The sequence below is a fragment of the Hibiscus syriacus genome, unplaced genomic scaffold (genome assembly GCF_006381635.1).
Source record: "Hibiscus syriacus cultivar Baekdansim isolate YM2019G1 unplaced genomic scaffold, ASM638163v2 tig00111509_pilon, whole genome shotgun sequence".
In the NCBI taxonomy this organism is placed as follows: domain Eukaryota; kingdom Viridiplantae; phylum Streptophyta; class Magnoliopsida; order Malvales; family Malvaceae; genus Hibiscus; species Hibiscus syriacus.
In genome coordinates this window covers 1,113-73,201 of record NW_024063110.1, presented here as the reverse complement: position 1 = coordinate 73,201, position 72,089 = coordinate 1,113, and the positions used below count along the sequence as shown (strand labels likewise).

Sequence of the window (72,089 nt, the reverse complement as noted above, 5' to 3'; positions counted from 1 at the left end):
GCAGACTATAGCCATACAACAGAAATGAATTAACACAAGGATAATGGGGGATTATTCACTTCTGCACGCATCATGTATGTCCCTGTATGACAACTTCAGTTAATTATAAGATACATTACTTTGTAGATAACAAATTGCAGCGACAATTACCTCTAAGCACATTTACACAGCAACCAACACATTCTTCAAATAATGTAATAAACTGCAGGGTAAAGACACACTACAAGGGGGAATTAATCCAAAGAAAGTAATAAACTGCAGGGTAAAGACACACTACAAGGGGGAATTCTAATAATGCATGTCTATAGATGAGAAGTTCAGTTGAACCCTAAGATACATTATAGTTGTTGGTTTGTTTGTTTTCTGAAAATGATCAGAACATACAGCAACAAGAGTAAGACTACAACTTAACGAAGAGAGCGAGAGGTAGCAAACAATTAAACTCCTCTTCCTAGCACTGACAGACTTGGCTAACAATTACAGTCGTCTTCTTGACATGCTAAACAAATCACACAAATAACAAATTGAATTATAAGCATCAATTTCTGAGGTAGATGAACGGGGGCACGAAACAATTGGTAATAGGCAACCATGGTAAGCTAAAAACTCAAACTCCTAAAATTGAAAAAATAAAAGAACTAACAGAATTTATTTGAGAAAAAGTAAATTATTAGTAACAGAAGAGTAAGATCATAAACTTGATGATCACTAACCAGTCAGCATTGGCCACCAATTATTGTAGAGAGCACATGCCTAACACATCACAAATAAAGAATTAGATCAAAAGAGTAGTAAGAAAACATTTTAGATGAAAAAATTGCAGAGGTAGATAATAAACAGAGAAAAGCATTACTGACCAAGATTTGCAATACAATTCCTCCTGAAACTAAAATTGCCAACAGTGCAAGTTTTCCAGTGTGCAAGCAGGTGCGTAGATAACCTGGTAATTCTGCCATCATCCAACTTGTCTCTCACCTCATAGAAAACACCTGAAATGAATGTTTTCTCAAGTTAGACAATTTTCATATAACACTAGTAAGTCATAACCTACCTGCAAATATATAATGGAAATCATATTTTACAGTTTAAATCAATTAGTTTAATAACAATTTTCTTGCAACACCCACGAAATTAATTGCAAATATCAGTTTCAGGCTTTTCTTCCCTAAATACTTCAGAACTTAAAGAAGATAATTTTCTCCTCTATTTTTTTTCTTCTTCTTTAAAGTGGATCTCACGTTAATTAGTTGCAAAGTCCCAGCCTTTATAATCTAATTCCCTTCGTTAAATTTCATTCAAACCCCAGAAAGGAAATTATGAATACATAAAATCTGAAATACCCGCAATAATAATTCTACCGCAGACACAACAAAAATCGAAGTTTACTAAATTTGATTTGTTTCTGTAACAGAGCAATGAAATTGAATTCACAGTACCCAAATGATGCAGATATAACGCTTTTTTTAAAAAAAATAATGGAATGAAATATTACCTGGAGAGATAAATCTACGGTTCGCAAAGTTGACAAAATCCTGGAAAATTAGGGTTTTAATAGAATTGGGTTTTTACAGAGTAACCATTAGGAACCTGCCAGAGAATTAGGTGTTCGTAAAGATGCAGCTGTAGAACAGAACAGAATAAGCAATTGTGTTGATAATTACAGTTTAATAAAGAAAATTAAAAAAATCAATAACAAATCATACTCATACGATAGTTGCTTTATTTTCCTTCTTTTTTTCCTTTAAAATACATTTTTTTCTTTTTATCACCATAAAAATAACTAAAACTATAATACAAGTTATTTACTGGAAACACAGCGGAAACTAATTCCAATAAAAAAACGTGATAAACTTTTAATAATATTAACAAGGGTAAACTAAATGTTTAGTATCTAAATTATTTTTTTTGTTTAGATCTAAACTTTATTTTTTTAGAGAGCTTAATATAAAAATAAGTGGTTAAGGTATATTCAAAGCTTATTTTAGGTACCTAAAGTATTTTTCATTAAAAATAAGTGTTTAAACCCTAAATCATCAACTCCTTTGCTGACAAACTTCGTTGTTGTTGCTGTCACTGACGCTTTATTTATCGTTTTCGTCGAAGCTTCTTTATCCGATTTAAACGCATGTCGTTGAAATCTGCTCCCATAAAAAAACCCGCAACAACCATGGTTCTATTATCCAAGATGATGTGATTGCTTCGATGGCATGATACTGGGCATTTGTGAGGTGGCTTCGCACTGTCGATGACAACTCGCGATGGTCGATAGTGGGTTAATCGATAGTGGGTGAGGTTTACCATATAGTGGGTTAGGGATTAGGGGTGTTTGGGGGTTTTATGATTTTTGGGGTGTTTTGTGAAAAATAAGAAAATATATTAACCTTTTTTAAAAATTTATAAATTTTATTTTTTTTAAAATTAAGTCACATATAAACAATGATTGATTGACTACTTTTTAATGAATTTTTTAGAGGTTGTTACAGTCCAGACACCTAAAAATATAACGTCGGATTAGGTACCTAAAAGTATAACAGAGAAAATATTAGACACATACTTTTAACGAAAAATACTTTATGCACCTAAAGTTAACTTTGGATATATTTTGGACACTTGTTTTTGCATTAAGCCTTTTTAAGAACATACTTAATGTTTAGTTTATATTTCAATTTGGCACATCACCGTTAAAAACTTAATGGTGATATAGATATGTCATCATAAGATAATGTAATTTCATCATTGAAAAAAATAAAAAAAAATATCACATCATCTATTTTGTTAAGTTTTTAACGATTGTATATCAAATTAAAACCTAAATTAAACGTTAGACATAATTTTGGATACCAAAACATAACAAAAGTAATAGTTTAGATACTAAATATATAAATTACCTTATTAATAATTACCATGATTTGAAATGTCGAAGAGGGGATGTCTAAGGTACGACAATCTTAATATACGACTAAGGAAATACACTACCGGAAATGTTAATATATTTTTAATATTTCCGGTAAAGCGTTACCTAAAACATTATTTTTTTTATATACCAGAAATGTTAATATTGGACGCTACATAAAATGTTTAACATTTCCGGTAAAACGCTACCTAAAACATTATTTTTTTCTACTGAAAATGTTAATATTGGACGCTAACTAAAATGTTATCTTTTATATCTGAAATTAGGTAGTTAAATTAATATTTACGGTAAAAAAAATATTTTAGGTAGTATTTTACCGAAAATATTAAAAAATATTAACATTCCTAGTATAACCTCTCCTTAACCGTATATTAAGACTGTTATACAATATATCTATCTAGGAAAAGAAGGGTAGTTAGACATGTGATAATAACAGCCTAAAGCACCTGAAATCCAATGCTTAAGATTGAACTTTAGTATTTTGTTTGGAAGTTTGAATTTCAGAAGAAACAAACACATGCGGGTCGGTCAATCAATCTCAATAGTAAATTCACCTGAAAATAAATATTTCAGAGTTGTTTCAGAAGAAACAAGCACATGCGGGGTTTTTTTTTCAAATTACAAATTCCTATTTCCTTTCTTTAATCACTAATAAACCTAATGATAAAAAAATAAATATATCCATCTCTGGTATTTCTATTGCATCAATATGGGAACTTTCAGGAAAAGCAAAAATTAAGGGAGAAAACCTAAAATTGACCTGAATAGAGAAAAATCAAAAGAAATGAAATCGTTTAAATAAAAAAAATCCAATATTTGGTAATCTTCTTCTCTGTAACGTTGAGTATTTTGGATAGTCAAGTTGGTTTAAAGAAATGGATATTTTTCAAATACTGAAGTAAAACCATAAAGAAAAGAGAAAATCGCCTCAGTGACCAAAAAAAAGTTATAATATACGATTTTAACCAACTTTTTTTGGATTTGCCAAAATGACCAACAAAATCGCAACGCGAAATAAAAATCGCAACGCGATCCCCAGAATCGCAAATCAGTTTCCAGAATCGCAACGCGATTCTTGAAAATCGCGATGCGATAGTACAAATTCGCATTGCGATTTTCCATAATCGCAACGCGAATATGAAAATCGCAACGCGAACACATAAATCGCAACGCGTATCCGTAAATCGCAACGTGTATCCGTAAATCGCAACGCGTATGGGTAAATCGCAATGCGTATCCGTATATCGCAACGCGTATCCGTAAATCGCAACGCGTATCCGTAAACCGCAACGTGTATCCGTAAATCGCAACGCGTATCCGTAAATCGCAATGCGTATCCGTAAATCGCAACGCGTATCCGTAAATCGCAACGATAATCCGTAAATCGCAACGCGTATCCGTAAATCGCAACGATAATCCGTAAATCGCAACGAGAATCTGTAAATCGCAACGATAATCCGTAAATCGCAACGAGAATCTGTAAATCACAACACTGAAATTTTGGGTATATAACACTGAAATCATAAACTAAATCCCTAAATCGCAACTCATTCCATCTCCATCTATCACTCTCTCCGGCGACATCCGTTCCTATATCCAACGACATCCTTCCCCATCCGGCAACAGGTCTTAGTTTCGCATCTCGTTTGTTTAGTTACAACCATGAAATCATCTAATGTTGATCATGTTTGGATAGATTTGTGTTTTGGAGGGTCATGGGATAATGTTAATGGTGTTTTACAATATATGCCTTTACCCATAAATCTTCAACTAAAATTGTCTTTACAAAAGTTAACTTATGAAACTCTAATGCTACGTGTTTCAAATAAATTGAATTTAGAGCCCCTAAGTGGATTTAGGCTATCTTATCAGAGAAATGGTAAAGTTTATTTGTTAACCGACAATGAAGATGTTGAACGATTCATTGCTTACATTAGTGTTTCACAAGATGATGTTACATTGTATGTTGTTGAACCTAGAAGTAGTATTGTTGGGTCAGTAGCGGGTAGTAATCAACTAAGTTTTTCTCAAAACCCACAACCTTTCTCTAATCCAAATCCCAATCAACTTTCAGCACCAAATTCCGGTTTTCGTATTGACCAGTTAGACGATGATGAGCCAACAGAAAAAATTGTGAGTACTAGTCAGTATTCGAAATTTGGTCTTGGTCAATATCCGGACTTTGATATTGGTCAATACACGGATTTTGATGATGTTTCAGAAGAAGAAACAGACCATGCGTGTAATGATATTGATATTGGTCAATACCCGAATTTTGATGATGAAACAGCCGTTGCCGAAGAATGTAATGTTGATGATAATGAGGAGGAAGTTACGACTGTGAATGAACATGTTGAACATCCATTCTGTAATTCATATAATCCTGAAGAAGAAAAAGAAGAAGAAAAAGTCCCCGAAGAAAAGAAAATGCCACGGGCGTATAACTGGAATATGCCAGAATTACTTCAGATACCGGAAGAAGAGTTGATAAAGAAAGCAGTTGATTGTTACACAAAAGTTATTCGTATCAAGAAAGATGATTGTTTTGATACAAAGGAAGACTTGAAGATAGCTTTATATACGAAATGTGTGGAAGATGGCTATCAACTAAAAGTTAACAAATCAAGCAAAGATCGTTTCGAAACAAGGTGTATGATTGACAAAAACTGTACGTGGCGTATGATTGCAAAGAGAATAAAGATTGCAAAATGTTTCAAGTTAGGACTTTTATTGATAAACATACATGTTCAAGAACCCAAGTTTTTCCTCACCATAGACAGGCAAACAAAAGGTGTTGGGTGGTTTTCTGGCTGAGTTAATGTTTTTGAATGGCAGGGTATATCGGGGACATGAAATTATGACTGACATGAATGCTCGGTTCAAGATTAGTATATCATATTCTCAAGCTTGGAGAGCCAAATGTTATGCCTTGGAATTGTTGAGGGGTCGCCAGAAGCATCGTTTGCCCAACTGCCGGCTTATTGTCACAATTTAAAGCTGAAAAATCCTGGGTCGGTAACTCATATCAAAACAGATAGAGATGGACGCTTTGAGTTGCTGTTTATCGCCATTGGTGCTACGGTTAGTAAATCAATATAATTTTGTTGACTCATTTTTGTTAGTTACATGCATTTCACATTTAAATGATTATATTTCTTGTGTATATTATTTTGTAGATTCGTTCGTTTATTACTTGCATGCGCCCAGTTATTATAGTTGACGGAGCACATTTGAAAGGTCGATACCTTGGAGTAAACTTATTAGCAGTAGCCATGGATGCTAACAATGGGATATTGCCAATAGCTTACGGGGTTGGCAAATCTGAAACCTCTGATTCATGGACATGGTTTATGGGGCATCTTAGGGATTGCATAGGTCCTATTAGCAATCTGACAATCATATCCGATAGGGCAAACTCAATTGACAACGCTGTTAGAAGGTGTTTCCCAGATGCTTTTCATGGACTTTGTGGTGTTCATTTGTATAGAAATCTAAAATCAAGGTCTGCTGGTATAAAAAGCACAAATGGACATACTGGAAGGCTGTAAAAGCTTATCGGGAAGTGGATTTCAATAAGCATATAAATTGTTTAAGACGTGTTTTGCCTCAGTGTGCTCAAACACTAGAAGATGTCGGGTTTGAAAGATGGTCAAGAGTACATCAACTTGGAGCAAGATATGGTTTCATGACGTCTAATAGTGCAGAATCAATCAACGCTCTAAGTCGTCATTCCCGGAAATTACCCATTACTATGTTAATGGAGTTTTTTCGAGCCTCTATTCAACAGTGGTACTACAAGAAAAGAAACCATGCAGGTATTATTTCTTTGAATTCGTAACTTATCATATTTATATATTTACTAAGTATTGTTTATTTAAATTTACAGGAACATTGGAACATCGTGTTACACCATGGACTGAAAAAAAGATAACGAAACGTGTTGTGAAGTCAACGTCATGGAGAGTTGAACCATGTTCAAACACTTTGTTTCAAGTACTGGATAATAACTTAAATGGGCTAGTCGATCTAAATGCAAAGACGTGTAGTTGTATGAAATGGCAAACATCTGGTTATCCGTGTGGCCATGTTATAAAAGTTGCTCTTCATTTAAACCAAGATGATTCAAGCGCATACGCTATGGATTGCTACACTACAGAAGTTTATCGACAGACTTATGCCGAGATTGTCTACCCTATTCCACATCCTTCTGAGTGGGACATACCAGATGACTTACAAACAGTTTTGCCACCAGCCATGGACAGAAGGCTACCTGGCCGACCAAAAAGTCACGATCGTATACCGTCTAAGGGTGAAGAGAAGAAGAGATCGACATGTAGTCGTGCAAGGAAAGTGGTCATACAAGGTTGACATGTGGATCACCAGTGCCATCAAAATCATCTTTTCCTCTACCAAAATATGGATCCTCATCAAAATCCAAAGCTCATATGGTGTGAACTTTGTATTATGTAAACGTTGTTATTCAGTTGTATTATGTAAACGTTTTAACATTTAACATTTTATGTGTATTATGTAAACGTTGCCATCAAAAGCTCATATGCAAACGTTGTATTATGTGGATTTTATGTGTGAACTTTTAACATTTTCAGTTGAATTAATGACTCAGGCCAACCATTTTGACTTAACCAACTCTTGTTATTCAGTTGTTATCACTATTAGGCATGCATTTGACTATCGCAACACGGAAAATACAATCGCAACGCGAAATGAAAATCCCAACATGAAAATCGCAACGCGAAATGAAAATCGCAACGAGAGAATCGCAATGCGAAATGAAAATCGCAATGCGAAATGAAAATCGCAACGAGAGAATCGCAATGCGAAATGAAAATCGCAATGCGAAATGAAAATCGAACCGACATAATCGCAATGCGAAATTAAAATCGCAATACGAAATGAAAATCGCAATGCGAAATGAAAATCGCAACGAAAGAATCGCAATGCGAAATGAAAATCGCAATGCGAAATGAAAATCGCAACGAAAGAATCGCAATGCGAAATGAAAATCGCAATGCGAAATGAAAATCGCAACGAGATAATCGCAATGCGAAATTATAAACGCATTGCGATTTTCATTTCCGCATTGCGATTTTCATTTCGCATTGCGATTCTCTCGTTGCGATTTTCATTTCGCATTGCGATTTTCATTTCGCATTGCGATAGTCATTTTTGCCTTCAACATAATGCAGATTGAAATCAACAAATCAACCATTACATTTCAATCAATTAAACAAGCACAAATAAGAATTATGTTCGCATCAATTACACAAATCAACTTTTACAAATCATCTTTTACAAATCAATTAAACAATCAAAAAATAAGCAATAATTCTTATTTCCGATCATCTACTATTGAATCAACTTTTACAAATCAATTAAACAATCAAAAACAATCAATTAAACTATTGAATCAACTTTTGCAGCTCGACATCATTTTCACGCAGTTCACTTCTGAGATTAACCTGCAGAAACCAAACATTTGTTCAAACAACACTTTCTACGCAAATTATTGAATTCTAGTTACTTAACCAAACATTTTCATTTATAAGTATATAAACTTACCAATTGTTTATGGACATTTTATAACGCGGATGCAGGTAGGCAGCGTCTCGTATATATCGATTTAGCCATATAATGTCGAAACCACAAGCCTACTGCAGCTTTATCTCTATCGGTGGGAGGTAGATACTTGATGCTTCCCGTCGTCAAACGCTCCAACGCCAAGCATACGAGAGGACCACAATCTCCTCTGGCTCCGCTCGTTTGTTGTGGCGCGGTCTCGTCTCTAATAACTGTAATATTGAGCTTCTTTGGCTTCTTGTTTCCAGAACGAGTCCAATAATTGATCACATCCAAGAATTTAGCCAAATGAGAGCTCCATCCCTTAATAACATCTCTTAAATCAGCCAATGATATGTAATTTATCATGCTGTCATACACTATTGTCTTAAGGGATGGGAGCTGAAGCTCGACGAGAATCCAATGTTTACGTTCCAAAACAGGGATAAACACCTGCAATCATAAGTAATAATTCATTCATTTGCGCACTTATTTCATAAAACCTTTAAACTCAATCTAAAATAAATACTAACCTTATCGACCTCCCACCATGCAGGATAAAGTTTAGCTTGTCCATTGCCCAAATCAAATGATTCATCTCGTGCATTCTTCAAGTGAACGGCGTGAAAAGACGTCGGCATTATTGTATATCGTATATTTTTATTTTTCTTAAGTTTTCTTATTATTAGAAGACGTGTCACCCACGCATCGATATGCTGTTTTACAAAAAAAGACATATATTAGTGACTTACATAAATTTAAAAAAAAAATTAATCAAATTGAAATATAGAAAAATATAAGACTTACCCCCCCATCGAAATAGCCATTGTCTTCGACCCCTAATAATACGCCCCACCAAGGCCGTTCAAGCAACAAAAAGATATCATCGGTGAGCTTGCATATGTCAGTGAAACACCCCTTGCTCCGCTCATGTAGATAAAAATCAACTGCGGTCTTAGCCCAAAGGGTGTTATCCAAAATTGTGTCCGGTAGTTGTTCCCTCTCCTCTTCAGATACCGGTATGGTACTGGCCGGTAACTCATACGAGAGCCAACTCTCATCCATCATGTCCGGAACCGGTGGGGGTTTCTCAATACTTCGATATTACCCCATGTGAATCAGACTCTGGAATGGTGGGAGGGACCTCTTCAACGATGACAGTTGCCTCTTGAACGGTGGGAGGGGACTCTCGAGGAATGATATGGGGGGCCTCTTCAACGATAGGAGTGGACTCTTGAGGGATGACAGGCGAGTCGGGCTTCTTCTTGCGGTGTCTTCGCACTATTGGGGTGTACGGAGACTTAATAGCACGTGCACGCTGTCTGATGCGTGAACTCCGTCGTGCAAGCATAACCCGACGTAAAGCATCCACTCTATCGGGCCGCTAAATAATTAAATACAAAATCAGTAATAAACAGACATGATCTTTAAACAGTGAAAACAAAGACAAATATGTTTCAAACTTGCATTGTATTCACCCAAGTCATTATTCTATCATAGTTCACAAAATGCATCAGATAACAAAGAAAAATATGTTTCAAACTAATACCCTGAAGTTAGTATTTGTCTTTGTTTTGTCTATTGGTTGAAGTAATGCAATCCATTCAAGTTTCAATTTGCAGAAGAAGAAATAGTTTACTTTCGCAACACGAAACTTAAAATCGCAACGCGAAACCAAAATCGCAACGCGAAATGAAAATCGCAACGACAGAATCGCAATGCGAAATGAAAATCGCAACGAAAGAATCGCAACGCGAAATGAAAATCGCAATGCGATTTTGGTTTCGCGTTGCGATCTTGTCGTTGCGATTTTGGTTTCGCGTTGCGATTCTGTCGTTGCGATTTTCATTTCGCGTTGCGATTTTGGTTTCGCGTTGCGATTTTAAGTTTCGTGTTGCGAAAGTAAACTATTTCTTCTTCTGCAAATTGAAACTTGAATGGATAAATTTACTTTCAACCAAAAGACAAAACAAAGACAAATACTATTTCACAGTGTTAAAGAATACACAGTTTAGCAGAATTGGCAGCAACCGAACAAATTTACTTTCAACCAAAAGACAAAACAAAGACAAATACTATTTCACAGTGTTAAAGAATACACAGTTTAGCAGAATTGGCAGCAACCGAACAAATTTACTTTCAACCAAAAGACAAAACAAAGACAAATACTATTTCACAGTGTTAAAGAATACACAGTTTAGCAGAATTGGCAGCAACCGAACAAATTTACTTTCAACCAAAAGACAAAACAACGACAAATATTTCACAGTGTTAAAGAATACACAGTTTAGCAGAATTGGCAGCAACCGAGCAAATTTACTTTCAACCAAAAGACAAAACAAAGACAAATACTATTTCACAGTGTTAAAGAATACACAGTTTAGCAGAATTGGCAGCAACCGAACAAATTTACTAAGCAATCTAAGTGAAATGGCTAATCTAAGTGAAATTACGAGTAAATTTATCATTAAGTTAAATATGGAAAATCTTAAACTTACCTCGTTGCGTAGAGTATGAACCTCATTCTGCAACGATACTATCATCTCACGTAGAGCGGCAACCTCACCACGTAAAGTTGACACCTCCACACGCCATGCACCATCGTTATCGCGTAGAGTACCGATCTCCTCACGCAAGGCATTGACCTCATCACGTAACTCCCTTGACTCATCCCGTTGAGGTGGAGGTGGAGAACAGGGAGATAGGAGTCGTGGCATCTTTGCCGGTCGCCTATCATGAGGTGATGGTGGAGAAGAGGCTCGATGATGTGACGGGATAGGTGATGGCTCTCGTTCTAGAGATGTATAGTCGGTCGATCGGGTGATGGCTCTAGGTGAGGTGATGGCTCTCGAATTGGAGGAAGTGGATGCTGCTCATCATCCGTGCCATCAAAAAATTCTGACTAGCTTGCCACCAATCAGTGGCAAGCTCTTCCTCCGTGGGTGTCAGTCTTTGTAATGGAATGTTGGCCTCCTAAAATATAAAAACTCAAACAAAGTTAAACGTCTACTATTAATAACTTGTTTATATATTATATGAAAGTATTTGTGTTAACTTACATTATTTATTGTGGCATATGGTATTAAGTCTTCCCAATCCAACAGAGTTTTCCTCTTCCAGGAAATAGCCCTGGGAATATCATTTGACGTTTTTATTGCATATGTACGCATGCTGGGGAAAGCCTCGAATATCCAAATCTACAAACAATATAATAACAAAATTAGTAATTGTTAAATAATTAATTTAATTTTAGAAACATTATATAGAAATTCTTACCTTAAAGGCCCAAACAAGCCTGACAAAGTGTATTTGGACCCATCGCCCCGCAAACTTTTGCGGTCATCAAAGGCAGACGACAACTTAGTCCAGGTAGCTTTCCATATATACGAACCCCACGGAAACAGATTCCATGCATTCAGGTCCTCTACCAATATTATTAGCTCCCGATGAATAGGTTGTCTGGCCTCTCTGCCTAAAAAGCCGGCATACACAAGTAGTAGAAGGCATACTCGGACAACATCGACGTCTTCCATCCGAGTGAAACCAGCTTTCTTATTAAATAATTTCTTCAGGTCGTCGACATGTAGGTTCGGCTTCTCCATTGACTCATCCGGAAAAACCCGGGATAACCATGATGGGCGGGCGATATGACGAGTGTACCGGCCTACATCATCGTGTCCGAATCGTAGACCAGTGATTAAGCAGAACTCCTTCCGCCCAAAGCAAGTATACGCTGGTGGAAAATGAAACCATATCTCTTCCTCACCACGTTGTATACTGTCGGGTAGATTTGATGTCATGGTCTGAAGCCACAAATGGGTCAAATTAGCATCTCCACCCGGATGCTGTACTCTCAGCCATGGCCCGAAGCAGGTTTCCTCAAACAATTGTCTTTGAGCAGGTGAAAGCTTCTTTGCAATTGTAGTGGCCAGGCTGACTTTATTTCTCAAGGTCAATTGAGCCGAAAAAAATTTCTACAAAAACAATAAACATACCAAGTTAGATATACCAAAAACTACACTGTGAAGATATACCAAAAACAATAAACATAAAAAGTAGTAGTTTATTCTTTAAACTAAAATTTGCAACACTGTTTTGTCTTTTGGTTGAAATGAAAATCGCAACGAGAGAATCGCAACGCGAGATGACAATCGCAACGAGAGAATCGCAACGCGAAATGAAAATCGCAACGAGAGAATCGCAACGCGAAATGAAAATCGCAATGCGATTTTGGTTTCGCGTTGCGATTCTCTCGTTGCGATTTCCATTTCGCGTTGCGATTCTCTCGTTGCGACAGTCATTCTCTCGTTGCGATTTTCATTTATCTCGTTGCGACTCTTCTGCAAATTGAAACTTGAATGGATTGCATTACTTCAACCAAAAGACAGAACAAAGACAAAGACAAATACTAACTTGAAAATCGCAACGAGAATAGCAACGCGAAATGAAAATCGCAACGACAGAATCGTAACGCGAAATGAAATCTAAGTGAAATGGTTAATCTATTATTGAAATGACCAGTAAACTTATCATCAGTTTCAATATGAAAAACCTACAATAATGCAAACATTTCAAAAAAAATAATTAAAAAACTAACCCTCGGAGGTTGATTTTCCATTTCTGAATATTGTGAGGGATTTCTGACCGTGAATGGTTGTGAGGGATTTCGCCGGAGATGGGGACGGAAATCTTCGGAGATGGGGACGGATTTCTTCGCCGTAGAGAGTGAGAGATGGAGATGGGACTGAGTTGTGATTTTAGGTTTTAGGTTATGAGTTGCGATTACGGGATTTTGTCTTAATATTCTTTTTGTAATTTGAAAATAAAATACGCGTAGCGATTATAATGGCGCTTTAAATATCGCGTTGCGATTTACGGATACGCGTTGCGATTTTATGTATTATCGTTGCGATTTACGGATACGCGTTGCGATATACGGATACGCATTGCGATTTACCCATACGCGTTGCGATTTACGGATACACGTTGCGATTTACGGATACGCGTTGCGATTTATGTGTTCGCGTTGCGATTTTCATATTCGCGTTGCGATTTTGGAAAATCGCAATGCGAATTTGTACTATCGCATCGCGATTTTCAAGAATCGCGTTGCGATTTTGGAAACTGATTTGCGATTCTGGAAACTGATTTGCGATTCTGGGGATCGCGTTGCGATTTTTATTTCGCGTTGCGATTTTGTTGGTCATTTTGGCAAATCCAAAAAAAGTTGGTTAAAATCGTATATTATAACTTTTTTTTGGTCACTGAGGCGATTTTCTCTAAAGAAAAAGGAGCTGCTGGATGGGTTAAAGGGATTCAGTAGTAGTTGACGGCAAAAATGATCATACTAGATGGGTTAATGGGTACTTTTCAAACAATAGTTGAGTTGAAACAGCCAAAAAGGATGAGTTGACGGCAAAAAGATAACAACAACAATAACAAAACCCTATTCTCATATGAAATGGGATAAGGGAGAGGTGGGGTAGTAGGCTGCCCCCAACGCCAGGTTGAGAGCAACTTTCGTGGAAGACCTCCGACAGTATGAAAATTAAAAATAAAGATAAAATATCATGTATGTATAAATAAATCAATAAATACATAGTTGAACAGTCTTCATATTGTGTATGTAATGAGAAGTAATCCCGAAGGATCAAATTGACATTCGGAAGACGTGATTAAAAATTCGAATTCATTTTGATCCCCTGCTTTATAAAATGAAGCAAAGTGGAATGGCTGGGATTATTTTATTTTATTTTATTTTATTTTAGGGTAAACTACATTAAAGAATAAGAGGAAGAAGGGTTACGTAGTTAACATGACACGCCAGATAAAATTAACGGAAGGTAACGTAAGAGACTTTACTGAAAACAAACTAAAAGCTCAGTGATTGTATTGAAATTTTTAAAAGTTGGGTGATCAAAATGTAAGTGCTCTAAAAATTCGGAGATCATTTATATATTTTATCCTAAAATTTATATTCATCAATTTTAACTATTATACAATATTTAATATAATTTATAACTGTTATCGGATCTTTTATTGTTTTATTACTACTCTGAACTCACAAATATAGAGTTCATTTCAGCTTTTGAGAATCACCAAAAAAAAAATGAATTCTCACTCAAAAAGTTATTTAGTTCCTTTTAAGTTTTGATTTTTTAGAGAAAAAAAAATATCACATAACTATGCTCTAATTTTTTGGTGTACAAATCTTTGGAGATATTGTACTAATTTCAAAGGGTCGTTAGTCTATCGTAACTATTACTCACATCGAGATGAATTCACTTATAAGACAGTGATTTATCATGATACGATCATTTGTTCTTTTCTTTTACTATTTATTTAAATTGTTATATCAATGTTAATGTCTTGTTTTACAACCTTTTATTTTCCAATAATCTATAAGCGGATTTTTTAGTGCAGCTATATACGACAGTAGTACAATCCAATGGAACATCTTTTTGGCATAGATTATAAAAAATATGGAAACCAAGAAAATTGGGCCTATCAAAAAATATTCTTTGGCATTATCACTCCTGAAAATATAGATAGGCCTACGAATTTGAGTTCAAATTTCAACATATGATCCTCAATTTTAGTGCTTACAAGCTTGATTTCAACCGGATCATAAAGTTTGTACCCAAACTAATCTTGATTATAGCTAACAAAGATGTATTCTCGAGTCTTTGCATTTAATTTGGATCTCTCATCACTCAAAACATAAATAAATAACTTACAACTAAACGCATGCATGTGATCGTATGGAGATGCTCGATAGAATTTATTTCTATCTCAATAGATATGTTTAGTGAAACATGTGTTGTTTTGTTGAGCATTGTTGATGATGGAGCTAATTCAACATAACATGATGAAAAATATGTACTTCTTTTGAGTTTGTTTGAATCTTACATGTTATAAGGAAAGTTCTTGAAATTTATGATATGTCAAATTTTGAAACGATAATCTCAAAATATTTTAAATACAATGCATATTGTTTCGTATACTAACTACTTTAGAACTTAAGGTATAAATGGTGGAATGGCCTAATTATTATGTTGAGATCTATTTATGACTCAACTAACATATCTATTTCGGAACTGAATGCTTATTATGTGCAAAAGAAAAATAAAAGATATGCTTATTTATAATTCAATTATAAATTATCTTTGTGAAAAAAGTAATATGTTGTGTTTTTTTTAGACTGTATATGCATATGTTTTGAAATTATTTTAACAATGAATGTTATTTTATTTTGTTAGATTATATTACTATGTATATTTTGTCTCCGAACTAGTATTGTAACTCTGTCACTGTTTGAAAATCTCAAAAACACTGAAAGTCACCGCAAGTACTTTTTTCTTATCTTGACTATGAAGTTGAAACTATCACCTCTCAGCTCACTCAGTGCGATTGATGATTGGAGCTTTGTTTGTACTATTTCATTTGGGTTTGTCATATCCAAAATGGAGCTCAATGCCATGGTATAGGATCTCGAAAACGGATGAGGCATCCCACTGCCTTTGTGGATGCTTGTCAGTTGTCATTTAAATTCTATCCAAATAATATTCGATGGAAGAACTTCGTTGCTGTCTAAAAGAGTTCAATATCACAAAAATAATGTGTGCTTTGTGTGCGCAAATATCTTATATTGTACATGATATAATGTCATTTTAGTTGGACAGAATTTAACAATGGCAGCCAAGTATCCACTGATTGTCCATCATTCTTCAAATATTTCTGAACTTGTTGGGGGTGCCGTAGATAAATGTAAGAGTACTCGATGAAAAATAATAAAAACTTATAATTTATTTCATTCAGTTCTTAAATTGATTCTATTTTATTAGTGGTTTCAGATAATACATTTTGATATCGACCTCCAACTTTTCATCCCAAGAGTAGTATAAGATTTTATGTTAAGAGAATAAACTTGTAAGGAGAGGCGATCGGCCCTGACCACTCTCTCGGTCCATCACTGGCTTATAGGTAATAGGTAATGTCACCCCTATAATCATGATATCCAAGCACAATCTTCAGGCAACAGAACTCGAAGTCCGCTGTATGTATTTGCTGTGACGGGCTTGAGCTGTTTCTATTACATTCTAGGAGCATGACAGAGAAGCGTTTTGGGCCAAAAGATAGAGCATAGTGTTGGAGGTAACCAACAACCATACGGACTGCAATAGGCAAAACTGGCCCAGTGGGTTTTTTTATTTAGCCTAATAGGGCAAGTAAACATTTATTTTGAGATCTATGATATTTTTTACAGTGACATAGAACTCATCACGTTGAGGTGACGAGTTTCAATGAAAAATATTTTTTAATTTTAACTTTTTACTTCGATATGATAGATTTTAATAAAAAATTATATTTAAAAAATATTTTTTATTCAAACTCATTGCCTCGACGTGACGAGTTCCAATAACACTGTAAAAAATGTCGTAGATCCCAAAATATAAATCGAGATGCCCTAATAGGATAAATAAAAAACCCGTTATTGGGCCAAAAAATCCACTGCAATATTTTTCACCAATCTATGCTTTGAAACCCATCACAATGATGTGGAGATAATGGCATTTATGAAGTTTACTTCGGTTACATCGGGTGAGACTAAGCCATCAACGTTGCATTTCACGTAGGACCTAAAGGCCTAATTGGTGTTGAAACATTAGGCCCAACCGGTCTCCAATACGGTGGCAGACACAGTGACCTACCAGCATAAATGTACTAGGCAGGTAGGTATTCAGATCACATCACATATGTTTGATCTAAGGTGGCGTTTGGTTCGCTAGAATATTTCTGAAGGAATTGAAATCTGTGAAGGAATTAGAATCTGTCAGGAATTGGAATCTGAATCTGAAACCTGTTTGGTTGGCAGAAATCCAATTCTATATTCTGTTTGGTTCGCAGACATGTCAGATGAATTTGATTTCAGTAATGTAAAATGACAGAATTGCCCTTCTTGTTTTTTTTTTTAGTTTGTTTTATAACTTACATGTAGTAATATATTATAAAAATGTAAAAAATATTAAAATTTCATTTTATTGATTGATTATTCATTTCAATAAATTATAAAAATCATGTAAATAAACATTATAAGTTAAAATCATCGCAAGTAGGGATGGCCATAGGTCGGGTTTTTGGTCCACCCGACCTGACCCGAGAACAAGGGAACTTCCACCCAAGACCTGACCCGACCAAAATAAAGTTTCACCCGACCCGACCTAATCCGAATATATGAATTAAAAACCGACCCGACCCGACATGAAATAATAAAAAAAATATTTTTATTCAATAAAAACAGTGACTTAATTGAAAAATATATATATAGAGGGATATTATTGTAATTGTTTCTAAACCCTAAACCCAACCCAAATATCACACTTAAAAAAACCCGACCCGACCCGAATATCAAACTTAAAAAACCCGACCCGATCTCGAATTTTATATAAAAAAATCTGACCCGATCCTGAAATTTTTTGGAAAAAACCGACCCGATCGAACTCGAAATTTTTCAAAAAAAAATCTAACCCAAATACTAAAAGATTAATGAAGGTAGTATAGTCAAATTTCACATTCCCTCCTCCAAATGATTTCAATTCCATCATGTTATAGATAGAATTTACTTTTCCTCATTTAATATAATTAGATTCCAATTATCCTTTAAAAATTTCAATTAAACGTGAAATAGTGATGAAATTAGATTTCAATTTCCACTAATTTCAAGCATTCCAACTAACAAAACCCTACCTAAATGATTTGGAAAATGGATGTTGCTCAATGCAATGGTAGTGGTAAGGTATTTCGTACATGCAGAGCTGTCAATGAGCCCAACTCATTCAAATCACAGGTCTACGCTAAAATCAATGCAAACACGTTACATGATTTTGACCCTCTCTGCTAAACACATACGTTGTTATCCTATCCAATGCCAAAGGAATTTCCTTATAAAAGCCGAGTATTAAATTCATAGATTTACTCCTTTATGCATGCATTTAATTTTTGGGTAAAATATCTAAATGGCACTAAACTTTTCATATGCTTACATTTAGGTAATACAGTCACCAAATATTTAGTTCATTTGCAATATGGTCCCCGTCGTAACGGTCGTTTCAATGCTATTAAGGTAAATTATATAAATGGTTACTGAACTTTTCAAACGCTTGTATTTAGGTCCTTCAACTTTTAAAACTTGCAACACAAACATCAATTATATTCTAAACCCTAAAATCCAAAATACTTCAATTACATTCTAAATCTCAAAATCCAAAATACTTCAATTACATGCCTAACCCCAAATTCATAATTCATTATCAAAATCTGCCATAACAAATTGAACTTGAAACAACAATCCTGAACCCTCAAAACATAATCATTTTAAAAAAATTTAACAAACTATAAGTGAACAACAAGTGATTATGTTGGGTTTAGGGTTATGTTTGACCTAAATACTCAATTCAATTTATAAAATAGTTGACTTGAAATTTTTTCGATTTGAGTTTATAAAATTTAAATCAAGTCGAATTGAATATTTTCGAGTTTATGTTTAATTTAATTATAAATATTTATCATATTATCATATTATTTAATTATAATTCAATTCAGTTTATAAAATAGTTGACTCTAAATTTTTTCGATTTAAGTTTATAAAATTTAAATCAAGTCGAATTGTATTGAATTTTCGAGATTTTGTTTAAATTTAATTATAAATATTTATAATACTATAATATTATTTGATTATACTTTAAATAGTTTTTTAACCATATACAATACATATATTTCTTAATATTTTTTCCATATGTGATATACATTTATCATATAGAGTTAAGGGACTTGACTCAAACTTAAAATTTAGTCCACTAATTACTAAAAAAAATTATATATTCGAGTTGTATTTTACAACTCAATTTTAACTTGAAATTTTTTTAAGTTTAGTTTATGAAATTACAACTCAATGTCAATTTGTATAAATGTTTTTTTGAATCAATTCAAGTCGAAATATTCTTTTTTTGAATCGAATTGAGTATTGTTCACTTATAGTTGGTTAAATCTAACTTTTAAATCCTAAATCCAACATAATCACTTATTGTTATGGACCCAAAATGAACTAAATGTTGTTGATTATGCTGGGTTAATCGGTGGGGGAAATTTAACATTTAGGGTTATGTTTTGAGGGTTTAAGGTTATTGCTTCAAGTTTAGTTTGTTATGGCAGATTTTGAGAATGAATTGTGAATTTGGGGTTGGATATGTAATTGAAGTATTTTGGAATTTGAGGTTTAGAATGTAATTGAAGTATTTTGGAGTTTGGGGTTTAGAATATAATTGATGAATGTGTTACAAGTTTTAAAAGTTGGGGGACCTAAATGCAAGCACCTAAAAATTTTAGTGACCATTTATATAATTTACCCTAACGACAGTTACGACGGGGATCATATTGCAAACGAACTAAATGTTTGGTGACTGTATTGTAAGTTTTAAAAGTTGGACCTAAATGAAAGCATTTGAAAAGTTCAGTGACTATTTGTATACTTTACCCTTTATTTTTAATACAAATATGGAGATTTAAATAATTTAGTTTTCTACCAAAATCTTTGGTTAAACGATAGATCTTATCCTATGTATATATTAAGTTTGTCCAATTTGTACATTATAATTATTCAAATATTGCATACAACGTGTACTCAAAACCTAATTACAACAAGACTCAAGTGAAGGGAAGAAAGATAGAGACAAGCTTAACAAAAGTATCGTAAACAACAACCGCTAATAGTGACGAACAAAGTCTGTCCACTTTCTTGAAAATCTCCGATTAGGGATGGAATAAAAATATAGATTCCAAGGATTTTTTTTTGAAAGTTTTAATGTCCAGAAAGTTAAATAAATTGAATCAAAACATTACCGCTTAATAAAGTAATGTATATCCCGGTTTAATTATAAGATAATTATAAATGATGGTGAATTGACCCTACAACCAGCGGTGTTGTTCTGTCACTGTCTCCGATGGATTCCATATCACTGTAGCGATAAAACTCCACTTTTGACATTTGGCTGAAAAACAAATGACGTGGTGTTTGATTTGCCTCTTAAATCTATGGGCGTTGGAAAGGGGATTTCGTGTTTTACAGAACTCTTTTGTTTACCAGCAACAGGAAAGGAGGGAATCTTGTGGTATATAAGTAGGCAAAGTACATGGATGATTGGGACTCCACGTTCACCAAATCTCCAACGTTTGTGTCAATATATATACCAACACAATTCTGATATTTTATATGTTAATGAACGTGAGGAGTTTAATACACCAATAATCCTGATTTGATGTCACTAAAAGCTCATCAAAATCCAACTCCAGTCGGCGCCAGCAGCAATGATTATAAAGCATATCAGCTTTGCACATTCAAACATTATAAAATGAAACGAATCCTTTCATTCATGTTATATTGCATCTACTACCAAATAACAAACTCCAAACACAAAAGACAAAAAGAAACATACCACGTAAAACACAATTTGTGGCTTGGGATGGACGTACGTCTTAAATTATCAACACTACTCCTCAAGCCCCATTTTGGGCCGAAATCACTACAATAATTTCTCATATAATGGTTATTTCAATTTATTTTTTCAAATAAAATAATTTTTATGTTACACAACAGAAACCGTATTTGCTTAGGGGTTGATTTTATGTTTAGAGTTTAGAGGTCTATATTACTCAATTTTTATGTTTCGGGCAGTCAACTTGGACAGATTAGGGGTTCTCTAAGACCGATTATGCTTAATGTTGCTTAGGAGTTTCTTGATGTGTGTAGCCTTCTGTTTTCCTGGGTTGTATTCTCTCAGGCTCTGTCCATTTGGATTGGGTTGATTATGTTGTTGTGGATTCGTGTTGAAATGATATAACATTTTCGGGCAGTTTTTTTTATCTTTCGATGGCTTAATTGATTCTGTTCAATTAAATTATGAGGGGTCTTTAACGAGTTTTGTTTTTTTTTCCTTCAAAAAAAGATAAAAAAGAAAATATATAGAACATTTAGTATCTTCACGAGGATGTATGGAAGATACAATGTTTTCTGCGAAATACGGAAAATAAAAAATATAAACAAGAGAACTAAAACGAGCATGTATTGTCAAACAATTCGTATAACTTCCGATTCACACAATAACACCTACCTTATTTGAAAAAGTAATTTCTTCAACTACCAATATCAATAAATTTGTTATTTGTTCCAATTTTGGTGTTTTGAAAACAATAATGAAAAGTTGGACTGAAAAAGAACAGGAGACAAAGATCTATCCATTTGATATTGTGGGGTTTCCACTATCTATGGATAAGGGTTTGACTGTTTCAGCTATTTTATTTTCCTCATCTATTAAGTATATCTGTATCCGTAGTATACTATTATACTATGTCTTTTCAAAAATTAATTAATGATTGAAAGAAAAGAGAGATTGAGGCCAAGTTTTGTCGATTTAATCAAAATTTTCTCCGCAAGAAAATTGATTGGAATTTGGATTTGATTTCATCCAACATTTTCAACATGTTTGGTAATATTTTTGACTATATTTTTTCCATGTCTGTATTGGAGTGTAATGCTACGTAATTTTGATTTTTCTCTTTATTTTATGAGATTAAAAACTTTAATTACTTAATTATAATGTGATATCCTTACACTTTATAAAAGTTGTGAAACTAGTTCATCAGATATTAAACTTTCTTCTGTCAAATCATCAGCATGAAATTAGTAGTTTAACCATTTATATAATAAATTAATAAAATTAAATAATTCAACTATTTATATGTAATCAATTAGCAACAACTAACTATTCAAGTTCATTTGTTTATCATAACTGAACTACCCCTTTAATTTTCATGAAATACGAAGATTGAATTCTGACAATTAAAATAAATAGTTTTTTTCATAAAATTTTAAAATTAAATTTTAATTACATTAACGTAAATGTATTTATTTCTCAATTTTTATAGGGTAGAGTGACATAATTCATAATTAAACCAAAGAAATCATTCTTATTTTTCAAAAGAGTTAATATAATTTTTTGCCATCAACTTGGTTAGGGACGGCAAACGATCACAATTTTGTGGATTTCATATCGCACCCGCTCTAATTAGGGTGGGAATAAATATAAATTTAGTGGATAGTGGGTGAGTGTGGAGCGCCATAGGTAGAGGGTATGTGATGGGTTTGACACCTTACTCGCCACACATCCTCCCACCCCACATCCACTCGCCCACTAACTACCTATCATATAAAATTTGGACCATTATGAATTTAGATATAATTATAGAGATTATTCCATAAATCTTAAGATTTTATATGACATGACTTGTAATTTAGCCACATGTTAAGGTATAAACATTTATTTAATCAAATGTTAAGGTATAAACATTTATTTAATCAAATGTTAAGGTTTAAACATTTTATTATAGGACATGTTTGTTTTATATTTTGTTATTCTTATAATCTGTGAGGTTGCAGTCAGGTGAGTATGGACGGATACGAGATGAATGGTGAGTATCCAGTTGGGTAGTGGGTGTGAGGGTAGATTTGAGAATGTATCCGCGTAGACGGGTGTGAGCATAAAGATGGAGGAAGGGATATCCACACCCACCCGCCCGTTTGTCATCCCTAAACTTGGCAATTAGGACCACATTGATATCTAATCTTTTTAGTCTACATTGGTACCTGAACTTCGAATTTGTTAAACGTACATCCTCGTAATATTAAGGTATAATGATAAAAAATGTTTCTAACATTTGATTAAATAGTTACTTTTTTATATTCATTTTCTTTAAAATATTTTGAGTTACTATGTTTTATTTTGGTTAAAAATATATTTTTATGGATGGAAACTGTTAGTAAAAAAGCGATCAACATTCTAAAATAAGAATCATTTTGCCATTAAATGAAACATAGAAGGCCAAAATGCTCTAAAAAATAATAATGACTATAGTGACTATTGAGTTAAATATTATGATTATTTTTACTCTAAAATAAAATATTAAGATCAAAATACTCTAAAGAATATGAGCCAAAATAATTATTTAATCAAATGTTAAGAGTATTTTTTTGAGATTATGCCACATGAGGGAGTATCTAGGCCTAAGTCTACTTAAGCCATGGCCCACCCATGCCCAAAAAGGGGTAAATTACTTATTTAGTCATTTACTTATTATTAGTTTCTGTTTTGATCACCTAATTATTATTTATTTTAAATCATATTTAATGTTATGTTTCGGTTCTATTTTGATCATTCGTCTTTAAAAATTAACTATGATGTTGATTTATTATCATAAAATAATATCACGTCAGGATAAAAAAATAATTATAAAATATCATGTTAACATAATTGTTAATTTTGTAATGGTAGATAATCAAACAGAAATAAAATGTAAACTAAATATGATTTTAAAAAATAATTAAATGATCCAAACATAAATTAAGTGATAAGTAGATGACTAAATATGTAATGTACATCAAGACACATAAATAAATTAGAGAGAGAGAGAGAGAGAGAGAGAGAGAGAGAGAGAGAGAGAGAAACAAAGAAGGTTGTACTATTCTGTCTTGAAACATTTTTTTACAATGAGCGGCCAAGGAATCTGTAAGTAGAAATATCAAAGACTTTCAAAGGTATCTATGTTTCTAATCCTTTTTATCCCCTAAACTCATATATAGTCTGTCCTCAATAGCTGCTTCTGGGTTCTTTTTCTCTCTCCTTTTTTCCTCTGGTAATAGCTAATCATCTTTGATTGCATGCAACTTCGTTTAGAAAAAAAAAGGTGGGTCTTTCTCATTTTTGCATAAAACAGTGGCTTTGATGTTTTGCATGCATGAAATGTGCTTTTAGCATTGTTTTATTTTCTTTTAGTCTATCCTTTTGTTACTTCACTATGAAACTTTTCACATACTTCTCCATTCAAAATGCTTTTTTTTAATCCCCAGAATTTTGGCTATTTTCTAATGCATTTTAGGAGATCTTACATGGGTTGTTCTGATATAAAACGAAGATCTTTCTCCATTTCTCTTTAATTTCTGCTATTACTCCATTAAGTATTCATCACTGGTACATAAATTACCTTTTTTTCCCTCTTTATTTGGTAAATGATTAAGTACTTGATGCTGCATGCATATTTGCATTGTAAAGCCCTCATGCCTTAGAACTTTAACCAAGGTTATCAGAATCTTCAGGGATGGGTAATAGTTGAGTCTATGGAGTATATAACTATATGCTATATTTGGTTAATGGAGTCTCTCCAATACGTTTTTATTCACTAAAACTGTATATATATATTTCTTTGGTGAAAACCAGTTTTGATTATTCGACAAGTTTGAAGTTTTCTTTTTAATGGTTAATTTCTTGTGGTCATGCAGAGGTAATCGGATGTTGATAAGCAGTAATTTGCAACACTTGTCGGCTGCTTGAGAAAGAATGCCAAACCAGCTATGGTTTGCACTAGAAATGATTTATCAGCATGGAAGGATTTCCCAAAGGGTCTCAGGGTCCTCCTCCTTAATGAGGACAACGATTCTGCTGCAGAGATCAAATCAAAGCTTGAAGCTATGGATTATATAGGTCAGAATCTACCACTTTTAATTCTTAGTTTCTTTTTTAAAATCAGATTTAAGTAGTCATTAGTTTCATTATTATTCACTTCACATGATTCTTCTCTTCTCTGAGTTGAATTTGAACCTTTCTTAAAGTAAGTAAGTATATGTTTTCTTTTTCAGACTTCAGTTGTATTGAGTTCCCATTGGAGTAATGTTTTTGTTTTCTGTAAAAGTTTACAAATGCTGCTTCTCAGACTATTATTTCAGTCGCACTGTTTAAGTTTTCTGCAGCTCCCTTGAGTAAATGTTACTTAAATCTTGTATTCGTACTGTGTTTTCACAGTGATATCCTGTATCATTAATATGTCATTTATTTTTATCACCTGCTTTTGTCTCTCTCTTTTTCTCTATATATCTCTCTCTCCGAATGTATGATAAATTATTGTGCCTTATTGCAGTATATACCTTCTGCAATGAAAATGAAGCTCTTTCCGCTGTTTCAAGTAGACCCGAAAGCTTCCATGTAGCCATTGTAGAGGTAACTAGCGAATTTTGAGTTTGACAACGAATATCAACCAAGGATAAAAGAACTAGTTATAAAGAAATGTGCGAAACGTTGATGATTTTTCATAAGCGCTGAATTTAACCTTCAGCATGATTACAGTCTTTCTCATTGTTATGCTGGCACTAGATATAAATTCAATAATGCAACGGCACCACTTTCATCATCACAATACTGTTTCATAGTTGCTTTCATGTGAACATAGAATGTTGCTACTAGTCAATAATGAGATACATAGAGTATACCCGTGTTGTGTTTGTTGTAGAAATACAATTTACACTACCAGAGTGTGTGATCACAGGTCAGTACAAGCAGTAACAATTGGGGTCTGAAGTTTCTTGGAACTGCTAAGGACTTGCCTACGATTAGTAAGTTCAAAAAGGAAAGCTATCCTGGTTTTACCTGATATATTTACTTTAGATGAAACTCTGTTTACTAGTCCTGGACCTTTCGCTTTTGCATCTATAACTGTAACCAATGTTGTTGGAAGTATTGTCGATTCCTAATGCTGCTGTAAATCCTTTTTGTTTCAGTGACTTCGAACATTCAGTGTATTAGCACCATGATGAAGTGCATAGCTGTAAGATATTTTCCCTTCCTACCATTTATTTTCAGGTGCATATGTGTGTGTTCAAAAGTTTTAGATTCTTAATTATTGTAATATTTTCATCTTCTTCCATAATAGATGAAACATAGGATTTTCAGTTGAAGTTCAGTGCTTAAGTTCATTCTGACATGCCATAATTGCAGACCGCTAATGCATGTTTTACAACTTATTTACAGCTTGGTGCAGTTGAGTTTCTTAGGAAACCACTATCCGAGGATAAACTAAGGAATATATGGCAGCACGTGGTTCATAAGGTCAGTCTATATACTATTATAATACGGTTCAAATTTACATAAAAATGGCAATCATGGTACTATGATATAGAAATTCTCATTTGATTAGTTCTTTTCAGGCATTTAGTGTAGGGGACAATGACCTTTCTGAATCACTAAAGCCTGTTAAAGATTCTGTGGCTTCTATGCTGCATCTGCAATCGGAAGGAGAGCCTAAGCATGAGCACTCGGATAAAATTGAAAATGCATCTGCGATTCATGAAAATGACTGTGAACTATCAGCAGTAAATAATAAGTACCCAGCTCCTCCTACACCACAATTAGAACAGGGTGGAAGGTTGTTAGTCAATGAAGATGGCCAAGAACATACTAACGGCTCAACTGAAAAAGAGAGTGGGGAGCCGGATGGAGAATCGAAATCTGTCGAAACTACCAGTGGCAATACAGTTGCTGAAGTAAATGCACCAACTGAGCAACCGGAGGGACCAAGTGAGACCATGGTAAAAGAGGAGGCTGACTTAGTCGATGGTACCAAAGGCGAGGGGACTGTGGACTCTCATCCTCAAGATAGAGTAAACAGCAAAGATTCACATGCTGGTGCCAAAAGGCCAGATACTGGTCTTCATAGTTCATGTCCGAATAAAGCTAATAAAAAAAAATTGAAGGTGATGCCACTTATAGTAAAACTATCCTATGTAAGGATTGTGATATACTGATATATTCATTCATATTCATCCTCCTTTGGCAACATTTCCCAAGTTTAAAGTGTATAGAACTGTACTGAGAGTATTCACTAATTGCTAAGCTACCATCACTTGATTACACAGTTTCTCAAGAACTGTGTTCAAAATCAAAGTCGTAAGTGATAAGTTTTTAGATTTTAAAATTTTACGACATTTACAGAAAATCATTTACCAGCCACCTTTGGACAATCAATACTTCCGGCCTCTTTACATCATTGTGTGTTTCTATTATCGCTCACTTTATGTTTTCTGTACTGAGTTCTCAGGTAGACTGGACAACTGAACTGCACAAGAAATTTGTCCAGGCAGTGGACCAACTAGGTATAGATCAAGCCATACCTTCCCGAATACTAGAGCTGATGAAAGTAGAAGGATTGACAAGGCACAATGTAGCAAGTCATCTCCAGGTTGGCGACATTTTAGCCTTTTAAATACGTAATTATAGTGCTTTCATTCAGTGTGTGTTTTCACTACTTGTCCTAGTTTGAAATTCGATCCCTATTAAGTTTTTGTTTTAGAATAATGGTTATTTTGTTGTTAAATGTGGCAAGGTCTTCTCTCTTGCTCTGAGAAATAAGTCAACATTTGTTTGTGAAGCAGAAATATCGAATGCATAAGAGAGACATTTTGCCGAAGGAAGTTGATCAAAGATGGACAAGAAGAGATCAAACACAAGGGAGTTGTCATCCACATAAACCGATCATGGCCTTCCCTCCATGTCAATCTAATCATGTTGTCCCGGTTGGTCCTTTCTATCCCATGTGGGGAACACCTCATCCAGCCAGCATCCAGTCGTGGGGCTCGCAAGGTTACTACTGGCAACCAACTGAAACCTGGCATTGGAAGCCCTATCCAGGGGTAAGTTTATTGTTATTATGCTAGCAGAAACAAAGCAACCTACATATTTAAATGTATGTGTGTGTCTGTGAGAAAGATGATAAATTAACTTTTTTCATTTCAGGTGCATGCTGATGCATGGGGTTGCCCTGTTATGTCCGCACCTCCAGGAAATTGCTCAGAACACTCGAGTGAGTTATATAAGCGTCTAATTATGGGAGAAGTTGAAATATTCTTGGTAGTCTTTGAAGCATATGAAAGCATTTTAATCCTGTTTCTGGTATTCTACTTTTCAAGAATATGCAGAATGCGCATGGATTCATTGTTCTAGCATATTGGATAACAATGGCATGCCTCAAAGCTCTGTTGACCATCAGCCGGTAATTAACATGTTTCTTTCTTATGGATTTCATTTTAACCTGAAACATTCAAACAAGCAAATAGCACAATGTTTCTTACGTGTAGGATTTAAGTGTGCTATTTGTATCCGATCATAAATTTCGGATTTTCGTTACAAGATATCCCGATTCGAGCCCGTCGTTAAAGTGATTAGCAATTTCTGTGTGTTTGAATGCAATGCAGGCAGAGGAGGTGATTGAAGAGGTTGTGAAAGAAGCAATAAACAAGCCATGGTTACCATTGCCTTTAGGCCTCAAGTCACCTTCTACTGAGAGTGTGATAGCTGAGCTCTCTAGACAAGGCATCTCCACCGTCCCTCTTTCCTCCGATCAACGGCTCTAATTGCTGATGACGTGGAACTAGATCACCTCGGTCCCACCGTTATGCTGCCGGATTTTACGTCACTGACATTTTCGGAGTTTGGACCACCTGCCTTTGCTGCATGCACTTCCAACAGTTTCAACATTTGAAGAGGCGCGCCTTTGGAGCGTGTAGGTTTTGTTGTTCTCGCGGACATCGTGCCAAACGAAAAAACGAAGGGTTGAGGCCATTTTATCGGCACAGTGAGTGAAGTGATCATGTTGGTCGTTTTGTAAGGTCACAAAATGGACGGACTAGAATTGACCACGTAGATTTGATTTTCCACCGCAGTTTGGATATGTAGTAACTTTTTAATGTCATCGTAGGGGTAAATAAATTAAACAGTTATTTTGAATTTAATAACATCGGGATTTTTTCGACCAACCAAAAGTTATCGGTTTTTTTTATGGAAATAATAAAAATTTAGGAAAATAGGATGTTGTATAGTGATTTAAAGAAAAATGTTTAACTAAAAATTATGTCTAAATTATTATTTTTTCTTTTTATAAGTTGTTTTATATTAAGATAGGTGCGTAACATTTCGCATGACAATTAAAAAATATCTGCTAATTAATCAAAACGTAACTAAACGATCAAAATGTAACGTGACGAGTTAAAAATTCTTAAAACTTTTATTTAAAAAGAATTTCAAATTATTATTATTATTATTTTAAAAGTCTCAAAATATATATAAAAAAACAGAACTAAACCTTGAAATTCCTAATTTCTAATTCTCATTGTTGGTAATGCTCAATTTATAACAGTCTTTTAATGATTTTTAATTTTATGTTTAATATAATTAAATTGTGATTTGGAAGTGACTATTTTGTCCTCATTATTTAGTTTATAAATAGAGGGTAATTTCATTCAATTTGAGATATCCAAAACAATCATTTGCTTTGAAACACTCATCTCTTTTTAGTGTTGTTTGAGTTGAGAGAAGAGCAATACCACCAAGTTCACTCCAGTTTTCGGGTGTACGAATTCTTGGAGAGCCGTGTTAATCTCAGGGGGTTGTTCGTCCATTGGAGCGATTACACACATCGGGGTTAATTTGCTTCTAAGGCAGTGGATTACCACGACACGGTTATCATTCTGATTGATTATTTTATTTAATATTTTTCAGTCAGTGCTAACGCCTCGTTTTGCAGCAGTCTATTTTACCAACAATTTAGAAGCAAATTCTTACTGCTGCTAAATACGACAATAATTACTATTGTTCGTGTTGTGAAGAAAGATGGATTCTATGATCACCGGAAAATTATCGGTAAGAAACTCAAATTATTATTGTTACTAATATTGAGGTAATATTAAAACACACTTTTGAATAAGTGTGTTAATTTAAAACATTTTTCGGAATGGTTCCTGTTTATAAGATGATCATACGTTAGAAATGTTTAAAAGCATAATATTTTAACTTAAATCAAATTCTGCACGTTAGACACATCATTTTAACAACTGTTTTTAATGTTTTGTTAAATGCCTTTATGCATGAGGTCTAAAATCAGGTGAACGTTATCTATTAAAAAATTTTAACATTAGTTTTAAAGGTGAATAAAAAGGCATTTTTGATAAAGCTATGTGATAAAGCCATTGGGTGGTATATTAAATGGTTTTAATTTATATTATTACCTTTGATTAGAAAGGTTTGTAATAAAAAAAGGTAATAATTAGCGTTTAAATGTCAAACGTTTTACCTTTGAATGTGTTGGAGATTAAAGTTATAAATGACTTTAAATTTCTCTTAAATGAAAATCCTTTAAAGATGTTTGATTAATTTTTGTAACATCATAATCAAGGAGAAATTATTTTTAGAATTCATGGTTGTTTAAATGTTTAAAACGTTTTTGAATATATATCTATATTTTATTGCTATAGTATAGAATATAGTAAAATAGGTATTTGGGAAAAAAGATGCTTTCAATGCTAAGATGCTTTAATGATATGATTTATAACCACCGTTAGCATAATGAGAATTTAATATTTATTAATATGCTATAACGGTTTTACTAATGTGATTTTTGTAACTCATTATGTTGTTATATTAAAAGGAGCATGTAGAAAGGTGTTGTTACATGAGTTAAAGGTGAGTAACATCTTTATTTACTAATACATTTGGTTGAAACAATTCTATGCATTTATTATAGCTTTAAATATTGGATTTATATTACTTTGCAAATAAATTTGAATTGAAACGTTGAGTAATTTTAATTGGCCATTAATTGTGTAAATTATAGCTTTAATGGTGTTTATTTACAAAGTAATATACATATTGAAGTATTAGCCGATAGTGATTTCACTCGTTCTCGTTTGGGTCTTGGTTCACGAGAATGTTGAAATTGGTTAATTTATTATTATTTTTATAATAATTTTTGAATTGTTATTGAAATGCCCATTTGTTATATGCGTGGTGAAAGAAACCTTTAATGTTCATTAAGGTTAATCATTTTAAATGCAATAAATCTTTGCATTAATTTTTACATGATACTTATGTTTACACATTTAGTGTTGCAGTTTCATGATTTTTAATCTTAAGCATGAATGTTAATTATAATCATTATATTTAAATGGTTTTTAAGTTTCAATAGGAGGTTGAACGGTTTATTAAATAGCTATATAAATGTTTGTTAATAGCTATATAAATGTTGGTATTTAGTAAATGTTCAATTTTGAAACTTATATGCTATAATCAATAAGTGATATGATTATAATGTTGATTAACTTTTTTTGTGAGACAATGCATGTATGATTGGTTAATATGTGGAAAAGAGTAACTATTTATTTTCATGTGGGGGTAAGACTATTCCGTTTTTTAATAGTAAGTTGAAAAAATGTAACATCCCGAAATCCGGGTCAGTGACTAAAATGAGAATTTTTGAAATTTGATGATAAAAGTAAAATAGTTTAATAGTTTAATGACTTATTGGAAATATAGTCGAAGGTTGTTTGGTAATTATTGAATGAATTAAAGGGAAAATTGGTCATTTGATAAGAAAGATATTTTTTCCCCTTTTATAAGAATGAATCACGTGGGGGAAAAGAAAGAGTTATCTGGAAACTCTCTTCTTCTTCTTCTTCCTCCCGTATCTCTAAGCTCAAAGGTAAGTTTATGATTTCTTGATTATTTGTTGATTTAGAGGTTGGGTTATGATCACTAGATGATAATTAAGCTTAAGGAAAGCTTAATTTGTTCTTAAACAACAAGATGAAAGATATATGAGAGATTAAAGATTTTGAGTTCTTGAATAAAATATTGGAATAGAGTTCATTACTCATATTGGAAGACAAATTTGACTTGTCATCAACTTAATTAAGGGATATGAAGTGATGGAATTGAATTTACAACAAGTAGAAAATTTAGTATGATTCTTGGATTTCATATGGAAGATAGAATTTTGAGTTTAAAGAAGTGATTATGGAGTAAAAATGAGTTTAAGTATGTATATGAAAGTTAGGAATATTAAAGGAGGTGAAAGATGAAGAGTTAAGCTGAAAGAGAGTGAATTCGTGCGTAAAATATAAATTCTGGGTTGTGTGCATCGATGCATCTTGAATGTGTATCGATGCACTCTCAAATATTGAACATCAAATGCCAATAGTGCATCGATGCATAAGGAGTGCATCGATGCACCCGTTAAGGAATGCATCGATACACGGTAGAGTGCATCAATGCATGCCTTCATTAAAAGATAAAATTAGCTTTTCTCTTAGTCTAAGCAGTGATAGATTATATTATATCGATTGTATACTGATAGTATATAAATATATGATTGTGTAGATATCGATCGATAGAAAGTTCTGGAATAATTGAAAGATTAGAATTGATCCAGAAGAGAAAGAAAGCCATAGGAGTAATAGATAGCAAGTGAGACCAAGGTGAGTGCATATTAGTTAGTTTATGGTGCTAAATGGAAACAAGATTTGTGACAAGTCTATTTCCTATGTTAGAATGCATGAATATATAATTATACGTATATGAATGACATGAATTGTATGTATGCTTGATTATATGGGTTAACATGCTTTTGAATGTAATGATATGAGAAGTATGTGCTATGTGATGTATATATATGAACATATGGGAAACTGAACTATATGACTGCATGAGAAAGATATGAGCCATATGACATGTTATATGTGAACATGAGAAAACAAAGTATAAGATATGAGCTATGTGATCCTATGAAAATATGAAAAGAAGCTATGTGACTACATGTATATGTGAAAGAAGCTATGAGCTTATATATGACATGTGAAATGATAAAGTGAAAATGCCCATGTTATATGATACGAGAGCTATAGGTATAGTTGGCATGCCAAGAGTTGAGGGTCAACGCGGTCCTTTGGGACATACAATGATCATTCGGGATATTTCATAGGTCCTTAGGGACAAAATCTCATAGCCCCTAGTAGGACCCCTTACGAGCTGTGGTGACAGTATAGTGCACAACCTCCATAGACTCACATATCTACAGTTCTCATAAATATACATGGGCTAGACAAAGATATAACAATAAATATATATATGTGAAGAATATGCTTTTGTGATATATGTTGATAAGTGTATTGCACGAGTCATATTATGATATGTGTATTGTTTGGTTACACGAAGCATATGTTGGTTAAAAAGGTTAGGTTCAAGAGGGTATGATCAACACATATAAATGAAAATAATATGGATAGTGAAATAAGATTAATGGAAGTAAATGATGAGTGTATGTTTCTGTGTATATTTGATTATACGTAATGTTATATTGTTTTGTGTGATAGCATAGTATGATATGTTCATGCATGGTTAAGAAGTTAGAGTTTCTCTTATAAGTTTAATGCCTCACTAAGTCATAGACTTAGCGTGTGAGTGTTTCACACGTAGGTTCTGGAAAGCAAAGTGAGAAGCTAAGAGGAGCAAGACAGGTCATCATTTTCCTTACAAAGTTTCAGATCAGAGAATATATGATTTAAATATGTTTGGTTAATCTGAATATAGTTGGCATGTACTAATTGATTGAGTTGAATATGCTTTGATCGATTTTGGTTATTTTGGTCAATTTATGTAAATAAACTGCTTTTATTTTAATGCAATTTTGGAGAATCATGAAGATGATAATGTTGAACGAGAAGATTCTTCAAAATGATGATGCAAAGAATGAAGTTGCATGCACGGTGAGAATGAACAAGTCTATTTGGAATTTTGATTCTACCTGCGAGGTCAGATTATTTAGACTTGTTGTATGTTAATTCATGTTTTGTTAATACATGAATTATATTGCATGAGCCTTTAAGTTAGTCATTTAAACTTAATGGAAATATTATGAAATGAGATAAAATCACTAGTAAAGACTAAGGTAGTACTACTAAGGCTAAGGTGGTAGTGTGAACCCAAAAACATATATGCTTAATAAGATACTATTGTGAGTAAAAATATCAAGCATAATTCTTTAAAGAGATCTTATTTAAAGAAAAAGAAAATTCACAAATGATTTATTGGAAAGTAGTGTGATGAGTATGAAAATGCATGTCTAGGATTGGTTCTATGAAGACTTGGTACTTAAGCGTGCCTAGTGCACCACCTCTCTTTCATAGAAACCTACCTGGTGCATTGTTCATTACTTTGCTCACTATTCCAATACTATGACAAGATAAAAACTCTTATAACTTAGTGTAGAAGTTAAAAGAGTGAAGATTAATTTGGTTGAGTGGAATACCAAACTTAGTCACAGTAAATAAAATATATGATGATCTCTTTAAGGCTAATATGTTGAATATCATGAATGAGTATATGAAAGACTCTATTGCTACTAAAAGTGTGTTGTAGCTATTAAATCTCTAAGCGATTTTCCTAAGTAGAGGAAAGAAAAGAGATTATCTATTTCATAATGGTTTATGCATTTTAATCTTAATGATTTGTAACTTCTCAAAACTTTGAGAATATAATTATATGTAAACAAAACTTGAGTTTGTTAAATTATAATTTTATGGCTAAAACTCATAACAAACTTTACTCTAGTATGATTGAGTATTTGTTTACACGTTTTACAAGACACTTATGGATATCCTAAAATGTTAGAAATGTGGGGTGTCTCAAAATGTAGATTAAATGCATAAACTTAAATAGAAAAAATTTTATCAACTTCTTTTAGAATTCCTGCTAGGTTTTCTCAAGAAATTGATTTCGAGACTAGAAGAAGGAAAAGGCTATTTAGACCAAATTTTATCACTTCCTTTATTTCTGAGATAAATGATTTAGACTATCTTTCTGATCATATAGCTTAAATATTATATGAGGATCCTAAAAAAGCTATAAGATCTATCGATGCTAGTTTCTAGAAAAGCACGCCATGAACTAGAATCGATAATGTCTAATCATACTTGGGATTAGTTGACTTGCCTAGAGGATTTAAATCAATCTGTAACAAATGAATCTTCCGGAAGAAAATGAGACCAGATGGTTTGATCCAATGGTAAAAGACAAGGCTAGTTTTCAAAGGGTTCACTCAAAAGTTTGTTTTAGACTACTTTGATTCTTACTCTCCCATTATGAACATCTCAACGATCCGTGCATTATTTGCACTAGCCTATATTCATAAGTTGCAAGTACATCAAATGGATGTTAAGACTGCATTTTTGAATGGAGATCTAGATGAGGAGATCTATATGGGAACAATGGTACAAGAAATTTTAAAAAACTATACTTAGTTTTGGTTTTATTGTGAATGGTTCGGATGCTTGTGTGTATTCGAGGATGTTTGGTACTGATTACGTCATCATAAGTTTTGTATGTTGATGACATGTTGATTTTCAGTTCTAACATTGAGTCCATTAACAAAACAAACAATTTCTTGTCTACTAAATTTGAGATGATGGATATGGGAGAAGTTGATGTAATCTTAGGAGTCAAAATTACTGGAAAGGGGTTTTCTTTATGTCAAGCACACTATCTTGAGAAAGTGTTAAAGAAATTTGACAGTTTTGATATCGTCCATGTTCGAACCCTTGTGACACTAGCATATATCTTTTTAAGAATAAAGGAAGTAGCGTTTCCCAAACAGAATATGATAAATTCATCGGAAGCTTTATGTTCTTAATGAACTATACTCGGTCTGATATTGCTTATGCTGTGAGTAGACTAAGTAGATATACTCATAATCCGAGTGGTGAACACTGGATTGCTCTTAGACGCTTACTGAAGTATCTTAAGGGTACTTTGGATTGGAAAATTGAGTTTGTTGGCTATCCTGCAGTACTGGAAGGATATTGTGATGTCAACTGGATTTCTGATAATGATGAGGTAAGCTCTACGAGTGGGTATGTTTTTACTTTAGGTGGAGCAATAATCTCGTGAAAATCATCAAAGCATATTTGTATTGCTCGTTATACCATGAAGTTAGAGTTTATAACTCTTGACCTAGTTGGGCAAGAAGCCGAGTGGCTCAGAAGCTTGTTAGCAGATATTCTGTTATGGGAAAAACCGACTCCTCCGATTTCTTTGTTGTGTGATTCGTAAGCTGTGATATGTGTACAATGGTAAGGAAATACACATTCACATAAGGCATAAATCAGTTAGACACTTAATAAAGAATGGAGTGCTCTCTTTAGAGTATGTGAAGTCGGAAAGGAACCTAGCATATCCTTGGTCCTAGATTCGTCGAGGGGATGGGTTTAAAGCCCATTGATTGAGGAATTCATGGTGGATACCCAACTTAGTTATCTAAGTTCCATGTGGTCAAACGAAACCATGGAAAGACTCATAGTGCACATTCTTACTGCCTATCCCTATGATAAATAATGTGCATGCCCAGGATGAGCTTAATTGCTCTTAATAAATTCACAGCCCATGATTTGGGTGGTCTTAGTGAGAAAAACTTGATGAATTTACTGATTTTTGGCCGAATATCTATTCTTAATAAGTTCATAACCCAGAGTTAAGTGGGTAGTTCTAATCGCGAATAACTAGATGAACTTATCGCTTGAGATGATGAGTTTTATTAAACTCTTAATGAATTCAAACCCAAGAGTTTGGGAGTTTCTAGTGAGAAAGACATATTGAATTCACCGAATTATGAGGTTGAATATTTATTCTTAACGATTTCTTATCCCAGAGTTTGGGTGGTTCATTTTTAATGAACTTGAAGAAAGTCACCATACTCTTTGTGAGGTTGAGCTATTATAAAAGCTCTTAATTATTTCATAGCTCAGTTTGAGTGGTTTATGTTGAGATAAACCTGATGAAATAACCTACGTAAGTGAGAAGGATTAGCCACCTTCTATGAAAACATTGGGTCGTTTTTCTAATACACTTATTAGAATCCTGAGGAAAGAGGGCTAAACATATATACGCTTTTGTATATATTCTTTGTAGACACATCGAGAACTTTGGTGGATGAAGGTGTTAGTTGTGTGTTATGAGTTTACCCCAATCTTAGAAAGTTCCAGACTAGTTTCACTTATCTAAGAGAAGGATTGTTCATCATCACTATGTACTAGTTCCAGATACGTTCACTAGTGCTTAAGCAACTAATCTCGCTATTGCTCTTCTTGTGTTTTAACTTCATTGCTCTCATCTTTACGAAAGAATTCTTTCGCATTAGTGGGGGAATGTTGGTAATGCTCAATTTGTAACAATCTTTTAAGGGTTTTTAATTCTATGTTTAATAGAATTAAATTGTGATTTGGAAGTGACTATTTTGTCCTCATTATTTAGCTTATAAATAGAGGGTAATTTCATTCACTTTGAGATATCCAAAACAATCATTTGCTTTGAAACACTCATCTCTTTTGAGTGTTGTTTGAGTTGAGAGAACAACAATACCACCAAGTTCACTCAAGTTTTCGGGTGTACGAATTCTTGGAGAGTCGTGTTAACCTTAGGGGGTTGTTCGTCCATTGTAGCGATTACACACATCGGGGCGAATTTGCTTCTAAGGCAGTGGATTACCACGACACGGTTATCATTCTGATTGATTATTTTATTTAATATTTTCCAATCAGTGCTAACACCTCGTTTTGCAGCAGTCTATTTTACCAACACTCATTACTATTGTCTGATATTTTTGGTGAATAATTTTTCGTCCATGTCGTCATTCTAAATCCCTATATTCATTAATCCTTAAATATTATAAATATGTTAACTAAATCCCTGAATTTATAAATTCTTAAATATGTTACAGATATGTTAACTAAAATATTGTTACAAGCATATCACTCTGTCGTTAAATAAACATCTAATGTATCTTAATATTTTAACATTTTTAATCTCTAAACTTATTCTATCTATTTTGTCATAATTCAAAATCATTAAATAAAAGATCAAAAATAAAAAAATTTAAATAAAATTCAAAACTAATATAAAAAACTAAAATAGAATTAATTTACGTTCTCAGACAAAGTATTAAAATTTTAAAAATAATAGAATAATCATTGAAAATTTCACATTTCAACACTTATTCTTATCAAATCATGTAACCACATTCACAGTAATTTAATTTTCAATATTATATCAGCAATTGTTTTTTATAGTACAAATTCATTGATTATAAATTTAAAGAGATACAAGTCATCATACATGACCTTAGCTACCATTTGTGTTTGAACTATGCAATCCCGTGAATGAGTAATCTATGAGGATTATTATGCCGCGTGTGCTGTACATGATCTTTTGTCCGTAAGCATTTCTGGTAAGCGGAACTAGATCGATAGAATGACAATATTAACTTGCAACATCGGAAGGTAAATTGCTTCAACTTGGAGAAGATCTTCTCCTTAGGAAGGCGATGAGTTCAAAAACTCCCGACCAAGCTCCTTGATCTTGTTCAGTAGAAGCATCTGCTCGGTTTCGAGCTATACCATGTATTCTTCTTGCATGTCTTAAAAGAGTTTTGAGTTTGTTCAATGGAGCCGATCAGGGGTAAGTGGGGACAGTCCCTCTTAGATCGGCAGCGATTAGGTCTCTTGCTTCGACCCAGCCATTTCCATGATATGCAGAACCACCCTTGTGGAAATACGAAATACGTAGATAGCATAGATGCAGTTGAGATACAAGATCATGAACTAGTATGCATAAAAAGTTACCCTCGAGTTCTTCATAGTCGTCCTACCAGTCCCTCGACACTCGTACGAGCACTACCAATGCTGTCGTCTCCAAACACCTCTTCGGTGTAACATTTTATCTTCAGATATTCACCACATCCAATTTCTTCAAACTCAAACTTCCGGCTCCAAAGTCGGATTAATTTGATTTTCGATTTTTTTATAATAATTTTAAATTTTACTTTTAAAAAGGTTTTGATTTTTTATTGTTTTTTTATGAAACGAACATTAGATTCACGTTTGGAGTAAAAATGATTGAATTGAAAATTTTGGAATACAATGGTCATCGATATCGGTGATCGGTGGTGACCGGTGGCATCAACTAGAGGTGATTGATGACGTTGATGAGTGACGACCAATGGCGTATACTTTGATTGAATTTACATATCAAACTGATATTTTGTATATAATTTAGGAGTTAATTTAGTAATTTATGTAAAGTTTAAGATTAAATTAATATCTATCTAAAATTTAAGGGTCTAATATGTTATGTCAGCAAAGTAACGAGAGTTAACGACATAATAATCAAAATGAGACAGATCGAAAATAAAATGACCAAAATCAAGCTTTTTTAAACCAATGACAAAAATTGAACATGCCAACAATATAAAGGACTGCCACCAGTTTGTTTACCCATAAAATTATTAAGTTAGATTAAGTTTTAACAAAAAAAAGAGAGTCTAATTTGAGTAAATTTGAGGACAATAAAAAAGAGAGGATAAAAGGAAAAGAAGATATGTTTGTCACTGGTCATGTCATGTAATAAATGGGAGCATCTAACAGGTTTGGTAGGAATTTAAATGATGTATATATATATATATTCAGCTTCACCTTATTGACCGTTAGTTGGTGTCTTTAACGACCGTTACAATCCCTCGTATCATATTCTCCCGCCATCTATTTTCATTGGGCCCTACTTTTTTTCTGTCTACGCGTCTTCTACCATTCTCCCCCCTAAAATGTACAGATTTCTATTTTACTATTAATATTATTTTCAATATTAATTATCTTACTTTTAAGTTTTTTCTTCTTATTTTTTGTTTATTGAAAAAATATTTATGTCTTTCAAATATGAAATAATGGATAACGATAATCAAGACATATGATGAAAGTGATTTAGTTTTAAATTATTTAGAAACTAAAATATTTAATTTACTATTAGAATGACTTGTGTCATCTCTTTGTTTTATTCATTTTTTTATAAACTACGGATGTTCCTTTTTTTATATTCAATGATCTAATTAGATAAGATCGTAAAGATGATAATTTTTATTAAATATTATTATTTTATTTTTAATAATTTAAATCTAAAATATTTTATTAAAATTAAAAAATTCTAACTAAATGATCCAAGATAGATGATAAGATCTATTATATAAAAAACATGTTTAAATAATTTGAAAGAAAAGTAAATTTATTAGTAGATATTTTAAAAAGTAGGGTAAACTACAAGTTTAGTATCTAAACTATTACTTTTGTTTCATTTTGATACCAAACTTTATTTTTTTTTCAAAGCATACCTAATGTTTAGTTTAAGTTTCATTTTGATATTCATCGTTAAAAACTTAATGGTAATGTTGACGTGTCATCATAAGATAATGTCACACCATAATTAAAAAATTTAAAAGAATACCATGTTTGCAGTTATTTGAAGTTTTTAACGGTGAATACCAAAATAAAACTTTAAGTAAACATTGGAATATTTAAAAAAATAAAATTTAAGTATTAAAACATAATAAAAATAACAGTTTAAATATTAAACGAATATTTTTTTTCTAAAAATATGATTCTTATTAAAAAACTTATAAATTCTTTTATAATGTATTTTAAACTATAAATCATGACTATTCCACAAGTGCTATTTATTCTTCAATAAATTAAAATTAGCATATGAGTAGCAACCGCCATTCCCCTTTATAAAAAATAAATATATAAGTGTTGGCAGTGGTAGTGGACCAGTAGATTACCGCTTTCTCACCTCCCAAATTCTTCGTTTCAAATCACAGTCGTTCCTTTTAACTACACTTTAAATGATTATGACACGTGTATGTGGCACTTGCTTCACACTTTCCTTATTTTATTATCCATCATTTAAAAATTAAATATTCACCACCAATGAAGTGATATTAATAATTAAAAATTTAATTATTATATTTCAAAAAATTAAGTTTGAGTATATTATTTACAGAAATATTTAAATATTTATTGTTAAATTATTTAGAATATTTCGAATAAATATTATCTTATAATCATCTAAATTAATTTAAAAAATCAAATACTCTTTATATTATATGTAGTGTGTGATTATAACAAGAAAGTGTTCATTTCTCTATATGAACAACAAAATAAAAGTGTGCATTTTCTTTTCATTTTTAGTTCATACTCATCTAGAATTTAAAGTCAATTTATTTTCACGGAAAGTTTGGATTTCCTTTTCTAGATTTTTAATTTAATTAGTCATATTATTTATTGATGTATGCAGATAATATATAAAAATGAAAAATTATTTGTTTCTTAAAATAAATAATATTTTTTATAAATAGGAGAGAAACATAGCTTATATAAATAACAATCTCACTTATATTTATCAGGACTACAAGACTAGCAAAATAAATTATATTTTAACTATAAGAACAATAATTTTCTTTTTCTTTTTTAAAAAATAACGCTGGACTTAAAAGAGGGTAATTATGGGATTCTAGAATTTGATAGGACCAAAACAGGAAATGAAATAGACAAATTGGAAATAGCGAAAACGGGAAAAGGGGTACTTATTTTCCCACCCTTTGAATCCCTACCTCTCTGATTTCACTAAACAATCTCGACTCCCAATCGTAATTACCCTCGCTCTAAATTGTAAGTTGTTTCAATTTAATTTTTCTCCTGTGATCTAAGCTAGAAATTATATATGTTAAGCATTCAATTGATTTTGATTTTGCTCATAACGGGAAGTAGAAAATCTGTTTCTTATTTCCATTTACGTTGCATAAATAAGATGATTTTATTTGTTTTTTTTTTTTCGATTTCCTTTTCAATTAGCGAAACTTTGTAAGTGCTACGCGAGTTTGTAATAGTTTTATCATTTTCCCCATGCCCTTTTCCATGATTTACGCAATTTTCTGGTTTATTTATTGATTTAATTGTAAGGTTTAAATGTGGGTTTCTCTTTCTTTAGGTAATTTACAGCTTGATCACATAGGATATACTTATTAGAACTGAAATAGAAAGGATCAATAAAGATCACTGGTGAGGATGGCTTGTCGAGGATGCTTAGAGTGCTTGTTGAAGCTCTTGAACTTCTTGATGACTCTTGTTGGTTTGGCCATGGTTGGATACGGGATCTATTTGTTTGTTGAGTACAAAAATGCTGACGATTCTGCCAAGCTGTTGTCACCTGAGGGCAATAATCAAGATTTGATACAGTTTGGTAGGCCCATGCTCATGGCCGTGTCTCTTTCGTCTGATATTTTCGATAACCTGCCAAAAGCATGGTATGAGCTCTTAACATTTGCTTTTAGTTTGATACTTTGATATTATGTTTCTTAATTCTTAATCAGTTTAGCATTCTTGTTCAGTTGAATCCAAAATATCGCTGTGTATGATTTATAAAATTGCTGTTTTCTTTAGTTAAAGTTTGTTCATGTAATATAACATTGACTCACCGCCCTTCAATTTGAGTCACAAAAGCTTGAATGATTTCTGCTTGTATGATCCCCTAATGCTCACTGGAGGTGTTCTACTTGTTATTCGCTGGTTTTATAACATATTTATGGTTTCTAGTTTGAGTCATATGTATTCTTGGAGGATCTTATACTGGTTATTAGGTGTACTTATATACTTGTTTATGAATATATAATTTTCAATAGGAACTCTACATTTGAGTTGAATTCTCTGCATTTTCTCTTGTGTTTTAACTATTTGTTTTCCAATTTTGCAGGTTTATATTTTTATTTGTTGGAGTAGGTGTGGTTCTCTTTGTTATCTCCTGCTTTGGTTGTATTGGAGCTGCAACACGGAATATATGCTGCTTGACTTGTGTATCCTAATTACTCATTTGATTGTTAAAAAAGTGGCAATGGCATATCACATAGATTGTGTGTGGCATCATAATTTTTTTTTATCTAGTAGTTCATAAACAACTACTTTATTAATCCTCACTCCTATCCATTCCTTTTTCTTCTTTTTCATGATCATTGGTTTCCTTAAAGTAATATAGTATTCTGTTTTGGTGATCTTCTTAATCTTGGTGGAGTTGGGATGTGCATCTTTCATATTCTTCGACAAACACTGGAAAGAAGTAAGTTATGTGTTAACATTTTGGTCCCCTATTGGCCTATTCAATTGAAGGAATGCTTGGTTATCTAATGAGTGCTTATTTCTTTAGGAACTTCCTACGGATAAAACTGGAGATTTTGATATGATATACAAATTTCTGGAAGAAAACTGGACTATTCTCAAGTGGGTTGCTCTTGGAATTGTTATCTTACAGGTAAGTGTACCGTGCCGTGCTGCTAATCCCGAGGACTTGAAGATAGTTTCACTATGCATGCTAATTCATGATCATTTGCATGCAAAAAATTGAGCAGTAATAGGATAGGCTAAGATTTGTTAAGTTAATTTCAAACGAAGGATCCTCCCTTTGGTTCCTAGCAGTTAGAGCATACAAATTGCATTGTTATATCTTGCCACTTGCACTTTGTCTTTCTAGTTTCCTTTAGCTTTCAGAAATTGCAGGGTTCTTTTGGATAGGAAGTCCCAGTCTGGCGTAGGGCATTTTGTTTTTGCAAAGTATATATGATTTGGCTTGAATGACTATCTATGGAAAATATATCCAGCTTACAGAAAGAGATATGATATTACTTAAAATGTCATTGTCAAAACTAAAAATTGAAAAATATTCAATTTAATCATACTAAGGGGAAGTTGAAAGCTTCATCAACTATTATTATTTATGGAGAATGTTGTGCATTTTTTCCTTTTCATTGTGGATTGTGGTTAAGCTGATCATTTATGACATTATTTTAGATCTAGATAACTTCCACAAGACAATCATTTGGTGTGGCCACAATGTACTAAGAGTAAAGTTGGTTGATAAATTGCATTAGATTATAATGTGCTTTATAACTTCTTATTTTTTATTTATGATAATAGCATGGAAATAGGTTGATGAAATTATTATTGTCGGCATTGCTTTGATACTGCTTATGCATCAAAATAACCTTGAATTAATTAAAAATTGGCACCGATTTCTCTGTTAGCATAACATCTATGCTGATATAGTTTGGGGCATTAATACCACTGATTTGGACGAAATCAATTTGAACTTGCAGGCTCTCATTTTCTTGTTAGCCCTCATGGTTAGAGCTGCCAACAGACCTGCTGATTACGACAGTGATGATGAGTTTATTGCACCAAGGCCTCAAATCAGACAGCCTTTAATCAATAGGCCACCAGCACCAGCTGCTGGTGTACCTGTTCCCACCCTTGAACAACGGCCCATCAGAAATGATGCTTGGAGTACACGAATGAGGGAAAAGGTATTTTATGTTCAATCAGTTCCTTTGACATGTTTGCCCTCTATGATAATGTCTCACTTAGGTTCATAAATCGGACCTTTATTTTCTTCATACTTGAGAATCTTGATATTGAATTAAATAATCTGCTAAAACATCAAGGATTTAGAATTACGGCATAAAGCTGTATGCTAGTGAAATCTTTGAATCAAACATTCATTTACTAAACGTACATTGTTTATCTAGCTGAGATTTCCTACCATATATTTAGGGGGTGGGAAGGGAAGAAGAAAATCTTAAATATATTTTTCTTTTTTATGAAGTCATTAATATCTTTGAAATTCTAGATATGGTTGCATCTGGCTCAACCTTGATATTTAGTAACACTGCTCACTGTTATTTTGATCAGTCATATTCTTAAACACGCCCAAATGGATAAATTTTACCTTTGACATAATCCATAAATTGACTATTGTTTTAGATGGTTAGATTGGACACCCAGCCAGTCAGCCTTTTTTGCTTCTATTTCTGTGTTATTTTATGTTACTCTATGTTTCCTACTGCATGTAAATCAGTATGGGCTGGATACATCGGAGTTCACCTACAACCCTTCCGAGTCAAAAAGGTATCAGCCGGTGGCACAACCAGCAGAAGAAAGGAGTCGATGCACCATTATGTGATGGCATATTTTGGGTTTGTGGAAATCTTATTTGGTGGTTGGCTTCCGGAGAAGATTGCATTGACAATGGAGTGACAACTCTAGATATATCTAAGATGACTCTTCTATTTACCTTTTTATCGAGTTTGTGGTACCCCAATTGTCATTGGCTTGTGCTATTCCCACACTTATTGGTTTCTTTAGAGAACAAATTACAAACGACTTCCAAATGCATTACTGCTTTGTGTGTAAAATTTCAGTCCTTTTCTATCCTTGTTGCTCCCAATTAATTTATAGGATAAACAATGTATTTAGTCACCTATTCTAGTTGTTCTGTTTTGGTCATTTAATTATTTTTCTTTTTTAAAATCATAATTAATGTTATGTTTTTGTTTCGTTTTGATCACCATTCGTTGAAAATAAATATAATAGTTGTTGTTTGTTAAAAAAAATCAATGATAATATGTTATTATCTTATGATAATATGTTAGTATCATCATTAATTTTTTAATGATAAATAATGTTAAATATGATTTAAAAAAAATTGAATAATCAAAATAGAATCACTAAAATAAGTGGACTACTAAATACGTTAGTATGATTTTAGACCTAGATACCTTTACAATGCTATTATTGCCTTTGACTTTGGATGATAAGACCTTTTTACTTGCTGGTTGGTAGAGCCTATAGTTCTCATCCTTCGACGTGAATGAATGCCAGCAGAAGCTAAAGCCTTTTCGGTTTTAATGGACCGAAACAATGCTATTTCCACTTTCCAGGTTTGAAAACAAAAATAACAATCAGCAACATGTCAATAAACGCCCCATCGTTATCTACGTTAGAGATGGATTGAGGAGAGCTAACATGTGTAATTTCCTCTTAAAAGTTTTAAATTCTTATAGAATTTATATATCTTTTCGTATTTTTTTATTGATAATTTGTTTTTCCCTCCTAAAATTTAATGAATTTATTTTCAACATAAAAATATGTGTACGTCTCTTATCTACGTCCTGGAGCAATATTTGGTACAGAGATGGGAGTCATTTCAGTCGTTCCTTTCAATATTTATGGCATGGCAGCCCCCAAGGTTTTGATTAAAACGGTTGTTCCTTCCCCAGACCCAGAGGCCACCCACTCCCAACAATTTGAAAACAAGAACAAAAGTGCTGCGCTCACTCACTGGGTCTCATCGCATGTAATTGGTGGGAGTGTTTTTGGGGTAGTTGGCAAATGAATAAAATAATATAGAGAGTGCGTTTTGGGTAATGGCATCTTTCCCAATTTCTGTAGCTATCATTGTGCTCATGAGACACACAACTTGTTCTTCATTGCTCATTTCTAAGAATCTTTTTACTTTCTCCAATAGGATGTGGGGATTGTTGCTCTACTTGGAAGTACTACCTATCAGATTTCATTTAGGTCTGGTTTGTTGTGGTCCTTGAGTTACAAAAAATCAAAGGGTGGAAAAGAAAAAAAAATCACAAAAATAAATGTTTTATATAGTTTTAGTCCTTATGCTATACTGAAATTTAGGATTTAGCGTTTTTATTTTAACTTGGCATAATTTAGTCCACTATTTTTATTACTTTTACTTTAAAGAGTTTTGATGCTGACATATTTTTGGTTGAAATTGATGATGAGGTTTTAGATTTCAGTCTTTTGGCATTTACATGTTCAATGAGGTTAAGCTGTGTGAGAGGCAAGTGCCAACCACTTGAACTTACTAAACACATTGCTAAAATTTTCATCCATCCTTATATTTTTTTCTATAAATTATTTTATAATTAAATTAATTAAAATCAAAGTATTTTAAAGGATTCATCTTTAAATTTATTCCCTGAATGTATTGAAAAATTAAAAATAAAATGAAAAAGGATCCATGAAGTGACTTTAATGATAAAAAAGAAAGTCCTGAACAAATATAACATTCTAAACATCATATATTAATAAAAAATAAAATGAAAACATGTAATGAATAAATCAAATATATACGTCTTCGCTATGTAGGTTAATTATTACATTAATTAGGTTATAGATATTCATTTGTAAGATGTTACCTAAGATCATGTACAGTAGTAAGCCTCGATTAATAATATTTCGCTGATCATTTATATCCATTTGTTGAACATTTTTTTCTTATTTATTTGATTAAATAATACTATTATCTATATGACAAAAATAAATAAACTATTACCGACCCAAATTTGGACGATGGATATTAATAAATTGCTAATATATAAACATGCCGACCTTTTTGTTTCTTTGGGGATTTTTAATTTAATTTCTTAAACAAATTGCAGGTTTTGTGGTCCTTGAGTCAGTTGTTTTTTAGCCTTTCCCAAATTGCATGGCAACTTTGTACACTACATATAATGATTCTAGAATTCTCTTGTTAATTATGACATTCCTTCATGAATTCTAAAATATGATACAAAATAAAATATTACTAGTATATATCAACAATATAAACTTTCCAAAACTTAACTCTCTAGCTACAAGTGATAATATATAAATTTAATAAAATCTTGGAATGAAATAAAAAAAATTATATATTTTTTTCATACTGATGTAAAAAAATTCACCAAAGAAAGAATGTTTTTTTTTTGGATAAATCTTTTTTATTATCCAAAGAGCAGTTAACTGCTACAAAAAACAACAAGTTCTTACAAAAGTATCAAGAACTTACAATCAATATTTACAACAAAACAACTTCAATAAACTATACCCCATTGATTACAAAGTGAGATATTAACACTATCATTCCTATTAATGCTTTACCCCGTAAGTTTATAGCCACTGATTCTTGAATGGCATGGAACAAAGCTTCAAAAGATCTTGGGCAGCCTGTAAATAACCTTTTGTTCCTCTCTGGCGCACGATAGCTGGTTTTCTCTGGGTGCACGTTAGCAAGTCTAACGTTTTCTGAGATCTCTGTCGTCGCTCCGGTGGGTTCGTCTGGTTTGCTCGGTCTATCTCATCCTCTCTCCATCGTTCCCCGCCTGATATTGTATTCATGGATTGGAAGAAACTGTTCATCAGCTCGATAGGGCAAGACTTGGAATTTTCCCCCAAAATCGCGCGATGGTTCTCCTTTGGTCCAACCGCCACTGGAGGTCTTTGAAGAGGGGATTGCTAATTGGAAGCTTTCGTTAGTGGGACCACTATGCAGAAAAATGTTGATTCCATGTGGAAGAAAGCTCTCAATGGCAACAGTGCTCAAATTAGTTTGGCAGATGACAACATTTACGTTTTCTCGTTCGATTCTGAAACTGCTAGGAATTGGGTGTTAGAAAATGGCCCCTGACATATTTTTAATAAGCCTTTGATCCTTAGGAAATAGGAGCCAAATCTGAAAAAATTGAACTTTGATCTTACTAAAATCCCAGTGTGGATTCATCTTTACAATGTGCCCTTAGAACTATACTCTAGAGCTGGATTAAGCTATATTGCAAGTGGCATCGAAGTCCCTCTTTCTATGGACTCTGTTACTACATCTAGGAAAAGTTAGAGTATGCTAAATTATGCATTGAGATTGGTTTGAATGATAATATTCATGAGTACGTAGATGTGCTGCTGAATGATGGATCTATTACCTCAATTCTTGTTGAGTTACCTTGGTTTCCACCACGTTGTAAGAACTGTAGAGTGTTCGGGCATAGTGATAGAAACTGTAAAGAACAAAGAAAGAATGTTGGTTCTTCAATAAGCTCATAAAAAAATTCAATCTATAGTTTTGAGTTTTTAAGCCTGAAAAAATCCCATACATGCTAATAATGAAGCATTATTTCGATGCAGAAAATGATGGAAAACCACAAATACGTGTTGAATTTAGGGACAAGTTTAAGTCAATTTGTAAATCTTCTTGTCTAACCCAAACCAGGAACACAACATAGTACTTCTTATGTTAATCAAGTATACCCGCAAGATTTTATAATAGGAAAATGATTTAAGTTTTAAAAGATAATTTTATAAAATCTTAAGCCAAAAATAGATTATTAATAGAAATTATAAAAATATCTAAATTTTATTAAGATTTAAGTTTTTTTTTAAATATCAGTTCAATGGACCCCTCGATTCATCCATCATCTAATCTTAGGATACTCATCCGTACACATTTTCACATATTACCACGCCCCTATATTTTGCCCTTCCCTTCCCATGCCTCTACCCTCTTCTCTTTAGTTGTATTATTCTTCTTCTTCTTTGCATGGCTCTTAAAGTCACGGTCCAATAATTAAAACATAAAGCTTCTCAAAAAAAATATTATTTAATAAAAGCATATGTCAAAGAAAATAGATGGGACGTTTCAGTAGAAACCCAGAGCTCTTTACCTTCACATATAGTGCGCGAGTCCAACTGTCTAACTTTTGTGGTCCATTTTGTTACAGTTCATGATGTCAGATACATAACATTCACCTTCACGCATTATTATAATATCAAAACTGTATATTGATAGACATAGTTTACGTATTACTATATATAAATTGTATGAAATCTATTTATAGAAGATCACATGAATTGCATGAAACCGTCCAACCAATAGGGTCTCAGCTATTGTTAATTAAAATTTGAATGATATTCATTCGACCTAAATTAATATGTTTAATATATTCGAAGTTTCCAGTGCCAACCTTCCATTTTCTTTAGTTGGATTGTTTCAATTTTCATGTTATATTATATTATACTTATTTATTTATAAGTGATGGGGTCTATCCAAACCAATGTTTTTAAAATCGGACCTTAAACCGGTGAATGTACTGGTTCACTAGTTCAACCGTCGTTCAACCGGGTTGAACCGCTTTATATAAAATAATTTTTTTTTTGAAATTTTACATAATATTCAAAGCAATATTAATATATATACAACACTCTTTTTAAGTTTGCAATATTAAAAGGTATAAAAATATTACAAGTCATAACATATATAAGTTAAATATCATAAAATCAAGTGAAACAAAATGATTCAAATCAACTACAACATAATATTTAATCTAATAAAATTCATCAACAACTAAATAAAAAAAAGTACATAATTGATACAAGTATCAATCATCATAATATTCATCGAAATTGATTCTCTCAAATTCCAAAATATTGGGAAAAACTTCTTCATTAGTTGAAGTGTTGAACTACCACCGCCATCACCACTTTGAACTTGAAACTTCATAGCATCACTTTGAACTTGAAAGTCCACAATATCAAGATCTTCATCACCTAGCAATATGATAAATAAATACAAAATTAAATTTAAATTCTCAAACAATACTTAACAATTAAAAGTAAAAGTGTAAAACATATTAAATATTAAATATAATTATATAACTAAAATCAGAAAATAAATTTGGGACTGAAAAAATCATAACAAACGACATCGTTTGATTTATTTAAAAAAACATAATTATTAAAAAATGACATGGTGTCACGTAGCAATTAAGTAAAAATGACAATGATACTCAATGTTATTAAGAAATCATGTATCATTGATAGGGATGATACTCGATCTCACAAATGATATAAGTCGTGGTTGCTCGATCTCGCCAAGCAATAAGGCTAAGCAGTCATACCAACATAACATGAAGCATGGTTGCATGGTCTCATTAAGCAATTAGACTAGACAATTAAACTAAACAATCATAAATATTCGGATAATCTATCGCCATATGTGATTATACATATACATAAGTGCTCATAAGTGTCACGCATATCAACAATTGCATCGTAAAGCCAATCAATGAGGTATAGCTACACAATAACATCCATTGTTTTTATACTAGGCATATGCCTTTCCTCGTAAGCCTCTATGTGACTAAATCACAATTATACTTTATCTTTTTTATAATATTATACAAGGTCATATTAGTCTTTTAACAAATTAAGACATTAATATGATTCTTCATAAGTTTATGAGTGATATTCTCAAATTTACGAGGAATGAACATTTTCTTATTCACATAAAGTGTTATTGTTATTTTATTCTCAATGACATTTTAGTACTTCAGTTATTTAGGCATTTTAATTTATAAGGGTATTTTGGTCAATGACCACCTTTAATCCTCTCATTAGGCCTATCTCGTCATTCTGAAACATTTTTCATCCATATAGCCTTATTTAGAAGCCAAATTAGCCTTTTTCTAGCAAGCAATATCGATACTACGGCAGATTACTGAAATTGAGACCTGAGGCGCATCATGTTCAGTCCTTATGGGTAGCTTGGCTCAAAGGCTATGTTCTCAAGGAAAATGATTTATGGTCTGTTGAAGTAAAATCCACTGCTGGTTGGAGTTTAAAGAGATTACTGAAATTGAGACCTGAGGCGCATCATGTTCTGTCCTCTGGAGCTATTAAAGCCAGTGCTATCTGGGATTCTATCCGGGTGAAAGGCCTAAGGTCCCTTGGCAGAAGCTGTTATGGTTTCCTTTACATATCCCTAAGCACAGTCTATAGTTTGGATGACTCTTCTTGACAAACTTCCTACAAAGGAAAGATTACAATGCATGGGGCTTATTAATGAATGCCAATGCGTTTTTTGTAGTGCTGAATTGGAAACAAGGGACCATTTATTTCTTAAGTGTCCTACGGTAGATTTCCTATGGAAAGCAGTATTCTCACTTACTGGTTTGCAGTTTAAGGCTTCATCATGGGAAGCTTTCTTGGCATGGGCTAGTTCTACTTGAAAAGGCAAATCCCTGCTAACTACGGTCATGAAGATTGCTCTGAATGCTCTTATTTACATACTTTGGGAAGAAAGAAACAAAAGATTGTTCCAAGGTCGATCCCGGACTGTTGAAGAAATGTTTACTGCCATTAAGGATATTGTTAGTTTACAATTAAGGGGTAGGAATATTAATAGAATAGATAGTGTTAATATTACTCTATGTAATCATTGGGGTATAATTGATCATTGATTCTTTTTGTAAGTAGGTCGATTAAATGTAATTAGAACTCTGATTGTTTTTTGAAGTAGTTTCTGCTCTTTGGATAGTAAAACTCAATTATCCAAAAAAAATATCGATACTCAGCTTGAGAGTATTGATACTCAACTTGAGGGGATACTTTTGGGTATTTTGATACTAAAATAGTACTAAAATTCAAGCTTAAATCTCAGTATTGATATCCCATATCCGGTATCGATTCTGACTGTATAGTATAAATACTCTAGGAATGGGTAGTATTGATAGGATTTTACCTTATTTACAGGGAACACTTGACTATGGTCTAAAGTTTATTGTTGCTTCTTGACTATATATAGCATGTTTTGTATATGCAAACTAGGGATCAGATATTATGATTGACGTTCTATAACTGGATACTGTATTTATTTCGGAGAAAATCCAGTAGTTTGGGTTTCAAGAAAATAACAGGTTGTTTCAAGGTTCACAATTGAGGCTGAGTATTGGAGTGTGGCTTAAGCAGCAACTAAAATCCTATGGCTTGAATCTTTGCTTAGTGAAATACATCTTATTGAAGGAAAATCTACATTATGATGCGACAAGTCAAGTGCAGTAGTAGTATCAACTAATCCTATATACTAATATGATAGGTTAGGAAGCCAGCAATTTTATATCAATAATTGTATATTGCAAATTAGGCTTTGGTATGTTTGGTTCGAATTTCGGTTTGCACTAGTTGTAATTTCAACTCTACTGGGATTTCATACAAGTTAAAACTAATATATATATATATATTTAACAGCTCTGCAATGCATTCCTTAAAAGGTGATTGCTTGAATAGAAAGCATGTTGCATTATCAATTGATTTAGGACGTTATGGTTTTCTTGTATTGAAAGTTGAAAGTGACATTTTGTTTTTTACGGGACTGTCTTTGGGTTATAGCTTAATATATTATGATTGGCTGATTTTGCCATTTTAGAGCAGGGAATTGAGACGTGTTTTAGGACTATTGAGGGTCTTTTTTTTTTTTTGCCTTTTGCAAGTTGAGGTTATGGATGGCTGTTAAAAATGGCCATAGTTTTAGTGTCCTTTTCTGTTTGGTCGTAGCATGATTTTTCCTTGTGCTTGGCATCCAATAAGCCAACTTAAGGCCTCTGTTGTAATGGGTTTTGAGAATTCTATATATTGATATCCTAGAACAGTGACAATCAGACTCCTTCCCTTGGTTCTGCTTCCATTTTCAAGGTCAAGGACCTCATCTTTGAAAGCTTATTTTAAGGCTTTCTCAAATTCTGATTATGAGAACTAGGAGGGGAAAGCGTCCTGAGGTATTGTTTTGATGCTTTGTTAGTTTTTCTTTTCTCACTTTAGATGAAAGTGATGTTTTTATGATGAACTTGGTTGAACTGTATTCGATTTCAGGTCTTTTGGCCATCCATTGTGATGAAGAAATGGTTGAATATAAAGCCGAAGGTGTATGATTTTAGCGAAGACGAAGTCGACACCGAAACTGAGAGCGAAGATGATGGTATAATTTCTTGCCTTACTCATTTGCTTCTACTTTCTGCTTGATGATGTCCTTTTTCTGTAATATCCATCCAGCTTGCTCTTTTAAAGATTCAAGGTTGCATAATGGTGAGGATCATACCCATAGGTCTTTGGGGAAACAATCTGAATGCAGAGACCAAATTCCAGGCAATATTTTGTTCCCATTCTTTAGTGTGCAGATCAAAATGAGTAAAATTAAGTTTCAAGTTAATCGGTAAATTGTCAGACTGAAGATCTTTTGTGATGTTTCATCTTTCAGATGAACCTTCTAAAGGCTATCGATTAGGACACAGGAGGGGAAAGTCGGAAACTCTGCGTGCGCAGTACATAAATACCAAGGATGTGAGGTTTGACTGCAAGATGCCTGTAATTAAAGTGTAAGGTTTAAGGTCAATTATAATTGAAACATGTCTTGGCTACTTATAGGGTGACAATAAGCACTTGGAATGTTGCTGGAAGACTTCCAGACGAGGATCTTGAGATTGATGATTGGCTTTGCACGAAGGAGCCGGCCGATGTTTATATTATCGGGTGAGTATTTTCGTTACCTGTTAGATACTTTTTCTCTAGACTTCTCCTCAGATGTTAAGTTGGTACTTGATTATCGGTTGTTGATGTCATGCTCGATCTGCTATGGACAGCTTCCAAGAGGTAGTCCCTTTGAATGCTGGAAATGTCTTTGGAGCCGAGGATAACAAGCCGATTCCGAAATGGGAGGCAATCATTAGGAGAACTCTAAACAAATCGTTGGTACCTGAAAGCAAGCACAAATGCTTCAGTGCTCCCCCTTCTCCCGTGTTAAGAACTTCTTCAGTTTCAGATGTATTAGCAGACGAGATCGATGCTCTTCCATTGGAAGTGATGTGTGACGAATATTTGGAGACTGCTAATGGCTATGATCTTGAAGGGAAAGACCTGAACAAAGATGTTAATATTGGACCAAATCTTCAGCTGAAGAGAATCTATGGTATCGACTTCGACACAGTTAGACTGGCCTGAACATCCTTTAGATGAAACCCCACAAATTATCTCGTCGAATTCGAAACTACGGCGAGTACTGAGCAGCTCTGCAAGAATAGGATTTAATCTAACAGAGAACTCCATCTTCTACAATCCTCATGTAAAAGAAAGCAGATTGAAAAGATCCCACCTTAGCTCTGGAAACCTAGAGTCAATGTGTATGCATGAGCAACCGATTATTGAAAATGTAGATTCTTTCTCTGATACATCTAATGAGAATTCTGAAGAAGAAGATGATATGTTCTTAGATGTACCAATGGAGCAACACGACAACAATGGGCCAAGGTCACACCCAAAGTACGTTAGAATCGTTAGTAAGCAGATGGTTGGAATATACATATCTGTATGGGTGAGAAAGAGGCTGAGGAGACATATAAACAATTTGAAAGTCTCTCCTGTTGGAGTTGGTCTAATGGGCTACATGGGAAACAAGGTACTGACCATTCTTCCTTTCTGGGATTGCAATAGTTAAGGTGGATGACATTATTCTATTAACACCGATCAATTGTTTAAAATGGCTGCTTTATTATTATTGATATGCCTAGTTGGCTTTTGCCTTTACAGGGGTCTGTTTCTGTAAGCATGACTCTTTTCCAGTCCAGGTTATGCTTTGTGTGTTCTCATTTGACATCAGGTCAGAAGGACGGAGCTGAACACATGCGTAACTCCGATGTGTATGAAATTATACGGCGTACCAGTTTCTCATCTGTCCTTGATACAAATCAACCTCAAACAATTCTGGCTCATGAGTAACCAAAATTTCAGCATCTAGTTTTGATTTATCCAGTTTATATACTTGATTTAAGAAACTCAACCTGAGACGAATAAGTAGTAACTGGTTGCTTGTGTAAACAGTCAGATATTTTGGTTCGGGGATTTAAATTATCGTCTCAACATGCTGGACGCGAACATAAGGAAACTTGTTGCTGAAAAGCGGTGGAACGAACTAATAAACTATGATCAGGTGAGTATCACAGTGATATAGATTTGCCATTGTAAGCACTAACTTTGTTTGGTTCATTAGCGAATGAACAAAAGCAAATGGCTTCAATTCTGTGCACAGCTTCATAAAGAAATGTGTAGTGGTCACGTATTTGATGGATGGAATGAGGCAACAATAGATTTTCCTCCTACCTACAAATACGAAATGAATTCCGATAGATATGTCGGTGAGATCCCAAAAGAAGGCGAGAAGAAGAGATCTCCGGCATGGTAAGCTCAGTTAAAAAAGGCTTCTCATTATTCATTAAGTTCCACACAATTCAATGTGCTTATGATCTACATTATTCCCTTGTTAGGTGTGATCGTATACTCTGGTGGGGAAAAGGCATAAAACAACTTTGTTACCAACGAGCAGATATAAGACTCTCGGATCACCGACCAGTGAGTTCGATGTTCTTAGTTGATGTTGAAGTCTTGGACCATCGCAAGTTGCAAAGGGCTCTCAATTTTAGCAATGCTGCTGTTCATCCACTGAGTTTCTTCGATGAAAATGGAGAAATAGAATTTTAGCATACCATGTCATGTCAGAGTATCAAAAGCATCAACAAATATGCTAAGCTTATATAATTCATTCAACAAGTGTAAGCAGGATCAAGTGATTTCTTTGTTAGCATTTGAACAAAAGCTTTATGGTGGGTTTGAATGCATAGACACAACATTCTTTTCTTTTCTTTTTTTCAATAGTGTCAGCCATTTCTTGGCCACGTCGTATTATCAACCTGTAATTATAGTCCAGTTGTCTAGTGTATTTGATTAAAGATCCCAAGTTCAAACGAGAACCTTGTTTATCATCTCATCCATGGTCTGGTCTCTATCTAAAATTATATTTAAATTAGCGTATAAAAGTACTGTTAAAATGGTCAGAATAAGATTAATACATAGAACGAAAAAGGGTTCGAAACTAACTCCGAAAGAATAACCTATGAATAACATCTTCAGGATTTTATCGGCAAAAATATCTGTTAACAAATAGCTGAAAATACCATCAGTTCATAAAATTTTCTTCCAGAATTAAATTTGCCGTACTTTATAAGAACGTGATTTTCCATATAGAAAATCAATTTGATGCTGAAAATTTTCCATACGATTTTCAACCTGGTTTTCAGTATTTTATCAGCACGAGGAATACTTAGTAAACTCGACAGGTTCATCGAAGACGATGAACAAATATGTCAATCATCACTTTCGTTGCATGAACAACCAGAGAGCTAAAAAAAAAACAGGGCATCAGTTCTCCAAGGTGATTAAGCATCAAAGATATGCTAATTCAGACGCAAATTACCCATAAAAACGAGATTCATCACATGCCCACAACACATTTCCGTAAGATGAGTTCAAAACGCCAAAAAAATTCTGATAAATTGAAAAAAATGAGAATAAAAAAGTGATCAGAACCTGTCGGAACTTCAATTTAACATCAAAATATTATATCAGTGGATTGACAGACCATTGAATTTCTATCATCATACCCCTTTACTTCTCCTTTTAAAAAACAAAACAACCCAGACAACCCAGTTTAAATCTATAACAAAAATAGGAAAATATAAGCTCAGAACTTCTTAGAGGGATTGTGCTGCCGTCATAGAAGACTCTCCGGTACACAATAATATTCATCATCGCAAATACTTTCAGAACAAAAATGCATATTTGAAAGACATCGGACTATAGAGGAACGAGAGCAGCAGTATAAGGAAGCGAAAAGAGTATTTATAGAAGCGGAAAGAAACCCTAGTACCCTCTTAAAAATGTGCGACGTTTAGGGTTAAGATCTTCACATAGTTATAGTGTGGGTAAGCTATCGGAATGATCATTTTTATTTCAGCTTTGTTTAGTTTGATCATTGATTTTCAAAATGTTACATTTCAATCATTTATATTATTGATTTACTAAATTTTGATCATTTATGTTATCGATTATAATATGTTGATCATTGTACCGTTAACTCTTGTTACTTCGATAATGTTATAAATTTGTAAAAAGATTTTTTTTAGTTTGACCCCTAAACTTTGGATAAATTATCATTTTGACCTTAAACTTTAGATAAAATATCAAATTAACCATTGAATTCGACCAAAGTCTTCTATCGTCGACCATAACTCACCACCGTCGCTACTGGTGACCATCAATTGTCGTTGGTATTGAGATCTTTGGATCCTAAAATTTCTAATTCACTATTTTTTGGTATTTTCAACATGAATCCGATGTTTGTTTCACTAAAAATGCTCGAAATTCAACAAATTTAACCTAGAACCCTTCAAATTCCTTTAAAAAGTAAATTACAATAATAAAATTATCATTATTATTCTTTAAAAATAAGAATACAAAATCTAAATTTATATAGTAATCAAATTCATAATTTTTTTGTTTATAATATTGGTATATTATAATATTTTTTGTTTATAATATTAATTATAAATAATTTTATGTTATGTATTGAATATTAATTATAAATTTACAAAACTGTAATGAAAGTGATGAAACTTCAATCCAATACAATTCATTTTCGCCTATGTGATAAACCCTTCAAATACGTCCTGAACCTTTTCTTGTAATTTTGTTTTCCTCTGATATGTTGCCACAACGTGAGATGTATCTACTATGTTGTCACGGTAGAGATGCCTCTCCTTTTGGTTAAACGCATTGACTTGCCTTCACTCTTTTCTAGACTTAAACATCGTTGTCAACGATTGACCAAAAGTTTTGAGATGCTTTCGCCCGCTAGCTGTAGACCTGTTGAGTTGCCTCCATACCTACGAAACTGTGAGTTGCCTTCGAGGGAGTTGAGTTACCATTACCCCAGCTTGGCAGCTTACGACTAGGGATCTATCCTAGGGGTCGAGATACCTCCATTTCAACGTCAAGATACCTTTTTCATATTTCTATCATGACAAATATGCCTCAATTCTACCTACAGTAAGTTGTACTCATTGAGATGCCTCCGTACCCACCGTAGTGTGTTATCTCCTCTACCTGGTCGAAAAAGTGTTGAGATCCCTCACACCCTTCGTAGACTATAGGATTATGTCCTAAAACAAAACTGAAAGAGTTGAGAGCCTCCACTCTAACAAGTGTTGATATGCCCCCTACCACAGAATCGTTGAGATACCTCGAGAAGCCCGATAGATATAAGGACATCTCTCCCTCTTGTTGATATAGCTCAGAGTTGCCTCCAAAGAGTGTTGAGATACCTCCGATATAGCTTCGAGATGCCTTTGTCCTGATAAATGGAAATTCATTACTTCTGCCACGACAAAGAATCCTCTTCCTGTCAACTAAATCTATCTAAGGGTGTCGAGTTGCCTTTATTTCGATCAAGAGCCTTGAGAATCCTTAACTCTATCTTTTGATATAGTGACTCTGTAATATCCCAAAATCAGGGTTAGTGACTAAAATAAAATTTTTGAAATTTTGAAGTATGATTTTGAAAGATTTAAAAGTTTAGTGATTAAATGGAATATTTAGTGGATGTTTGTTAGTAATTATTAAAGGAAATAAAGGGTAAAATGGTCATTTGACCAGAAAGATTTTTTTTATCTTTCTTTTGAGCTTATTAAACACGTGGAAAGAGTGAGAAAGGAAAAGAAAAATCTAGAGCTTGGGTTGTCTCCTTCCTCTTCTCTTCCCGTAAGCTCCATGGCAAAGGTAAGCTTAATTTCAGTTGGTTAATTCTTGAGTTTTAACCTCAGTTTTGATTCTTGGGGTGCTAAGAAAGATTATTTAGAGATTAAAGTATGTTGAAACTTCAAAATGGATGAATTATGAAGGATTAAATATGAAGAGTTTTTAAGCGAATTAGTGAAATAGAAGGAGTTAATAGATTTTGAAGTTGAATTTGAATTTGACTTGTCAAGGGTTAAATTAAGAAATATGAAGTGATAAAATGAGTTTTAAAACATGTTGAAAATCTGGTATGATTCTTGAAGTGAATAAAGATGAGAGGATATTAAGGTTCACAATGAGATAAATGAATATAAATGAGTTTAAACATGTATATGTAAGTTAGGAATTTGAAAGGGGATGAAATATGAAGCATTTGAGCTGAATTAAATGGATTTTCGTGCCTAAAGAGTAATTTCTGGGCAAGATGCATCGGTACACATTCAATATGCACCGATGCATTCTTAAAAGAAGAAACATCGAATGTCAGGAATGCATCGATGCACTATGAGTATGCACCGATGCACCAAGACAAATTTTGAAGGTGCATCGATGCATGAATATTTTGAAGCTATTTTGGGTACCGATGCACCTATAGTGCATCGATACACCCCTAAAGGAAAAAGTGTATATTAGTTTATTAAGTTCATTTAAGTTGTTAGCATCGGATTACAATTGCCTTAAAATGTATAATTATGTAGATTCAGAGCCTAAACAAGTTCCGGAATCATTGACAAGTAAGATCGATGAAGGGGAAAGTTTAAAGATTGGTATTGACTAGTGAGGTCAGGTGAGTGCATGCTAGTTATATGATGTGTAATGGAAATATGACTTGCGACGAGTCTATTTCCTATATTAGAATGCATAAATTAATGAATATAAACATGTTTTGATATGAGTATATGTGTTGTATGTTGATATGTTTTGTATATGATACATGATGTAAGTAAATTATTATTATAAAATAATGGGAGATCATAAAATAAGATGTGTAAAGATATTATTGTAAGAGACAAGCCATGTAAGTATAGGTTACTGATAGAATAATTAAGCCAAGGTTTATTGTGATCCATATATATAAGAATGCAATGTAAATTACATAAGTGATAAGTCATGAAGCTATATGTGACCATGAGAATATTTAAGAGAATAAAATATAAAGAAGAAGATAATAAGTTAAGAGACTCTTTGAAAATGGTATTTAAATTAAGGGACATGAACATAACGATGATACGAACCTATAGGATAAGCAATATAAGAAAGAGTAATATATTTTAAAAGGAAACTATGTTATAGGAGTTATGTAGAACTAAATTAAATGAATAGAACAACTCTAATTAAATAAGGTGAGATAAGTGATAAGGGTTATATGTGATTGTATATATTAGTATAATAAATCATGTAAGTCGATACAAAAGGAAAATGAGATAAAGATAAATAGCTTTTACCTATATGATTTATATAAGATTATATGTCGGTGTGATAACATGAAAAAGTGAACTAAGTTCTATGATATTGATCCATGTGAGTATAAGTAATGTGATTGCATAAGATATATATATATATATATATATTCATATGATTTGGTATATGCCATTTGATTCATGTGTGCACATGTAGATAAGATATGTGAATATGAGTTATGCGCTTATAAGTGATATGATCACATGATGTGATAAGAAACTATGAGAATATGTTGTTAAGTGATATGATTATGTGAAATAAGATAAAAGATAATGCCCATGTTATGTAATTGAGAGCTAGAGGTATAGTTGTCATGCCAAGAGTCAAGGGTCTACACAGTCCTTCGGGACATATATGTATTCTTTGGAACATGTGTGAGGTCTGTTGAGACACATACTTGATCCTTGGCATATGTATATGATTCTTAAGGAATTTCTACGTGGTCCTTAGGGACATATTATATGGCACTTCGGTGCATTTCTACGCGGCACTACGGTGCAATTCTACGTGGCACTTCGGTGCATTTATACGAGCTGTGGTGACAACATTAGTGCTCAGCATCTATAGACTCACATATCTATAGTTCTCATAGGTGTACATGGGCTAATAAAGAAATACAAACAAATACATGATATGTAATGTACCTGCTTTGCTATGTGAAATGTAATATATGTTATATGTGATGTCAATATAGTAATTGTTAAATGAATGATATGGTTGTTAAGAAGTTTAAGTATAAGAATAGATAACTAAAAGACATAAATGGATGGAATATTGATTATGAAATGATGTTATTGATAATTAGGATAAGATTTATATATTTGTATGCATGTGATTATATGAAATGTTATATTGATTTGTATGATACTATTATATGATATGCTCATGCATTTTTAGAAATTAGAGTTTCAATTATGAGATTTATATGCCTCACTAAGTCTTCCTTACAAAGTTCAGATCAGAAAAGAAATGTTTGATATGTATTTTATTCTTTTAGATGTAGTTGGCATGTAATATAAACGATTTGAATGTATATGCTCTGATAAGTGTGAAAACTTTTATCTTGAAATAATATGAAGTTTTATTTAACGGGGGATTTTTCATTATTTTGAACAAGTAAATGTTTAAAAGTTGATGTGACACCTCGGACTCGGATTCGGATTGGATACGGGTTGGGGGTGTTACAGACTCTATCATTGACACCAACATCTAGCCGAAAGAGTCAAAGTGCTTATGTTGTCCTCTTTATCATCGAGATACAATCATTTTCCTCCTTATCCTTTGCCAGAGAAATCACCATTCATATGAGATATTATCCTCCGTGTGAGATATTATCCTCTACGAAAAAGATCACTCTTTAAGGGATTTTCTATCCTCCAAGTGAGCTTAAGCCTTTAGAGATATCTTCTAGAGGATCATAACTAATATACTAAACGAGGACTATTATCCTCCGCTCACTACAACAAATTTATCATTTTATGACAAAATTTCTATTTGACGTTGCATATAACGTCACAAAATATACTAAAAATGTGACGTTTTTTTAATTTTCGTCACATTTGATGATTGATAATATATCATTTATGACAATTTTAAAAATGTCTTTGATTTTCGTCACTATATATTTGGAGCCAAAATTTACCTCCAAAAAAATTTGGTGGGAAACTTTTCAGTGACGCTTCGATAAATTGGTGACATTGTAAAGTCGTCTCCAATGAAATTAAAGTATTAGTGACGGTTTATTATTATGAAGATCTAATTTGAATTAGTGACATTGCAAATTTGTCAGTAATAATTTTTATTTGTGACAATTTGATATGTCATGTTTTATAATACATAAATGTGACATTTTATTGTGTCATAAAAATAGGTTTAACGTAACAAAATAAATTATTTGCTACTCATTGTTATAGCTCATCTTTTATATGATGATTTTAAAAGACATCATCAAATTGTGTCATATAATGTTTGGCATCAATTATTAATAAAATTTTGGACGTGTCGTTAATTGAAAATCTTATTGGTTATGATTTTCAAATGTTTTTTCTCATAATTTCAATTAGGCCGATTAGTTTTCACACACTAGTGTGTTCTATATATTTATATGTATATGTATATTTATGACTCATTTTTTCGTTAAAAATAATATTTAGCTGACCATGTCAAAGTCGAGTTCTAATAAGATAATCATATGTCTCACTCCACAAAATCTAGAATAAAAGAATTAGTTTGATTTAAATTTATTTTTTTGATAAATTAATTATAAAATTTAGATTAAGTTAGTAAACTAAAGTTTCTACGGTTAATTCATAATTTTTAGAAGTTTAGGACAATTAAGATGAATTCTAGACTACTCAAGGACTGAACCAATGCTTAGCATCGAGGTTAATATGATTTGTTTTGTTTAAATTTGATTTTTAATTGATTAGTTTTGAAATTTAGATTAATTTGGAATTTTTAAATTTTTTATGCTTAATTCATAATTTTTACAAGTTTTGGTCCATTAAGTGAACTCTAAGCTTCTTAAGAAATTTTCCCCTTTTGACTTATATATAAAACAAATAAGGAAATTGTTTTTAGCAATAAACTAATTCTGAAATTTGGATTAAATTAGAAAATTTGTAAAGTTTACAATCAATTCATAATTTTTAGAAGTTTAGGGAAATTAATATGAACTCTAAACTTCTCAAGAACTGAACCTCTAATTTCATCCTTTTTGACTAAAAATAAAAAAAAGGATTTTGTGCTTAGCATCGTGGTTAAAAGAATTTATTTGGTTGTAATTTGATTTATAATATACTAATTATGAAATTCATATTAAGTTGGAAACTTTTAAAGTCTCTACATTTAATTCATAAGTTTTAGAAATTTTGAGCCATTAGTGTGAACTCTAAACTACCTAAAGATTGAACCTATAATTTCCCCTTTTCACTGATATATCAAAAATTGTTCTTACCAATAAATTAATTCTGAAATCTGGATCAAATTAGAAATTTTGTAAAGTTTTTGCAAAAAAAAATCAAAATTTAAGAAGTTCCGACCATCAATGTGAGCTCTAAACTGCTTAAGGGTTGAACCTCTAATGTTCCCCTTTTAACTTATAATTGAAAAAAAAATAAACTTTACAGGAATTAAAACCTTAACCCGTTGTCAAACCAAATAAATATTAATGACATGAGTGCACCGCATTAAAATATATATGTATAACTTATAACATCTGGTTAGGTTTTCAAAGAGAAAACCCTAAAGTCGTCAGCTCTAACTTTCTCTCCTTGCACCACACACCTCCCTTCCTTAGTAGCCGTCGTTATCTGTCTTACCAACCAACGTTGTCTTCTGATCATCCAGTCATGGCGTTCAAAGCACTTCGCGAACCCCTCAGGCCCCTTCATACACCCCTATTACAGCACCTTAACCCTCTGCAGTTCAGATGATTCCTCCCCCCAAATCGAAGCGTTGTTCACTGTCAAATGTAAGCATCCACTTTTTCCTTAGGATTTTCTGTGAAATGTGAAATCTTATTTGTTGGAACACTTGTATTTTCTGTAATTAATGAATACACGTATACTCTTTGTACTTATGATGTAGTGGTTGCTAATATAACTGGTATATATAATGCGATCAAGATGATGAATAACAAAATCAACGTGCTTCATCACTATCTTAATGGAATTCGAAAAGGTATGATCTCTTTCCTTCTGAATATAATGTAAATTACATTTATTATAATGCATGTGATTGTTTCAAAGCTTCCTAAAGGAAGCCTATATTTTTAGTGTAGAGTCTGGATAAAAGTTTAAACATAGAAAATACTTAAAAAATAAATTATGATTTTCTACTAATGTTGAAAATTAGTTATGCATCAAACAATTATAAACACAACCATCTTTTATAGTTTTTTTATTACTTTTCATTACTCATTTCCTATTTTCTATTGGATGTTGTATATATTACTTATATATGATATGCAGTGGTAATATGTTTCCCATTCCAGATGGTTTCATAGTGGTGGTTGGTGGTTGATGGTAATGGTGATACAGAGGCAGTTGCGATATGGTCGAGATTTGGGGTTGGTTTTTGAAATTTTATGGGCAATGGATCAAAATGTAATGATTGTGTAATTTTGGGCATTTATTATAATTTGTAAAAAATGAATGTTATTATTATAACTTGTGAGAAGTTTTGGCATTTATTGTAATTGAGAAAAAGTTTTGTCCTTCATTTTAATCGAATCGTTATAATTTATAAAAAATTTGCCCTTTATTGTTTTTATAAACAACTTTATCCTTTTGTAATTTAGAAAACATTGTCATTTTTTCCAAATTTATAAAAATTGTCCTAATTTTAATTTATAAAAGGTTTTTATAGCAAATGCACATTCTTAAAATTTTAATAAAGTTTTTTTAATTTTATAATAAAAATTATGACAATAATTTTTTGTCATTAATATAATAAAATTATTATATTATTGGTGACGATACCAATAATTAATGACAAATTTTTATATTATTTATTGACATAAATAATTATCACTAAATATAAATTATAAAGTGACGTTATACATTAATGTCACTATATGTATAACTAAACATGACAAAAATATATACATCGCCACATTTGACATTTAGTGACACACCTAACGTGACGTTCATCGTGACATCAAATTTTAAGTCACAAAATACAAATAATGACATAAATGTAAGTTTTAATAACAATATTTTAGATGTCACAAACAAACAAATTTGTTGTAGTGACTCCCACAAACATTGAGATGCTTTTACCCCTTTATTACCGTAAAGATGTCTCAATTTAATGTCTGGGCTTCTCGAAAAATATTGAATCACCTTCTCTCTATTCAAGAGAGTCGAGATGCCTCCGTTCCGCAGTATGAAATTGTCCACTACTATTGTATGTCCTTGAGATGCAACATATCCTTTAATGTCCCACTCAATACTATTATCCTTCGCTTGAGCGTTGAGATACCTTTACCAACACAAAAATGATTTTTCCTAACAATCGCTCTTCTTCTGAAAAGGAAAATCAGTTGCTTATATCTCGAGAATGAGAGAATGAGATGCTCTGTTATTGAACGAAATCGAGAGATGGTTGTTATATTTATAACCATAAGTCTCGAATCAAATCACTTTATAATATTCCCTCAACTAAGGGGAATAAATGTTATACCTCCAGATATATTCTCCAAGAATTACCAAACCTCCGCTAACAAGAAATTCTCATAGACACCACACCATGTCTGAAACCATCTTCCTTCAGGATAATTCTCGGGAGTTCAAACTTCTCAAATTTTCAGAAAATAAATAAACGAACACAAACTTGATGCCAAAAATTTAAACTAACACAAACCAAATACAAACACATTAAAAAATAAATAAACAAACACGGACATAACTTTATTCGCTCAAATTCGATTCCTTTACCCCTTTACCTCCATTATCTCTCAATCCACCACCAACTCACGACTGTCTTTGCACTGATTGTAACTCTTTGCTAAAACAAGGAGTGAGTTGCCAATGGACGACACAATCAATTTCTTCCCACCAACAGATATAAAAGCTATCCTAAGCATAATACTAAAAATATTTTAATTTACCTTAAAAATTTTTGGAGGAGAATAATATATAAAGCCTCCTATGATAAACATAAAATCAAAAAAAATATTAATTAGTAAAATAATTAAACATATTCATATTATCTCACTGTATATAAATTTAAAATTTAATTTAAAAATATAATATTTTTCCATTTAATAAAAAATAAACAAGATAAATTAAAATTCATATTTAGGCCCGACTTGATCCAGTCGAAAGCATCAAAGTTAACTCGCGTGGAGAGGATGGGAATAGAGGTAAAACGACGCCGTAAAACACTATGAAAAAGGTTGGTTATATTGAGAAGCGTAGCGTTGGGAATCCATGTTTGGTGGAGGAAAGGAAAAGAGGACGAGAGCCACAGCGTGTAGAGTGTAGACGGCCATCCATAAAAATGCCACCGTAGTACCTTCGCCGCCGCTTAAATTTCTAAACGCCGAAACCCAAACCCTAATCGCAACACATTAACGATAAAGAAGAAATGGCTTCCTTGACGATTCGTTCGCCGTCCAAATCCTCCTCGTCTTTGTCTTCTTCTTCTTCATCTCTCTTCACTCGTGGTTCTCTTAGCCCTAAAAATTTCGCTTTCAATTTGTCTAGCCCTCGTGTATGCGCTTCGAACAGCTTGGTATGCTTTATTCACTATTGCATTAAAGGTTCTGAAGTGAAAGGCTTTCTGGTATTATTATTATTTTCGATCTTTCTTTTTCTATGGTTTCATTTCTTTGATGATTTTCGTTGAAATTTAAGATTTAATATTTGATAGCATTACTTTTATGTGATATATGCTGCACACATATGAAATCCACAGTTCAACTTTTGTTTTCGTCTTCCTTTTGTTTCTTCTACTGCTAATTTTACAGAGGAGTATTCTTTCGATGAAGGTTTTGAATAAAAAAGGTTTTAGTATGTTTTGAGTGATTTTTAGAGCTTTGCTGATATGGGTCTCTTTTTTTTAATACAAGGATGTGAACTGCATCAACCAGTGAATCGTGGAAATGGGAAACCAACGATTCCAATCCTTAATGAAAGGATATTGCCCAAGTTCGTCGACTCAAATAGAATGGATACAACTGTTAACAGGAATGGTGCTAAGCTCAAATTGTTTTCGGGCACAGCCAATCCTGCACTTTGTCAGGTAAATTTATTGCGTTGTCATTTTGTTTACTGTATCTCCCTTTTTTTTATAGGTTTTACTTTCAATATGCATACAAAAAATAAGATTAACAGGATAGAAATTAATGGCTTTTGCGTGTGCAGCTGTTGGGTGATAAACTGTAAGTGAAAGGAATTTCTAGAACTGCCTCAGTTCTGAAGAAATTATACACTTTTTTACTATTTGATAAAATTCAATTGCAAAATATCATTTGATAAAGTTTCCACTCTCTCTTCTGAGCCCTTGTAGTTTGGACCAGACAATATGATGCTTATATTATGTCTGCTTGCATGTCGTTCCACTGTTTGTTCTACAAAGACGGATCACCCAACAGCTTGTCTTTCTAATCTGTTCTGTTGCAGGAAATCGCTTGGTACATGGGCCTGGAACTGGGACAGATCAAACATAAATAGGTTTGCTGATGGGGAAATATATGTTCAGCTGCAAGAGAGTGTTAGAGGATTTGATGTGTATATTGTGCAACCAACATGCCCTCCTGCAAATGAGAATCGTATGGAACTTCTCATTATGATAGATGCTTGTCGGAGAGCGTCAGCCAAAACTATCACTGCAGTGATTCCATATTTTGGCTATGCCAGAGCTGATAGAAAGGCAAGTTCAATGTATTTGGCAATAACTTTTGAGGGATAAAATCATAAAAATATGAATATGTGTGAAGATGTAAGCTGCAAATTGAATGGATTAGAAGCCGATGTCTTGAAACAGCCTGTGTCATTCATAATCAGTGAAAAAATTTGTGCTATCGTATGTTAGAATTATTCTGATTGTGTCAATGCCTTGCTTCTGGCATGAATTTCTGAAGCTTTTGAATCATGTTTTCTTAAAGTGTAGCGAACTATCTTCTCTCTGTTTGTAATTTTACTTTCAGACCCAAGGGAGTGAATCCATTGCAGCCAAACTAGTTGCAAATCTTATCACAGAAGCTGGTGCAAACCGTGTTCTTGTTTGTGACCTTCATTCTGGGCAGTCCATGGGTTGTTTTGATATCTCAGTGGATCATGTGCTGCCAGGTATTCGTCATCAAGCTTCAAACTTATATGTTGACTGTCAACGACTAAATGATTGCTGATTCATCTATACTTTTGTGCTATGGACTGTATAGCCTGTGGTTCTTGATTATCTTGCCAGCAAGAGAATTTGTTCTGATGACTTGGTAGTGGTCTCACCTGATGTTGGTAGAGTTGCAAGAGAGCGTGCTTTTGCAAAAAAAAAACTATCAGATGCACCCTTAGCCATTGTGGATAAAAGGCGCCATGCACACAATGTTGCAGAGGTAATGCTTTCTCTACGACTACACTGTCATTATCTGTCTTCGTTGTTGATTTTACTATTATATTTTCTGTCATTCTAAAGTTTTCTATATACCGTTGTGATAATATGATGTTTAGGGATGTAGTAGTACATTTGCTAGCTGTAATAGGCACAAGTAATTCGAAAACTGTTGCACCTTTTTCCCATATTGAGTATTTTGGTCTACTATAAGTGTTTCAGTAATTGCACAGATTAATTGATGACAATAGGAACTAGACTCAACTGATTTGCACGGGCATCGAGTCCAGTTTGTATTATTTTTCTCTTTAGTTCAATGGTTAATACATAATTAATGTCCAACTTCTTTTGTTCAGGTAATGAACCTTACTGGTGACGTCAAAGGAAAAATTGCAGTTATGGTGGATGACATGATCGACACTGCTGGTAAATGAAAGCAATGTGACGATGGCAGACATAAACCTGTTCAAAATTAAGTAGCTTCTTATAGTGAACATAAAAAAATAAAAATAAAATTTTATTTTTATTGAACATTTTGGTGTTTTATAGGAACGATTGCGAAGGGGGCGGCGGCACTTTTACACCAAGAGGGGGCAAGGGAGGTTTATGCATGCTGTACCCATGCAGTTTTCAGGTTTTAAAAACTTTAAGAAGTTTGGATGAAGTTGTAGGTAAAAGCTGATTTATGGTATTCAAGCATGTGAAAATATTTGCTGCGTTGTGTTGTGTATGTTTTTGTTGGCAGCCCTCCAGCAATAGAGAAGTTATCAGGTGGACTATTTCAAGAAGTAATCATAACGAACATACTACTAGTAGCAGAAAAGAATTACTTCCCTCAGCCGACTGTTCTCTCTGTTGCGAACCTGTTGGGTGAAACCATCTGGCGTGTTCGTGATGATTGTTCCGTCAGTAGCATTTTCAGTGACAAATCCCGAAGTGTTTTCTTCAAATTTATGCAGATAATCTAGTCCTTTGCCTTGTTGGCTCCAGTACTGAAAAGGAATAAACTTTAGTCCAAGGGGGGATGAAGAATCAACACATGGCTCTCTTATTTCATTCCTTCTTTCTCTCACTCTACATACTCTAGTTTTCTGCTAGTTTTCTTTTTAACATTCTTTTAGCTAAATTTTCTTTTAGAGTTCGACCAACTACCTCCTATATAGACTGTTTAAATCTTTTTAATTTAAATTTATATATTTTTTGCCTGTATTGGTCACTTTTAAAGTATGTCTCTAAGTTACATTTAAAAGTTACATCAATTTTGGGTTAACTATCATAGTAGTCTCTTTTGTTTCAGTATTCCTTACTTTTTATCATTAATTTTGAAAAGTTACATTTTAGTCACTTACGATATCGATCATTACACTCTGATGTTAATTACTGTTTGTTTTAGTTTGATCTTTGACTTTAGATAAAATATTAATTTAATTTTTAAATTTTAGATAAAATATTATTTGAATAAATTTTACATAAAATATCAAATTGACTTATAAATTCAATTAAAGTCTACCACCATCAATTATTACTCACCGTTGTTGTTGGTCACCGTCAGTCACCCATGATCATTGCTATCGGCGGTTGTTAAACGCAAAAAAATTTAGTTCACTTCTTTATGGCCTAAAAAATGTGAATTTAGCGTCTGTTTCATGGGAAGATGTCCCAAATTAAATAAATCTAGTTTAGAATCTTTTGACATTCTTTAAAAATTAAACCATAAATAAATCTATTATTAATGTTCTTTTAAAAAGGACACAGAAATTTAAATATATACTATAATCAAATTCGTATTATTTATTATATATTATTATGTTTATTTTTTACTATTTATAATATTTAATATTATATTAATTTATTAATTTTTTATTATGTCATTCAAACTATTTTATATTTTAGTTATATATTTCTCTAAAAAAAAATGCTAATAACGAGTGCTCAATATTCTATTTAAAAAAATAAAATTTCAGTTCCTATAATAGTTCATTTTCTTCTAACTTATAAATAATCATTATAACCGTAAATCTAACATCAATACTAAAGGTTGATATATAAATTCCCTTAAAAAGAAGCAAGTTCTCTCTTTCTCAGTCTTCTGGAACCCTTCGTCTACAATTCATCATTCTTCATTAAATCACTAATACGACTCAGAAGGACTAAATCACCCACATCATTACAACACCACATTTTTGTATATTATATTAAAATTATAGATAAATTACACTCTTGAGTCTTGACCACTTAACATAGGCATATTTATTTTAATTATTGATCTTTAATTTTATCAATCAAACTATTTAAATATTTAAATATATATCAACTTACTTGTTAACATTTGATAGAAGGTTAAAGTTGCAATTGAAAATTTCAATATAATTACATTTTTAGTCTTTGTTACTTACACATTCAATCAATTTGATCTCAATTTTAACTTATTCAATAAATTTAATTCTCCAATTAGATAGTGACAAATTAAAATTAGAACCAAATTGATTAAACGTGTTAGTAATGAAGGCCAAATGTGAAATTATACTAATTTTTAATTTCCACGTCAACTACTCTATGGTTTTATTAACAACATTTAAAAAGTTATATAGTTTAATTGACAAAATTGAAAGACCAGTAGTTAAAATAAAATCAGTCCTTAGTTAAATGGTCAATGGGTGTAGTTTATCCTAAAATTATATTAATTGATTTATTTTAACCGTCGTTACGATATAAAAACTTAACCTATTAAATATTAGGAACCTAAACAGAAAAAAAATTAAATACCTGAAGTATAGTTTATAAATTATTTTTATATAAAGCAAAAAAAAAAAACCCAAACACCCTTTTCTTTTCTTCAATGCAGTATTCAGATTAACAAGATCATTTCCCCTACTTACAGCTTCGTGATAAAGTACATGTGAAATTATAGGCAGGGATGATATCTAAAAATCTCCATAAACACTCAAAGATGAGATTTATTATTACCATAATGGAAGAATTCATGAAAAAGCATTACAGCATCATCAGCAAAGCATGAATAAGCTCAATTCAGCAAAAGGCTCAACTACCATTAACTATATACAACATTCAAAAGGATAATCAGCCAAACCAAATGAAAGAGAGACATCGACCTCATTACGTGGGCGCAGCTTTGATAGCTTTCTGCAATTCAATCTCCACCTCGCTCATCTTGTTCACATTCTTCTTCGCTTCTCTTCCACTATTGTCTTCACCAGAACTTCTCTTGCTCCTCCACTGCTCCAAGTCGTTCGAATTCTTCGCCCAAGGCGTGGAGGCCCTCGCCCAAGACCCTCACTTTCCCTACTAGCTGAAATCTCATGTCTCACATCTTCTATACACTGCTTCATTTCCCTATTCTCATTCTCCAACTTCTCCAAATCTCTTCTCATCCATGAA

At 32.8% G+C, this 72,089-nt stretch overlaps 2 protein-coding genes, 3 non-coding genes and 3 pseudogenes across 7 annotated transcripts in view; 4 read left to right on the top strand and 4 right to left on the bottom strand.

Moving 5' to 3' along the window:
* Positions 1-1,597, bottom strand: part of LOC120164356 (vacuolar protein sorting-associated protein 55 homolog) — a 2,281-nt gene extending 684 nt beyond the window's left edge. Inside the window, exons 1-3 of one of the 3 annotated variants that reach the window (XM_039174102.1) lie at positions 1,493-1,597; positions 858-989; positions 714-753 (exon numbers count right to left, since the gene is read on the bottom strand). In XM_039174102.1, coding sequence (XP_039030033.1) covers positions 714-753; positions 858-959 — 142 coding nt within the window. In that variant the 5' untranslated portion in view covers positions 960-989; positions 1,493-1,597. The other 2 variants (XM_039174100.1, XM_039174099.1) reach the window with 2 other exon arrangements.
* A 22,450-nt stretch (positions 1,598-24,047) lies between these two features.
* On the top strand, positions 24,048-29,132 carry LOC120164357 (annotated as a pseudogene).
* Positions 29,133-41,639: 12,507 nt separating this feature from the next.
* Positions 41,640-45,328, top strand: LOC120164359 (tobamovirus multiplication protein 2A-like). Its single transcript, XM_039174103.1, has 7 exons — positions 41,640-41,738; positions 42,058-42,373; positions 42,820-42,919; positions 43,099-43,179; positions 43,267-43,371; positions 44,213-44,419; positions 44,971-45,328. Exons 2-7 carry the CDS (start codon positions 42,135-42,137, stop codon positions 45,073-45,075), a joined length of 837 nt encoding a protein of 278 aa, XP_039030034.1. The 5' UTR covers positions 41,640-41,738; positions 42,058-42,134; the 3' UTR covers positions 45,076-45,328.
* A 7,635-nt stretch (positions 45,329-52,963) lies between these two features.
* Positions 52,964-56,181, top strand: LOC120164358 (annotated as a pseudogene).
* A 552-nt stretch (positions 56,182-56,733) lies between these two features.
* Positions 56,734-56,827, bottom strand: LOC120164364. Its single transcript, XR_005519722.1, has one exon. It is a non-coding gene; the product is annotated as a small nucleolar RNA Z101 (small nucleolar RNA).
* Positions 56,828-56,898: 71 nt separating this feature from the next.
* LOC120164366 lies at positions 56,899-56,986 on the bottom strand. Its single transcript, XR_005519724.1, has one exon. It is a non-coding gene; the product is annotated as a small nucleolar RNA snoR14 (small nucleolar RNA).
* A 73-nt stretch (positions 56,987-57,059) lies between these two features.
* Positions 57,060-57,136, bottom strand: LOC120164365. The gene has a single exon (XR_005519723.1). It is a non-coding gene; the product is annotated as a small nucleolar RNA U61 (small nucleolar RNA).
* A 9,450-nt stretch (positions 57,137-66,586) lies between these two features.
* Positions 66,587-69,658, top strand: LOC120164361 (annotated as a pseudogene).
* Positions 69,659-72,089: the final 2,431 nt, after the last annotated feature.

Bases quoted from the DNA above. Each gene is read 5' to 3' on its own strand.
- LOC120164359 (XM_039174103.1), top strand. From the start codon at position 42,135: ATGGCTTGTCGAGGATGCTTAGAGTGCTTGTTGAAGCTCTTGAACTTC. The intron at 42,920-43,098 runs GTATCCTAATTA...AAAGTAATATAG, and splicing joins ATATATGCTGCTTGACTTGT to TATTCTGTTTTGGTGATCTT. The intron at 43,180-43,266 runs GTAAGTTATGTG...TTATTTCTTTAG, and splicing joins TCGACAAACACTGGAAAGAA to GAACTTCCTACGGATAAAAC.